This window comes from Urocitellus parryii, chromosome 6 (assembly GCF_045843805.1).
Source record: "Urocitellus parryii isolate mUroPar1 chromosome 6, mUroPar1.hap1, whole genome shotgun sequence".
NCBI classification, from domain to species: domain Eukaryota; kingdom Metazoa; phylum Chordata; class Mammalia; order Rodentia; family Sciuridae; genus Urocitellus; species Urocitellus parryii.
This window is the reverse complement of record NC_135536.1, coordinates 8,426,333-8,498,421: the sequence shown is the minus strand read 5'-3', so window position 1 is coordinate 8,498,421 and position 72,089 is coordinate 8,426,333.

Here is a 72,089-nt window from a genome sequence, read left to right as displayed (position 1 = left end):
CTCAAGACACAAAGGCCCACGACTGCTTCTGCTCCCTGCAGCCTTTAGAGAAGCCAGCCCTCCGCCATCGCTTTGCTCATTACTGGAAGCGTTTTCCGAGGACCTGGTGTGCGTGGCAGAGGACTGGGATCTGCGGCCTCTTTACCTCTCTGCCCTCCCCTTGGCCTCTCCGGTAACCCCTGCAGTTAAGCAATGACGCTCTGAACAGCTCTGTCCAGAGGCGCTGTCCATGACTTCCGTCCCCCGGGGGCTCTTGGGTTCAGGATAAGCTGGGACTCCACCTCCCACCAAGTCAAAGATGCCTTGCTGCCCTCTGTGGAGACACGGAGGCTCAGGGACCCCTTAGAGATGGGCAGAGGACACAGGGGTGGGGACATGCGAGATCCCGGGCTAGAGAAGCACCTCACGCACATGTGGCCTGGAATGTCTGAGCTTGAAGGGACCTTGGTCAGGAGGAGCCAGAACTACCTAGACTCGTGGCCATGAGTGGGGCGGGATGGAGAGGGCAGGGCGGGCGAGGGTGAGGGTTGGGGGCTGCTCGTGCTGAGGACGCTTGCTGCTCTCACCCAGGGCCTCGGCCACTTTGATGAAGGGCTGGATGACATCACCCTTTAGAGATCCTAGGAAGACCACTGTGACTCACAGGCACATGGGGTCAAAACGTTGGTGCCTGGAAGGGGCAGGGAATCCAGCCCTGGTGGAAGGAGCTGGGCTTGGCCGGGACCCTGGGGCCCTCCAGGCCCTTCAAGACCTGTCATCCTGGTGTGTGGGATGTTTGAACACAGATGCCCCCGCCACCCCCAGGGCCAGAATGCATTTGCCTTTTGTGTCACCACCCCTGCCTATCCTGGCGCTGCCTGATGTGCACGGGTTGCTATTGGCCAGCGCCACGTGAACGCCCAGGGCAGGTTGATCTCTGTCCCCTTCTCCCCTCAGTGGGGCTGACCCAGAAGTGAGGTCAAGTTAGAAGAGTGCGCTTGCCGACAGCGTGCCCTTGGACGAGTCACACAACTTTTGGAGACTGTAGACTCTCTTCGTCAATAAGACGTGGAGGCCATGGATGTTGGGACATGTCAGTGGAAGAGGCTTCATGGTGCAGGCGCTGGCCATGCTCCGGAGACAACAAGCTTGGTCACGGTCCTGATCCTGCGCCAGGTGCTCTCTGTATCTGCTGGGCAGAGGTCCCTTCCCTCACCTCTGATCTCAGGAAGCTTCCGTGAAGCCATCTCCTCTGCCTTTCAGCTTGTTCACTGCCTCTTCTCTCTGCTTCTACAGGGTGGATAGCACTGCTGGCAGTTGATTCAGTATTCATTGGTTCATTCCCCTTTACTAAAAACTCACTTCGTCAGATCCTCTTGCAGCTGAGAGTGACCGTGTGAGAGTTCTTGCCAGTACAGGCAGAGTCCCTGGCAGAATGTCCTTCCTTTGTCCATTCCCTCTTCTTGCTGCCTAGAATACGGATGGGGTATCTGAAGACGAGGCAGCTCTGTTGCAACCAAGAGGCAAATGCACAAGAACAGAAACTCTTGTACCAAGAAAGTCTGGTAGGGAGAGGGAAAGCAGCTAGACTCTCTGTGGCAGTACCAAGTCACTGTCCTTTGCCTTGGTCGCCTGTTGACAGATCATGGTTTCTGTCACCTGCAGCTGATCACATTCCTGGCTGATACAGAGGTTGGTACCATTAATCCTAGGTCACCAATGTCTGTTTATGTCTCATCACCCCAACTACGGTGCTCAGACTGAGGGCAGGAAACAGGCCTTCTTTGGCTCTGATTTTGGCACAGATTAGATGATCAGTAAGTACTGCCTACCAAAAGGAACTGGATTCCTAGGCCGTGTGGTTTCTGGTGATCAAAGATCTGTGTTTCCACTGGTGATGCCTTCTCCTCGCTCTCCTTCCTCCCTCCCATCCTCTCCTCTTCTGAGTCTGTCTACCTCTCTTCTTAGGAACGAATTCTTTTCTATTTAGACCAAATGTGATGAAAAGGAGGATATTAAATATATATTACATATCTATGTATATGTATTGAATCTTGGTTCTATCATTCACAGCAAAGAAGGACACTCATAATGTGTTCGTTGCATAACAAGCTTTATAAACGGTTTGAATTTCCTCTACCTAATTCTTCTGCCATCCTGATTTGGCCTTTATTGGAGTAAAGTATTCTCTATATTTGTGGCCTCACTGTGGATCTTTCTACCCAGTAGGAGCCAGAAATAAAAACCAATGCATTTCAAATGTGAGACACAGAGAGGAAACAGAGAGAACGTTTCAGAGCTTGCTTCCATTGCCTTATAAATATAGCATAGTTACTTGAATTCCCTAAGAATTAAACTCTGATCTTTTAAAATGCATGCAAATTCTTGCAGAATATATATGAAAAAGTCACTATAACTGTAGAGGCACTTCGACTCCCTTGATAAATGGGACTTCCAGACCACACTTTATTGAGTCTCTGATTTTTAATAATTTGAATCCTGCAAGATTTAATTCTGCATAATTCTGGCTGAAATCAGCTTTTGATTGAGTTGTAATGGCTCTGTTATTGTAAATATCTCTGCATGCTAATGTCGTGCTGGAATTCAATAATATTTAGATGAAATTTTTCGCCTCGAGCGTTATGGAAGCAAGATTTAGAAATCAGGAAGTTTATGTCAAAGTGACATCTATTTTGGGTAACCTGCAACATTTTTAAATGCAATAAACGGTCATCCCAAGACACGATTTAAATAATTATGAATCCTAAATGTCTATGTGTGGATCAATTATAATAAGTAGAATATTATAGTATGAATAAAATATATGGAAATTCTTAAAATATATGTCTTTATTTAACCTTGCAATACTTCCAGAAATAGTCACGGTGATAGAGTGGGGGAGGGGTGAGACCAGGGCCTCCAGGCCCGAGAGGCAGCACGGGGCTGTGGGATGTCTGGGGCCGTCAGTCTCCACACCTCCATTGTCCTGATTGGTGGGTCAGCTTTGTTTTGAGAGGTTCACTTGAAATCTGAGACTCAGTTTCACCTGCGCGGTGACATCAGTCAGAGAAGGGTTAGTTGGTTGTTCCTTAGTCACCTCTCTCTACCCCAGACCAAGGGCAGCTTGAAGAATGAGCCATTGCTCGGTCATTGGGTACCCAGCACAGGGACTGGCGTGTGTGGGTGCCCACAAAGTACTTGTTGGACTAAACTGAAATGTCATCACAACCTCAGTGACGAGGGAATGAGTGTGATGACCGTTTCACAGAAGGTGAAATGGAAGACTTGAGGTGGCTGAAGGTCACAGCAGACGCTTGAACGGAGGCACCCACACTCCCCTCCCTCTGATATCCTAAAGGTGGACACAAGTTCTTCAGCACATCTTCCTCCATGGGGTGGGCTTGAATTCTGCTCTTCCCTCCACAGCTGGAAGGACCTGGAGGAGACTGTGGGTGACAAGGAGGGTCACTGGAGGCTGGAGGAAAGGATGCCCTAGGTAGGTGCTCACAGACAGATGAGCAAAGCTACTGTGGTTGGAAACATGGGAAATAAGGCAGCCAGTGGCCCTGTGTGTCCCACAGAGGTCAGCTTCAGGCAGGATGGAGACAACATCCACAGCCTTCTCCCAGCAGACTATGATAAAATGCCAGAGGAGCGAGATGCACTAAAGGAAAAATCACTTAATTTTTTCAGCAGCTTTTACAGGGAATGTAGAGAGCTTAGGGCCATCCTTCTAGTCAGTGAAATGTCTCAAAGTAAGAAATGGGTCCAGGGCAAATACCAAATCTAGGGGTCTCCCAGTAAAGCATGTCCTCGAGGTGAAATATTAGGGTGTGACTCTAACACCCCTTTCCCCCGTTGGAAAGGTCAGTAAGACTTAAGAGCCTCGTGCGCCTGGTGCGATTTCTCAGGGCATTGCCTCATGCCTCTTTTAACTAGGATGAAAAGGCTCCTACAAATTTTAATGGCATCACCTCAGAACACCCTGGCTGTCAGCCCAAAGTGGGATCTCCCTTGGAAAGCAATGTGAGGTTGGTTTTGATTTAATGGTGCGCACCTCAGTGAGGTTCATAGACAATCCACAGCACTTTTAGGAGCGTGGTATTGGTGGAAGAATTGTCAGCTTACACACCCAGGGACAGAGACGTCTTAAAGCGCAGCAGCCTTTGGACATCTCCTCTTCTCTCCACCTCCTCTGGGCAGAAGTGAGCAGCGAAGGCACCGTGGGAGTGGAAGCCACTTCTCATGGAAAATGAGAAGATGCTCCAGAGCCGGGATCCCAGAGCTGGGAGAAGCATTTCTCGGAGCATCGCTGGGCCTCCTCAAGGATCTGGCGAGGTGTGCAAGGCTGGGTTGTGAGATTGCTTCAGTCCAGCAGCTGCCAGGGCTGCAGCTCGCTTCCCACAGTAGGCTGCGTGGTGCAGGGCAGGTGGCTTTCCTGTAGTTACAGACCATTGGACTGAAAAGTGCCTTCTTTGGGAACCACACCAGAGGAGCCTCATCTGCACTTGAACTGGATTCAGATGGTGGAGTCTGGGACTTGGAGGCCTTGCCAAGTCCAGGTGAGACCTCAGGGGTCTCAGGAAGGGGAGAACGTGTAGCCCCCGTGTAGACTGCTGTGGACCGAAGATGGCTATAATTACAAGACGGTTCTGCTGCCAGGAGGAAGGAGCCACGCCTCCCTTTCCTGGAATCTGGGGTGGACTGGAGATGTTTTCCCCACAGTGTGGCAGACACCATGTCTGACAGTTCCAGGCCTTCCGTCAACAGAACTGGTGGCTTCCATCTGGGATTCTTGGAGCCCTGAACTTCACGGGGAGGAAGTCTAACAACCCTGCTGCAAAGACCCCACTGGGACGCTCTGAGGCCACATGGAGAAGAGGGGCTGTCGAGGCCCAGACACACCCATCAAGGTGTCAGGCGGGCGAGTCCAGTCCAGGTGTGCTCACCACACCTGCCTCAGCCACACACCACCAGGGGACCCCAGCTAAAGCCCTGGGAGCAAGAGTCATCAGCCAACAGGTGGAATCCCATGGCTGGTTCTGAGGGCCTGAGTTTTGTGGAGGGCAGTGGGGGATCCGAGCCTGGTTGCCTCTCCCAGGTGACCTAAGCACTATGATCCTGCAGACGCTGATGTCACCAACACTCCAATGACAGCGTTCCCAACTCCAGGTGATGCCCTGATGGACAGTGTCTGTGCCAGATGCAGCTACGACTTACTTACTAGTCACTAAACGTGGGATGACGACAGCGTACAGTCCTGATGATGGTTCAGTGGGAAAGGCTCCAGGGAGATATGACTCTTACCTCCCCAGAAGAGTGAGTCCCAAACCTGGGCCTTGTTTCCACTCCAGGACAAGTGGCCCTCTGCGGACTGACCTTTGCCCTGTGGCTCTGTTCCTGCCACTTAGCTGTCCCCTTCTCTGCCTTGCCCATCAGACAGCGAACCCCTGAGGGCTGCTGCATCTCTGCCTCCCGCCCCCCACGCCCCCGTCCAGGACTAACCCTGAGCAGGGCCCAGGGGAGAGGCCAGTGGTACATTGGTGAATGAATGGTGGGGGCTTGGGGCCCCCCGTGGGTCTGCATTTCAAGTCTCCCTGCATCTTCAGTGGCTCGGCAGGGCAGAACAGCACTCAGAGAAGTCATCTTCCCTCGTCTCAGGCTGGTCACTGTGGTGGAGAGCAACCCGGCCTTTTATGGGGATGGCAATGGAGACCTAGATCGATAATGGCTTTTTCTTTTCTTTTCTTTTTTTTCAGTTTGGAAAAGTTTATTTTAGAGTACAGAATGGCAGGAGACATTTTCCAAATGTGATTTTTAAAAACACTTTTATTTGTTTTAATTAGTCATTCATGACAGTATGATATACTTATATACTTTCATAAATCATACATAGATGGGATACAATTTCTCATTTTTCTGAGTGTCCATGTTGCAGAAGCATATTATGGATCATGCAGTCACATATAGACATAAAGTAATAATGTCTGTTTCATTCTATTATCTCTCCCATCCCCACATCCCCACCCCTCCCTCCCTTCACTTCCCTCCACCTAATCTAAGGTATCTCTATTCTTCTCTGGTGCCCCCCCCCCACCCATTAACCTCTATCTCTCACCCTGCTCAAAAATCGACTCAAAGTGGATCAAAGACTGAGGCACTAGAACAGAGACCCTGCACCTAATAGAAAAAAATTAGGCCCAGATCTTCACCATGTCAACCTAGGATCTGACTTCCTGACAAGACTCCTAAAGTGTAAGAAGTAAAATCAAGAATCAATAAATGGGATGGATTCAAATTAAAAAGCTTCTTCTCAGCAAAGGAAACAATTACGTGAGGAGAGAGCCTACAAATTGGGAGAAAATCTTTACGACATGCACCTCCTGGAAAGCATTAATCCCTAGGATGCATAAAGAACTCAAAAAGCTTAACACCAAAAAACCAAATAACCCAATCATTAAATGGGCTAAGGAACTGAACAGACACTTCACAGAAGAAGATATACAATCAATAATGGCTTTTTAAAAATCCAAAACAAGCTTTGAACATCCCCTAGCCTGAGTCAGTGTGTGGCATGGGCTGGGCACCGGGATCTCCGTGGGCAGAGATTCTTGGTGACCCTTAGCTGTTTGGGTTTGGTGTCTCTCTGGGCCACAGTTGTCTTGTTTATAAATCTAGATAACACCTCACCTCGGGGACAAGTGAGGACTGGGGATAACAGAAGCATTTGGTGAATCTATTTTCCACTCAAACTTGAGATGCAAGTTCCTGTGAGCCTCCATCTTGCCATTATCTTCATCTCAGGAACAGTTACGACGGTGGAAGTCACCTCAGTTTGGACTGTATGCTGTCGTCATCCCCGTTATTTTCCTTCTTCCCCTGGTCTTGTCACCAGTGGAGTGACTGACACAGGCTGTGCCCCCACCCCCGCCCCAGGGCTCCAAGCCAGGGAAGAACCTAAGATTGGCAGCAAGGGGTCCTCTGGAGGCAGGGAACAGGGGAGGCTGAATTGGCTGGGTCTGGAGAGGGGTCCACCCAACTGGGCCTTCTGTGGATGAAGAAGCTGAGGCCTGGGGAGCAGAGGTCATGTCCAGGGCCACCCCTGGGACCTGGAGCAGAGCCACACCAGAATCCCAGCCCTCAGCCTCCCCTTGCGCTCGGGTTGGGGGTCTTTTCCTGTGAAATTCCACGTGGTAAGAACATCAGGCCTTGAGGGCTGTCATCTCCCTCCGCTGCTGTGGACCCAGGGCTGTGCATGGACGCGCAGCCGTGTGCCACTAACACTCCCTCAGTCGGTGCTGTGAGGCGGCTCCCTCCCCAGCGCCTCCCCTCTGCCTGGCCTGTGCTGAGAGTCACTGCACCCAGCGCCCAGCTCCAAGTCCCCTGGTCATTGCAGCTGTTGCTCGTGGGTGCCAGGACTCTGCTTGCCTTGTGGGAACTCTGACCTTGTCTCTCACCGAAGGACTTGCAAGAGTCCCTTTGCTCTCTGTGCCTCAGTTTCCTCATCTGACATTAAAGGGGTTAGCATCCTGTTCCACAGGGGACTCTTGCCCACAGCCTGTCTTTTCCTGCAGAGGGAGCAGCTCTGACTTCTGTCCTGGGTCCTTCTCACACGTGATGCAACATGCACCTGGGACTTGCCTTCACGGGACCTGTCGCCCCACCTCTGAGGAGGACAACAATAGCACCTCCTTGTGGTTGTACAGATTTCATGAGATGATTTGCACACACAAAAGCTCTTCATAAAGTGTCAAGGGCTCTTATACGTTACAACTCTAATGCGCTAATATGTTATAACTTTAACATATTTACTGTGCACGCATATTAACCTATTTACTAGTTACCCTTTTGAGATCTGGAATTTTCCAGAACAGTATGCTAATATTGACAGCTGAGAAGGCACTGGAGTTTTGTTCGGCGTGCACATGGTCCCGGGTCATGTAGGACCTGACTGCAGTGAACAGAACATGAAGAACATTTTCACATTGTCCAGACATGCTCTTGGCTTTCTCCAGCAGCAAAAGAACACAATTTGTTCCCTGGGTATTTTGTTTTGTACTTTCCTTTTTAATTTATGTTTTGTTATTAAACAATTACATTTGGAGATTGTTTAGCGGAGTGTGTTTGCCTTTCTAATTGAGCACTCTAATAATGATGTTTTTATTTTACTTGGTTTTTTAAAGGTTATTGTAATTCTTATAAAGTTTCATAAAATGTGGCAGCTAGAAAAGCTTTTATGGAAAAAAATAAATGCATTTACTTAGATGGTGATGCTTTCTTGCAACACTCTCACAAATGATGTTTGACAAAACTGTAGCACAATTTGCATCTCTGTGGCTGCAGGGAATTTAGGTTTCTACCCAACTGGCAAATCAGGTTAGAAAGGAGGAGTGACTTTGGCTATGTGGTGGGTTCTGAGGCTGTGTGGTCTCAGTAGGGAAGGGATCTGTGATGGATGGGCCATGTCTGCAATGGTACTTCCAAGAGTTGGTGGATGCATGTGTGTGTTGAGGGGAGGGTTACCGTCAAGTTGGCCACATACTTATCATCCCTAATCTGGCACAATATCCACCCACCTCCTTGAGGCAAGAGCAGAAGCACACTCATTTAAAGAGAATGTGACCTGCCCAGGATCACTCTGGTGGTATGTGAAATGGTCAGAACTCAGACCCAGGAGATGGCAAGGTCGAGTGCTTGGTAAACTGGCTGTCACACCTTGCATACGACTGAGGAGGTCTTTGCATGGTGCCCTTTTAAATGGTCTCCTGTGCTCATCTGACTACAAGAATCTGATCCATCTTCTTGCTGTCTCACTCCCTCATAATGGACTTGGAAAAACCCTCCCTTCTCAGTAGCTCTGAGCCAGAATGTCAGCTACTGGGGTGATAGCCAGGGCACCCCAGGATGAGAAGATGCCTAGGGAAAGCAGCCACTGAAAAGTACCCACCCTCTTTCTCTCTTTCCAAATTCCCTGTTGGTATGACTTTTACTATCAAACAATTAAGTTAAAAATTTTAAATGGACCCCAAAGCCCAATAGAAACTGTGTGGTTCAGTTAATAAATACAATAGCCTGTTTTCAAGCGGAATGGTCCATGGGGATGATTAGAGATAAAAGGCCTAATTTGGACATGCCACCTTTGAGCTGAGCATTCCCCACCAGCCCCGATTCCCTGGGATCTGCAGCATGCCAGGTTCAGTTTTGTTCATTCTGGGGACACAGTGACAGCAAAGAGATACACCTAACCTCAGGGAATTGTATTGGATCAGAGAGAAAGAGTAATGTGTGAATCCCGGAAAGTTGGAAAAGTAGGGACAAAAGAGATGTTCACAGACCTACTTTTAATAAACCCAACCAGACCCCCCCCCCCCCACCAAAGACATGCCACAGAGCGCAGGAAGGCGCTGAGGGCTCTCGTGTGTCAGCCGCAATTTGAGTCTCTGACTTGAGTGTGTGTGTGGGGGGGTCTGGGCTGCTCCCTTTAATGGGTTATCACTGGATAGAGTTTAAAATACCACTTGAGTCATAACCTCATCCACTTAGAGATCCAGAAAGGGCTCCCAGGGCTGATCAGAGACCTGATTCGCAAATTACTATAAATTAACGTAGTTATAGCTGGGACATGAATATATGCCTGGAAATGCTCATATAGCGCGTAATAGATGCCGTGTCTTAAGATGATAATAGTGGTAATTTTTAAGATGACTTTTCCTCTAGCTGGCACCTTTCACCCTGTGATCTTGAAGTCCTTTACAAACACTAATTAATTACATTAATTTTATCATAAAGCTTGCTCATTACTGTACTTTTATTATAAGCTCTTGCCAGTTCAGATTTAATGCAACACCCTTATTGAAGTTCCGTCCTTTGATATTGCTAAGGATCTGCTCAGATATTATATGGGCCTTATAGGTTTTTTTTTTTTTTTTTTAAATTGGACAAATAAGAGAATGAAGGCTATTTCCCTTCCAGATGGGAAAGCCCAAAGGCATGTTTACGTGGAACTCAGACCAAGTGCCTCGACCCTTCCCGGGGTCATGCTGTATGTACGTGGTCTGGGCAGTGCTCTGGGAGGAGGACGATGCCACCTGGATGCCAAGCTGCCGGGGTAGGGTGGCCGACTCGTGCTGTGGGTTAAGAAGGGTGCTGAATCACACCCAGGACTGGCAAGAGCAGATAGCCACGGGCACTGCTGTAGTAACCGGGGGATGTGGGCTCATGAAGTCCTCTCACTGCTGTCCCCGGGAGAGCAGTAAACAATGAACCAAGAGTTAGGATCTGGCCCCATTCGTCTTTCTTCTTATGAAGAGTAGGGTATTAGCCAGTAAATTTGCAAGACTTATTTCTTTCTCTTTAAAACATCAGTGCCTGTCTCGCTGCATCTGCAGCACTTTGAGGAGACGACCTGGTGGAATAAAGTGCGTGCGGGCTCTCTCTCAACTGCAGTGGTCGGGGCAGCTGTTTGCCGAGTGGAGAGAAGGTGGCTTTGGAGGCAGGAGTGGGGGTTGTAAAGCCAGGTCAACTCTCCTGCTCCTAGGAGCTGTGGCTTTGGGCAAGTCACGGGATTTCTGGGGCCCCTGGGTCTTTTCCTTGTGTGTGGTTGAGATGATGCATTTGACTCACAGGTGGGTTCAGAGATTTAAGTGAAGTAAAAAGGCATGAAAGGATTGCAATAGCCGTCACACAGTAGGTGCTAGAATTAGCTCAAACCTAAAAACCAAAGCAAAACAGAAATATGCAAAGGTCTGGAGAAGAAAAGTGGGTTTCCATCCCTGGCAGCTCTGCAGAAGCTACTGCTTTCTTTTTGCTACTTATCAACACCTTCCCTAATGAAGACGTGAACATTTTAGAATGAAACAAATGCAAAACCCTGTGTTGATAGGACACAAAACTGTAGGTGTGGTAAAGTTGCCTAGAACCACCCCCACCGACAAGTGCAGTTAAACTGTTGAGATCTAAACCAGACTCATGGACCTCACCAATACCCTTTTTGTTTTGTTTTATTTTTTTTAACTTTCCTTTTTTTAAAAAAAAATTATTCTAATTAGTTATACATGACAGTGGAATCCATTTTGACCCATCATATATAAATGGAGTACAAGTTCTCATTCTTCTGGTTGTACAGGATGCAGGATCACACTGGTCATGTAGTCACTGTGCACATAGGGTAAAAACGATTCATTCTACTCTCCTTTCTACCCCTACAACCCCCTCTTTATTCCCTATTTCTTGGCTTTGATGTGCATGATTCTGTGAGATGCTACCATTGCAGGAAGCAGGAGGAAGGATATATGGGACTTCTCTGCCATAGTTTTGCAACTTCCTGTAAGAATGTACTTATTGTAAACTAAAACGTTTAAAAAAAAGTGTTAAATGATAGAGTGAACCCAAGAGGAATTAGATGGTAGCAACTCAAATGTTAACTCAGTAAATGAATGAATGGATGATGCCTTCTCCCTGGTCCGACCTCTTCCCTGGAGAGTAAATTCTGCTGGGCTATAGGTAGGCTCGACAGCACTCTCCTGTAGTCATTTGCTTTTGGCTTGAGAACAAGACTCTTTGTCCAGGAGACTCATGAACATGTGTTTGGGATGCCCACTGCTGCACCTCCCAAACCAGACATTTTGTCCACAGTGATGCCAGACCATGGCCACCAAAGGCGTCACAGCAGCTTTCTTGTAGGATTGAAAAAGAATCCTGCACTTTTTCTGATTTTAAGTGTAGGGCCAGAAGGGAGCGGAACGCCATCTGCTAGCGCATTGGATCCCGGAGCAGAATGGGAACGGAAAACCAACCCAGCCATTGCTTTGGATATAACAGACCCTGAATGTAATAAAAAGTGTGTTCATATGTTTCATTAGATAAATAAAGCTGACTTGGATAGGTTGCCTCAAACCCAAAGTGAACTGAAACCAACTTGGCTGTACTTGGTGCAAAAAAGTAAATGTGATAATGACTGCCAATTCTGAGTGTTTTCTATAATCTGGGAGCCCTGCATTTATTATGTCTTCTAGTGTGGCCTCTATCCCATGGGACATATTTTCTAATCTGACCCTGCCTAAACCTATAGAAAACAAAATCTAATCTGACCACAACCTTCTGAGACATATATTCTGTTCGAACTATAATCCTTTGGGATATATATTCCATTTATATGAGTACGTGTCAAGTAAGGCCTGATGCTGTAACAAATAAGCCTTAGACGATCCATGGCTTAAACACACAGAAAAGAGTTATTTCTTTCTCGTGCAAGAGTTCAAGTGAATGCCCACCTTTTTTATAAAGGGCTTCCAAGGTAGCCAAAGAAGTGGAGAGGGAATGTGCAGGAGTATCCCGCCTTCTCAACCATCTTGGCCTGAACATGATGGGCAAAGCTGGCCACATGACTCTCCTGGAAGAAGGAGGGGTTGGGAGCAGCTTCCAAGGGACATTTGCACACTGAGGAAGGAGAACACAGATCATGGGCTGGCAGCCTCTCTGCAGCCATCCATTCTACCAGGCGTGGCACAGAAATTAGGATCAAGCTCATCCATGTTTCTCCGTCGTAAGCTGTGGGCTTTGAACTCCACCTGTCTGGATTTTAATACTGGTGCCTCCGCTTCACAGAGTTGTGACCCTGGGAGAAAATTCCTCGACGGCTTTAAGGTTTCATTTCCTCTTCTAGAAAAGACGAGAAGCATAAAAATAGCCACCTGTGGGGCAGTGGCAGGGATTAAAGGAGGGAGAACAGGCAAAGCATCAGGAGTGAGGTTCAGCGGGGGCCAAATGCCCAGATATTAATTCCTGCCATGACATCCCACTGTTATGGCCAAGCTGGTGGCCTTGACTGACTCCTGTCGTCTCTCCACTTTCACCCCCACTTAGCCTGTCTCCTCTTGTCCTCTCACGTCTTACCTTTTCAGCCTCTACAGATAATCTGAGCTCTTTCGTAAGCCCCTTGCCATGCCTGTAGTCCAGGAAGATGAAGGTCCTCCCCTCCTGATGAGGAACTCCATAATGCCTACACCTTGCCAAGGAGCGTCCGCATTGCCACGGGACACTCCAGTGTCCAAGGCAAACACCCTCGACACGGTTGGTTTGGTGTGTGAATGTCTGCAGCTTTATTAAATATGCACTAACGTGCTCCCTTCATGAATTCTACACACTCGGCCACTCAGGGTCTAATGCACACAACTAAATAACTTTCTCACCACACAGAGGGAGCTCTCAGGCCAACTTCAAGGTGGGTGAGATTAGAGGGAGTCCACCCTCCTGTCCTCTTCCTTGCATAACTCTTTTGAGGTGCTCCCAGGATAGCAGCTTCCAGCCATAGTCTACAGGCTCCTGCTAGTTTGCCTTTCTGTTAAATAGGAATTCATAACTTGCCCTCTGTGAAATCTATTCACTGGCCCATAAGGGCATTTGGAGTGTGAGTTTTATCTGGACCAGCTGGAACCATCAGACTTCCTGAACTGTCAAATAAACAACTGTCCTTTTATATATCTACCCACCCATCCATCTATCCATCCACCCATTCACCCATTCATCCACCCACCCATCCATCCATCCACCCATCCATCTATCCATCCACCCATTCACCCATTCATCCACCCACCCACCCACCCATCCATCCACCCATCCTTCTATACATTCATCCACCCACCTATCCACCCATCCATCTATGAATATTTACACCCCTTTACCAGCCACTCCCGACTGGACCAGGTCACAAGCAAAGCACTAAAATTACATTTGTAAAGTTTAACCTTACAGAGTTCAGATTCCAATGAGAGAGACAAAGCCCAAGTACGCAAGCATGTGAAATAATTCCACACTGCCAAGTGCAGGGCAGAGGGAAGAAGGCATTGAACGTACCCTGGTGCAGGGGAGCAGGGTGGGAGGACAAGTGACTATTTATTGGTCAGAGCAGATGTTGCTAAAGAGCAGATTTTCAAGCTGAGGCCACAAAGAGGATTAAAAAAAACAGTCCTATGAGGAGTAGAGAAAACAGACTTCAAGTTAAGAGAATGGTGTTTGCAAAGACCCTGGCTCAACAGAGAGTGGGTGCGCAGATATGTTAATACAACAGGAGTGAGCATGGACTATTAGATGGTCTATTTTATTTTTGCCTTGACACTAAACAATTGAAGACATTTTGTATTCCTCCTGTTTCCCCAAACTTGTTATTCTTACCTATTTCTCCCCCTTTCCATTTTTTTTTTTTTTTGTACTAGGGATTGAAGCTAGAGACACTTAATCACTGAGCCACATCCCTAGCCCTTATTTATTTATTTATTTTTGAGACAGGGTCTTGCTAAATCCTACCTAATTTTTTCAGTGGTGGATGAAGGACCATAAATGGAAACCAGCCAGATGGATGACCCAGATCAGGAAAGCTGAGCCTCCTGGGTTGAGGATAGTGCCTGATTTTTCTGTAGCCCAGCACATTGGGTTGGGAGAGATCCTGAGAAGAACTGTTGGATGAAAATATCTCAAAGAAGATCACAAAATTTAAACCAAAAATCCAGCTTGGTCCCTGTTTCCCAGGTGATTTGGACTTACCTGGTTGGTGGTTGTCTGCCCACTTATATCTGTGATGCAGTAAGAATGAGGGTGGGTACCTGACCTTAGGCCACCTGGTTCAGCCTTTAGAGCTCAGATTTATCACCACACCAAAAAGAGGGGTATAGCGTGTAGGGTGGATGCCCCCCAGTGTAGGTCTGCATCTAAATTCTTGGAACCTATGACTATTTCCTCATTTGGGAAAAGGGTCTGAGCAGACTATTTTTAATTTGCAGGTCTTTTATTTTTATTTTTTATTTATATATGACAGTGGAATGCATTACAATTCTCATTACACATTTAGAACACAATTTTTCATGTCTCTGGCTGTATACAAAGTATATTCACACGAATTCGTGTCTTCATACCTGTACTTTGGATAATAATGATCATCACATTCCACCATCATTAATAACCCCATGCCTCCTCCCTTCCCCTCCCACCCCTCTGCCCTATCTAGAGTTCATCTATTCCTCCCATGTTCCCTGTCCCTATCCCACTATGAATCAGCCTCCTCATATCAAAGAAAACATTCAGCATTTGGTTTTTTGGGGGATTGGCTGACTTCACTTAGCATTATCTTCTCTAACTCCATCCATTTACCTGCAAATGCCATGATTTTCTTTTATTGCTGAGTAATATTCCATTGTGTATATATGCCACATTTTTAAATCCTTTCATCTACTGAAGGGCATCTAGGTTGGTTCCACAGTTTGGCTATGGTGAATTGTGCTGCTATGAACATTGATGTGGCTGTGTCCCTGTAGTGTGCTCTTTTTAAGTCCTTTGGGTATAGACTGAGTAATTTGCAAGTCTTGAACTGAAAAGGTTACCCTAGACCATACCTGTGCCCTCAATCTGTGGGCAAGTGCTCTTGTAGGAGACACACAGAAGAGAACAGAGGGATGCTAATGCCCTGTCAGAGGCAGAGCTTGGGATGACACAAACATAAGCCCAGGTTGCTGGCAGTCACCAAACCTGGAAGACACAGGAGCACTCTCCTTAGCTGCCCCACCCCAGGGGGGTGGATAGGATTTTGAATCTCTAACCAGCATCTTGAAAGAAAAAAACTTTTGTTTTATGGTACTAAGTTGATTTTAATTCATTGCAACAGTCCTAGAAAAACCAAGAGAGGGGCGTTGTTGGGCCACTGCAACTTTCTTTAGTACCCACTGTTCAGTGGAAATATGATGTGAAACCTCTAATTTTAAATTTCCCAGTACCATGTTGGAAACAGGTGAAATTATTTCAATAGTCTATTTTATTTAACCTAATGTATCTGAATATTATTTCAATGTGCTATGGATATCAAAATCATTAACAAGATATTTTATTCTGTTTTTTTTTCGGTACTAAATTTGGTATGAATCTTTTACTTTTAGCATACCCCAATTTATGTGAGTCTCATTTTAAGTGCTGATTTGTGGCCAGTGTTGATCAATTTGACAGTGTAGCAGTAGCTTTTCCCGAGGGTCCCTTACCTTGGAACTGGAACAAAGGTGGCCTTGTGAGAGAGATGGGAGAAAGTTCTGGATTACGGAGGCTGCAGGATCTGCCCGGCTGCTCTGCCTGGGGTACCCAGAATTTGTTCAACCAGGCTTCAAAAGACCAGATGGAAGGCAGACTTCTGCAAGTGCTCCCAGCCAGCTGGTGTGTTCACCTTGACACAAGGGGCTCAGATGAGGACCAAGGATCAGGTTTCCATGGGGGAAAGGGCAGGGTCAAACCAGGCAGGAACCAGAAGTAATTAACACCAGGAAAGCTGAGTTACAGAATAGCAGCTAATTTCCAGCCTCCCTACTTCCTATGAACCCTCACCACACACCAAAGCAGGAGCTGTGATGATGGCTCCATCTTGTTGAGGAACTTGAGGTTTAGCCATCTAAGGGACTTGCCCAAGGTCACCCAGCTCAGGTGAGCTCAGGTTTGTTATCTGCAAAGACATTCAGTTGTGCTGCAGGCTGATGCCTGGTTGTTTGTACCTCTGTATGCATCCCCCCCGCCCTCCCCCCCGCCAAGATTCCAGAACTGGGCAAAGGCTGGAAGCCTACAGCGGAAAGCGGACATCAGGGACCCAGTCCAGCGTGCCATGAGGCTCCACAGCCGACTCTTTGAGTAAGCAGGGTCTCCGAGTGCTGAAGGCGTCCACCTCAGCCATGGAGCATCCAGGGCAGGGCTTCCAGTTCTCCCCCCTCCTTCTGGTTGGTTCTTCTCTATGCCACATGCTGTGACTTATGCTGCCAGAATTGACCCTCAGAAACTGGAATTGCCCCTTCGGCTAAGGAAGCAAGTTTGTCTTTTAAAAGTAAAACATCAGGACCTACACTTTCTGACAAGAATCTGCAATTTGTGTTTATTTTATTTCCTGTTGATTAATTGCCATACATTTTTTTTTGGCGCCCTTCCAAACATCTCTTGCCAACAAAGTAGGCCAAATTAATATTCTACAGGAAGAGATATTCTGAAGGACTCTAAAATCTGTCTTCATCATTTTGCAAATGATCTCCTGTGCATGAAACGATAGCGTCTTTTCTTTCCCTGTTAGGCTGGTGGGGAGAAATCTCAAGTTCATATTCCTCTCAGGGAATAAAAATGGATGCGTGCAACCTCATTGCCTTTGGTGAATAGACCTTCAAGGGGTGGTCCTCATGGAACTCAGGTGTCCTGGATTCCCACTTCTCTTGCTAGCTGGAAACAATCAGAAGCTAAGAGGTGAGGTGCCAACCTAAATGGAGAGTATTATGCAATGCTTCTTAATTGCATTGAATGAGCACTGGATTGGGAATTCAGAGACCACTCTTCTTATCCTGCTCTACCAACTAACGTGCTGGTCTGGGCCAGTAGGTCGGAAACTTGCTCTTAACCTCAGAGCCCCGACCTCAAACAGTGTTCCTCTTGTAAAATCAAAACAGCACAGATATATTCTACTCCTAGAAAAACAAAGCCGGCCTGATGATTTATGAAATACATGATTTATCTCCTTTGATAAGAACACCGGAAGCCGGCAACTCTTGCAGCTTCGTGACGTCACGAAGGACCCAGACTCTTTGTCTATCTGTCCTCATCTTCCCTTTTTTGCTCGTCTCTTATGATTACAAAATAGATGCTGAAATTCCAAGAATCGGGCTACTATTTAGGGCAGGGAGAGAGAGGAACAGTTTTTTCACTATCACGATCCCTGTGATAGGAGAACAAAATCTTTCCCAGAACCCCTCGCCTTGGAATAGATTTCTCCTTGGATTTTGTTGGCCAGATCTATGTCACATTCCCTGTCCCTTACTGCAAGGGAGGCTGGGAAAGGGAACACTCTAGTGAGGAGAATGAGGATCTATAGCTACCTTAAGTCAAATTCACCAATTTTGAATCTCAGCTGAGATTGGACACATCGCCACCGCCCTCTCCCAGTAAAATTGGGATTCTGCTCAAAAGGAAGACATAGGAGATGGTTGTTGAGGTCTATAAACAGGGCCTGTTGAAGAATATAAATGGTGCAAATATATCCTATTCATTTTTTAAAAATGAATGCTTAGCTGTTTTCAGCCTTCCAAAAATGCAGATTTGAGAAATCCACAACTGATTCAGGCTCTCCATTCCTGGAATAAAGCGAGCCGGGACCGGCGAGGGGCAAGGGGACGCTCTTCTGTCTTTCTGTCAAGTGCATCGGAGGCTAAATAAATAGGTCCATAAAATCAACACATAAACAGTGCTTCTTGTTTGCCTGTTTCCGTAGTAACCCACGGCATCATAGATGTACGCAGAGGTGTTGTGGGTGAAGGGGGATGAGTGGGCCCAGCAGGGAAGCACGTGTCTATACCCCCACGTCAATTTCCCATCTTAGCCGAGGTGCGTTCCTCTGCTTGTCCTGAGGTCCACCCCCTGGAACTCCTAGCTTCCAAGGAGCCTTGTTTAGGAAACCCTGGTCTCTAAAGCCCCACCACACCACGGGGCTGTGGTTTGTGGTTCTTTCTGGCGTGTTCGTAATAAAGGTTCTCCTTTGCAAGTCTGAACAAGGCCAAGGGTTCCTCTCAATTCCCCCTTTATCCTCAAAGATGAACTTGGCTTTGAGTTTGTCCACCCTACGCTGTAGCCACTGAAGTAGCCATTAGCCACAAGTGGCTATTAAGATTGACATTTAAATTCATTAACATTCAGTAAATTAGAATTTGAGCTCCTTCAACCACACTGGCCACACGGTAAGTGCTCGTAGCCTCATAAGGCTAGTAACTGACTCCATATTGGACAGTGCAGATGTAGGACATCCTGGGAGAAATCCTACTAGACAGCAGGTTAGCTCTTGAAAGTTCCCACTGGTGTGAAGAAGGAGAGGCGGTGACCACAGAAGGCTCCTATGTGCCCGGATGGCCAAAAGTGGATGAAGAATACCAGTGTTTTCACTTCATGGAATTTCCCATTAATAGGGGCAGCTGTGGGTTAGTGAGATGAGAACCAACCACTGTCTACAGACTTGACATTTCCAAACCGAGAGACGTTCTCCAAAATACCTGATCAGTTCTTCTCAAAATCACCAGGGTGGTGAGATAGCAAGGGAAGGCGGAGAAACTGTCACAGACCAGAGAGGACAAAGAAGTCGTGGCCAGTGAGAACAACATGGTGCCCTGGGTGGACCTTAGAACAGAAATTGGCATTAATGGGATTTTCCATTTTTAACTGAGTGTGGAGCTTAGTTAATAGCCGTGGAAGGATGGCGGTTTTGTGGACAAGGTGCCATGTAATGCAAGATGGTAACAGTAGGGGCAGCGGGCCAGGAAGCTGGGCTCTTTATGCACCTTTTCTATAGATCTAAATTTGCTCAAAATAAGTCACTTATTTAAGACAATAAGATTAGGTCTGAATTTCTGACTCCATCAGTTACCCGTGGTGGCACCCTAAGCCACTCCCTTCTCACCCCTCGGTTCCCTTCTTCTCGTCAGTAAGACGTGAAGAGGCATCTGCTTCGTGGCCCTACTTGAGCTCACCACCGCACTTGGAGGCCCGTGGATGCTCAGGTCTTGCTAATGCTGCAGTGGCCTCCATCATTCTGCTCTGCTGCTGTGAACGTCCTGGGCTCCTTGAGGCGCTCTGTCCTGAACCTTGCCCTCAGGGGTCTTCCTGTTTACCAGGTGGAGACTTTGAGTCTACAATGGCACGAGAGGGTGGCAGGTGTGCTGCTCACTGAGCTCCCTCCCACTGTGCCTCAGGTGCACCAGCTCCTCTTCCCTGTGTGATCCCATTAGACTTCCGGGTTCTGGGTGGTACTGAGGTCACTGGCTGCGGAGGAGGCTGCAAAGCTTGGGGGCAAGTGGCCTTTTTCCTGGGTCACTTGTGGCTCCTGGACATCTGTCCCGATTCTCTTCATGGCTGTCCTCGATGGCCAGCTTCTCTGGTGCCTTTGTCACTTCTTCTCCTGGAAGGTAGATGGGGACAACCCTCTTGGACAGAAGCACCAAGGTGGGAGCCAGTGATTGTGTCCGATGTCCTTCACACGTACGTTGTGTCCAACTCACCTTGAGGTCCCATTTCACCAACTATTCGTGGCCATAGGCTCATGGGTCCTTCACAGCCAGCTGGTCACCAGGGCACCTTTCCTCCGACAACTCCTTGGAAAAGTGTTGCTTCTTCAAAACGACGTCCTGAGGCAGAGCGAGTCCTCATGGTGGAAGGTCCCGGGACAGGCTGGACCTTCCTCCTGACCTGGGAATCCCACCACCCGAGGCTCCCTCGAGGGCACCATGCCCTTTCCCTGATTCCTCCAAACTCCTGTGACCCACACTCAAGCAACTCCAAATCCTTCAACAGATTCAAGTGACCCAAGGCCCCGCTCCATCCCTAGGTCGAGTCTTCCTCGGAGAATTGTTCATGTATGTCAGGGGTGAGGAGGCCACACCTGCGTGAGTGTGTGTGTGCACACGTGTGTGTAGGTCCATCTACACTTTTAGAAATGCACCCTGGGTTAGCAGTGCTGAGTGCTGGGGAGGGTGCGGGTCAGGTCCTGCGGCCCACACTCACCAGCTTGTGACTGTGGCTGGTCGCTGCCCCCTCTCGGCCTCCATTGCCTCTCGTGTAAAATGCCGATGGTGCTCTAAGACTGCTGGGGCTCTTGGGAGATCTCACAAGGTGCTCCACTGCGGAGCTTCTGGCTTGGCCCTTTGGGGGCATCGATTAGAGTTGGGTCCCTTATTTCCTTTATTCTACTCCTGGCCAGGTCCGACCATGGGAGGCCACTGAAAATCAACACCATCTTCTTCCACACTTTGTGTTTCCTCTGGCCCTTCCCACAGTAGCTCCGGGGTGAGCGTGGGATCGGGGTAGCATGAAGGAAGGGTCCAGTGTTCACTGGACAGGGAGGAAAAGTGACTCGAGAAGGATCAGAACCCAGCTCTGTCCTGGGGTCCCCTGAGGGTTTCTAACCTCTTGACAAACCCTGCCTGCCCGGAATTGAGTCAGAGGGGGCTGAGAGAAGGAGAGGCCACGTTCTACCAAGGCTCATTAGGATCTTTTGTCTTCCTTCTGGGGCCAATGCAGAGGATTCAAATACTTCAGGACCCAGAAGTGCTCTTAATAGAAGGGCTGTTGAGCAAGTCTAACTCCGGCTACCACGCAGAAGGTAGATTGGTGGTTGTTCAAATATAACCTTATAATAAACTCTTGGTTTTGTTTAATAACTACAATTGTGCCTGAAGTCACCTCCCCACAAGATGGCAGATGTAAAATGCTTTGTAAAGTTAAGAAGGTTATACAAATGCAAGGTTATTATTAATATGGTATTAGGTTATTGCTTTATTTGGGGGCAATTTCCTTTGTCCTTGGAAGACACTGAATAGAGAAAGGGCTTCTCCATTGTTCAGCATTTGCTATTAGGGATGGAGCTGTTCTGGTTTAAATTCAAGTTTTTGTTCCAATTTTAATGTCTTATATAATACCGGGAATTTTTGTTTACAATTTATTCCTGCTTCTGCAGGTGCTCGGCGGGCAGGATGCTGCACCTGAGAATGATAGCATTAATTTTGACAAAAAGGGTTTAAAAATATAAATGCCAGCCCCTCTGGCTTCGTGAAGGTGGCAGTGGATGACAGAAGGGCATTCTAGGATGGTGCTCCAAAATAGAATTCCAGATGCCTCCTGCATGTTCCCGGAGAGTGCAGGCCTGGTTTGCTGTCGGAGCCTTCCGTTGTGTCAAAACTTCCTGAGGCTGGGTGGTAAAGTGGGGCGGCAGGGGGTCGACGTCTGGGTTTCAGCTGCGTGGTGGTCTCGGGTCAGCCTCTCAGGAGTCCCAGTATGTGGCCATTAGCCCCGATCCCTGCCCCTCCCCTGGCTTCACGGATCTGAGCCTATGTTCCCCCAGCTGCCAAATGGAAGATGACAGTAGGTTCAAGGACAAGCTTGACAAGGGCAGGGCCTGCCTCAGTTCCGTTCTTCTTTCATCTGTAAGCCCTTTCTGCACAGAGTTCCCAGCCCTGGGGACCACCTGCATGCTACACCTCTGCTGCCCTCAGAGAAACTCCCTTCTAGGCATGGAGCTCAGACCCTGGGCTTCTTTTTTATTGGTACCAGGGACTTAGCCTATGAGTGCTTAACCACTAAGCCACATCCCCAGCCCTTTTCTATTTTGAGACAGGGTCTCTCTAAGTTTCTTAGGTCCTCACTAAGTTGCGGAAGGTGGTCTTAATTTGCAATTCTCCTAGCTCAGCCTCCTGAGCTGCTGGGATTACAGGCATGCACCACCGTGCCCTGCTGACTCTGGACTTCTTGACACCCCAGTCCAGGTGACAGACACTAAAACCATCACCACCACTGTGTCTCCCCGGTTCACGTGGCCTGTGCTACCGGCCACTAGCCCTGATCCCTGTCCGTCTCTCGGTTGTCCTCCCAGACTCCTGTGCCTGCTTCCACCATGGAGCTCATTCTAAGATTCGCCAGGCAGTGTCCCAGATCTGTCCCCCATTCTGGCTACTCCACGCAGGAAGAGAAGCAGAGACCAACTTCTCCTGGCTGGGCTCTCCTGGCTCCTCCACTTCCCACCCCACTTCCAGGGCTCCCTTTCCCAAGAATAGTTCCCACAGATTCTCTGCTCGCTCCTCCGGCCTGTCCTTCCCAGCCCTTGTGTTGCCAGGAGGGAAGTTGGGAGCCACCAGGTAAGAACCACCCTGTGTGCACTGAGGTGGGCCTCTTTCTCCACACGCCTGCCTACTTCCACCCCAGTAATTTCCAGGCCCACCTCTCATTTCCCCCTCCTGATGGGGTGTGCCCGGCTTTACCCTGACCCTCATCCTGGTTCGCAGGGTGGACTTTGGCGTGGAGATCAGACAACCTTCCAGGCCGTGGAGGCCAGCCACAGAAGGCAGCGGCCTGGGGCAAGAGGCCAAGGAGGTCCCTGTGGCTGGAAGGGCAGCGGGAGGGGTCAATCGAGATGGGGAAAGTGGGCCCTAAAGAGATGGCCCAAGGCCCGTCCCCATGTTCCCTGTTCTGGCTTTTATCTTCAAAGTAGCAGAAGACATCTTGGAGGACTCAGCGTGCCATGGGGGACAGTCTTGTGTTATGGACAAAGTTGGCCTGCGTGACATTGTGGCAACAGGACACCGAGATCAGAAATCAATCCACAGGAACCTGGAAACTTGGTCCTTGACAGATGTTGTTAGAGATGCATGAAGAAGGGATGAGAAACCCCCACACAGGGCTCCAGCCGTCGGTTGGTGTTTCTATGGGGAAAAATGAAGTTGGATTCTTGTTCAGTCCCTTCAGACTGCTAGAACAAGATGCTAAACAGGAAGGCTCAGTTCTCACGGGTCTGTGGCCTGGGAAGTCCAAGGTCAAGGCAGCAGCAGATCTGGTGTGTGATGAGGGTCCCCTCCTGGTCCATGTCCTCTGCCTGTACCTGGGAACAACAGGAAGGGCGGTCCAGCCAGACCATCAGAAGCGCTCACTCCTTTCTCTCTGTTAGGGTCTGTAAACAAGTCGGGATGGCGCCTGGCATTTTGCCAGGGGGAGTGGTTTGTGAGGTGGCGCCAGCGAGCCATTAAGTGTGGAGACTCCTGATGGGTTGACTGCTGTATCTAGTTTATGTTAATTAGATAAGCTGTGTGGAATGTATATATACCCCTCCTGTCCTGCAATAAACGGCTCCCACTCCTGCTGCTGTATCACTCTACACACGTTGCTCATCACCCCCCGGTTAGTTTGCCCAGCAGCCGGGCTGCAGCATCTCTCTAGAGTTTCCGTTTCCCTGTGAAGTAGCACAGTTCAGTGGAAAAAAAAAACAGTAACAAAAACCAGGGTTATAGGACCAAAGAGAATGGACTGGAATTCCACCCATCTCTGAGAAGTTTGTGACTTAGTTAATCTTTTAGGCTTTATCAGTGCATCCCAGGTGGAGGGTGAGTAGGACCCAGATTAGTGTTTACGGTTTGGCTCTTAAGTGTCCCCAAAGGCCCTATGTTGAAGGCTTGGTCCCAACCCATGGCACACTTGAGAAGTGGTAGAATCGTTAGGGCATGGGCCTAGTGGGAGGAAGGAGGTCATTAGGGCCAATGTCCTTGAAGAAGATATTGGGGCCCCAGCCTCTTTCTCTGCTCCCTAGCTACCACGAGGTGAGCAGCTGTGCTCCAGCTGGCTGCCCTACCCCACCACAAGCCCAGAGTGATAGGCCAAGTGACCACAGGTGGAAACCTCTGAAACCATGAACCAAAATAAACTTTTCCTTTTCACAGTTGAATTTCTCAGGTATGTTGTCACAGCAATGGAAAGCAGACGAATGCACCAGTCTGTAGCTGTCTCCACCAACTCAGGTTGCTGTAACAAAACACAATGGGTTGGGCTGCTTATCAACAACAGAAATTTATTTCTCTTGGTTCTAGAGGCTGGGAAGTCAAGATCAAGGCACTGGAAGATTTGATGGCTGATGAGGGCCTGATTCTTGGTTCCTAAACACTGCATCCTCCCGTGTCTTCACATGGGGGAAGGACCATGGCAGCTCTCTGGACCCCCTTATAAAAGGCCACTAAACTCATCCTCATGGTCTCACAGGCCCCACCTCTGAACACGACCCGCTGGTCAGGATTTCAACATACGAATCTGGGGAACACAGGCAACAGGCCTGTTCCTGGACTCAGCGAGGCCGCCGTGCAGAATGCGTGGATCTCTGGCCTCAGCAACACACTCCTCTGAGCCATGTCAACTGGCCACAGTGAGAGGGTCCACCTGCATGCACACAGATCACCCCTGCCTTTTCGCTGCTACCACAAAACTCCTGGAAACCAAAGCTTTCCCAAATCCTAGCTCCATGACAGGCCCCATTCATTTTGTGTTTGTTGACATCGGGTGGCTTGCTTTCCACCAGGGCAGCCATTGTGCGGGCTCCCCCGGGGGCCGAGGTTTCATTTTCCTCTGGCAGAGTGTCCTCCCTTCTTTTCCCCACTGTAGGAGCCTGGCAAAAAGACAGGCTGTGGTGGAGTGGCTATCAGATCACTGTGAGGCTTGGCCTCCCTTGGCGATTTGTCTCTGGGGCACCTGTCAAATCAATTAAACGAGGTCAGAGCTGTGTTGGCTGAATGTATTGCCACTACTTTTCTAAATTTTCACCTTATTGGAAGAAGTTGTGAGGGTGTTGATTTCATTGGATCTTAATTTTAATGTCTAAACACAAAGAAACACACACTTGTCCTTCTAACCACACACACACAGGGGAAAAAAAAAGGAAAAACCGGAGGGAGACACGTCCAGATCTTTCTAGTTATCTCAGGGCCTTTGGGTTATTTTATTTGCTTATTATAACTTTCTGTACTTTTTCAAATTTTCCAAAATAGGCTAATATCCCTTCAACTCTCAGCAGGAAGGAGATGCAATTCTCAGAGATGAACTAAGAGTGCTCAGGGAAGCGACTGCCCGCAGGGTCCAGAGCTAAGGTCGCAATTCGGGTCCTGGGTGGGGGGATGAGCAAAAACCAGCCCTGTCTCAGCTTGCTGTTCGCGCTGGCTGCAGGTTGGGGCAACGTCCCTAGGTTTTGCTGCATGATGGTTTCTTTGCCTTCTCTCTGGAGTCCAGGCTGTGGGAAGGAGCAACCTCTCTCTGAAAATGTTGACAAAAGAAAAAGAAAGCTCTGGCCACCCCTGCATTGCCAGGGAACGTGCCAAGATGATTTCCCGTGTTCCACAGGCTGGGCAAGGAGGGAGGAGGAGAAAGAGCTTGGATGTTTGGCAGACAGCCCAATAACTACCAAGAAGCCGCAGGACACAGTGGCACCCTAATGTCATCAGTGCGAGGAAGCCGTCAGCACCCTTGGACCTGAAGTTGGTGCTGGAGGCTGGGGCACGGTGAGAGCTGTGGCCGCGGGTCGGGAAGCACGGTGGCCACCAAACCAACCACCACCTGATTCTCCACTACAGGTCCCTTGAATAGGACTGGCTCAGAGCCAGCACACGCGGAGGCCTTGGTCACATAATCAAATGGTCAGCCTCCCTGGGCCCCCGGTGGCCAAGGAAAGCCGAGTGGACATGGAGAGGGAAAGAGCAGCCAGTAGAAGCCAACACTGTGATCGTGTAGGTGTGACTCACATAGAATCAGAGCTCAGCGGACTGGGGATGAAGAGACACATTCAACACGCTCATGCAGCCATGATCCTGGGAGCCCCATGCTCAGGAACAGGAAGGTGTCATCAGACAAGACTGTGCTTTTGAGGAGTCACTGGTTCCACGGGGAAGAACACCCCGGGTGGCACAGGGCAGCCTTAACCAGGTGAAGGTATTTGGGAAACCCTCTCCCCTCCCTGCTTCTTCAGGTGTTTATTTGTAGTGGAAACCCTAATTCTGGGTCCAGAGCCACCATGTACCCAATAGCAGCCAATTCCTTGTCCAACAAAAGCAAAAAGTTCACTCAGAACAATTACTGAGATTAATGTGACATTAGCACCTTGCTTGATCGTGGTTTGTCCCCGTCCACACTGATTTGGGCGTGGTTGGGGGGTGGTCCCAGGTCTGTGCTGATTTGCACTGTGTCCACGAATGCACTGTGTGTAAACGGACACACACAGGAGCCCACAGGAGCTCCCTCCTCCTCCTGTGCCCACTCCTGCCCTTGGCGAACAAGAATGCATCTTCCCTTGGCTGTAGAGAAGGCTGGGCTGCACTGGTTTTCCTCCGTCCACTGAAGATGGGCTTGTGATGAATTATGAATGACCCAACATGTCCTAAATCATAAAGAAATCAAATTTAACCTTCTACACACAGTTCAAAGTCTGCTTTTCATCTACACTTTGCCACATCCATTGTGCATCTTGGTAGGTTTTGCATGAAGAAATGAGAAGCAAATTGTTGGGGTTTTGCATCGGGCAGATATTGGCTAATCCTTCTGGTTGCTTTTCATAGAGAAAGGCTTCTTTTAGTTTCTCATTTTCACTTTCTGTGTGTGTATGTGTTCAAATGGCCAATAAATAGCACTTTGGTCCAAGAGGAGAGACCAATTGCTGTCTTGTATTTGTTTTCAGTGATATTGTGGGTCTAGAACTCGTGAGAGGGAAGGAAGAACTCAGGGTCCTTTCAATGGCCAGTGCTTCATCTCAGTGGACAGAACTTTTCTGTTTCAACTGTCTCTTAAAGACTGGTTTGGGGGCAGTTGGAGTGGGGAACTTTGTTTAGGAGAAGACCTTTACCAGCAAAACAGCAATCGTTCCTGAATTCCTGTGTTATGTGGTGCTTTTGGAAAAAAGTTAAAGTCCTTATGTTGAAATAATTGAAGATTTCCATGTAATATAGAGAAACCCCACATATAACTTACCTAGTTTCCTACAATGGTCCCATCTTGCAAAACTATGGTAGAATATCGCAACTGGTTTTGGATGCAATCTATGGGATTTGGTTCGATGTGTGTGTGAGTATTGGGTCTGAGTATTGGGTATGTGTGTTGGGTGTGTGTATTTGGTTCTGTGCAACTTTGTAGCATGCATGGATCTGGATAGTCAGGTCTAGAACAACTCCATAGCCACAAAGATGTGTGGTTTGTTACACCCACTATGGCCACACCCACTCCCACCAACACTGTGCCCTCTTGCATCTCTACCCCCTGGTAACTACCCATCTCTCCTCCATTTCTGCCATTCTGTTATTTCAAGAATGTGATACAAATAGAATCATAGACCTTTTGGAATTAGCTCCATCACAATTCCCTGGAGAGTCTTCTGGGTTGTTACATCCAAAGTCCACTCCATTTACTTAAATATTCCATGATGTCAAGGTAGCACAATTTACTTAGCCCTTCACCTGCGGAAGGATGTTAAGAGTTATGTTGGATTAGGAGGAATAGTTTCTATAATATATATGTACAGGTTGTTCATTTTTGTGGAACAAATATCCAAGAGTACCTTTGCGGGATTCTGTGGTCATCGCATGTTGAAGTTTATAAGAATCTGGCAAACTATTTGCCAGAATGGCTGTACCATTACACCCAAACCAGCAACATATGAGTGATACTTTCTCCACATCCTCCACATCCTTCCCAGCATTTGGAGTTGTCATTATTTTGGGTTTTTTTTTTTTTTGGGGGGGGGTTAGGCATCTAGGTAGATGGGAAGGGTATCTTAGTATGGTATTAACTTACATTTCCCTGGGTCAGATCTGAATGTTGAACATCTCCTATGTGCTTATTTGACATCTGTATATCCTCTTTGGTGAAATGTCTGTTCATCTTTTGTCCATTTTCTAGCTGGATTTTTTCTTTGCAAGTTTTTACTATTGAATACTGAGAGTTCTTTGTATATTTAGACATATCTAGTTATTGGATATGTGATGTGCAAATATTTTCTCCCAACCTATAACTTGCTTTTTTGTCCTCTTACCGGGGATCTTTTACAGAGTAAAAGTTTATAATTTGATGAGGCATCAAGTTATATAATAAATTACATTATGATCAGCTTTTCCTTTTATGAATCGTTTTTTTCATAGCAATTCTAAGCACTCTTTGCCTACCCCCAGCTCCTAGTAAGATTTCCTCTCCCAGACCACAGCAGCTTTTCTGATTTCACATTCCCCTTTGTGTCCATAATCTGTTTTGATTAATTTTGTGTGAGCTGTGAGGTTTAGATTTGGACTCATTTTCTCTTACCCATAGACGTCCAGTTGTTTCAATCATTGGTTGAAAGGCCTCCTTCTCCCATCAAATTGTGTTTGCAACTTTGGCAAAAGTCACTTTGTGCAGAAGCCTTTCAGGTTCTGATTTCTGCTGTCTCTCTCTGATCTATGCATCTGCTCCTTGGGAGATGCCACTCTGTCCTGACCACGGTAGCCACAGGGAAGGCTCTGGGTTGCCTGGCGGGATACCTAACTCTTAATTTGTCTTTTTCAGGGTTGTGTGTACCCAGGGCTGGTGCCTTTCTCCATGAACTTAGCATTAGCTGTCTAAGCGGTCCTCCAGGAGGGCTTCCAGACAAGGGGTGAGCGACTCAGCCGTCGGGAGCGCCCACCATCTCAGCAGCCTTGCTGGAGCATGGACGGTGTTCACCACTAAAAACCCTTGAAAGTTTCAGGAACATGTCTACCAACCTTCTCAGTTTGCTGCACTGAAAGAGTGACTCATAAGAAGTTGCCTTGGCACTTAGGGCCCTCTAGGCTGCCTCCGCATCTGCCTGCAGCTGCCCCCAGGGAGTAGCGGCCCTTACTGCCCTGACTCAGACCCAAGACCAGGCCAGAAGGGCATGCTCCTGAGGTGCAGAGGAGACCAGACCATAGAAAAGGAGCCAGAGGTCAGGGCCAACTGCCAACAGTTCCACTCCCAGGGGTACAGATCTGCAAGGGAGCTACCAGGGCTCCGTGCAGGGATGAGGAACCGTCCTTCTCCTTTAGCTGTTCCCACAGAGGGACAGAGCTGTCTGGAGTAGATTCATGAAACTCTGGGGCTGGGATTCCATGTGTGCTCTTATCTGGTCCTGGGGAGCCAAGCGCCCATCCAGTCTTCCAAAAGAACAGGAGTGGACTGGACCAGATTCCCGTGATGCTCAATTTGGAGAAGCAAGTATCCTGTGTTGGAAAAGCAGCCCGTGGGCTGTCTCATGGAGAGCTCCTCCCCCAAACCCTGACCCCAGCCAAACCCTGCAGAGCCCAAGCCAGACAGAGGTGTCTCCTTTGAAGTAAAAAACAGTATTGCAGACAACACTTGTTCTAGGCAAACGAAATACTTCTTACCACATTTGGCTCCCACGTGAATGACACGTCAGGTCCAATTTGTGACAGGAAGCTAAGGTCATCCAACCTTGCAAGGCCACTCAACATATGTCCTGGGAAACAATGCCACCGTTGTTCAAGTGTCGCTGCTCGAGGCTAAGCAACTGCCTGGGCTCCGTGGCTGGGCTGTCTCTCTGCCTGGGTGGCACAGAGGTGTGTGGCCCATGTCGCACAGGCCGTGCCTGGCAGTGGGGCAGCTGTGTGTGGAGGTTGTACCTGTTCCCTGGAGGCTGTCATGTCCTCCAAGTAGTAGGGATGGGGACCCTTAGCTCAGTGGTCAGAGCCTGCTTCTCAGGAGTTGAGATAATGTCATGGTCTTGAGCTGTTCCACCCAGTCTCAGGCTGGTCCTCAGTGTCCACACCAAGGTCAGGATCTCAGAATGGTCCTCAGTATCCATGCCAAGGCCAGGATCTCAGAATGGTCCTCAGTGTCCACACCAAGGCCAGGATCTCAGAATGGTCTTCAGTGTCCATGCCAAGGTCAGGATCTCAGGATGATCCTCAGTGTCCATGCCAAGGTCAGGATCTCAGGCTGGTCCTCAGTGTCCATGCCAAGGTCATGATCTCAGACTGGTCCTTAGCAAGTGTCCTGTTCAAGGCTGTTCCTCAATGGCCAAGACAAGGTTGCAGTCTTGAGCTGTTCCTCAGTGGTCAAGTTCACTGGGCCATGCCTTCTGTTGTTTAACAGGTCAAGCCAAGGTCATGTTGCTTCTCTGTGGTCTGCCAAAGCCAGCTGCTTGGGAGTAAGAGAAAAGCTGAAGATTTGCTGGAAAATCCTGGGCAGACTGATCCAGAATGAAGAAATATGTCCAGAGCTCAGTCAAAGATGCTGCAGCCACCAGTGATGAGAAAAATCTACCTTTGCTGATGTGAGCCCCAGAGGCTGGGGTTGCATTGACCACAACAGAATCTAACAGAAGTAGAGAACATGTGCGCATGGAATTTATGAGACACGTGTTGGAGAGACTCACACAGTGTCCCCTGAAGGCCCGAGGTAGCATCTCCTGTTCAGACTTGGTCTAACTCTTCCTCCTGCAGCACTGACCTTGGGGTGCTGGTGATGACCAAGACATGGATTCCTCTAACTTTCCTCTTACTGGTTCTTTGTTCCAATAAAGAAAGAGCTGTGGGTATTTTTTTTTTTAAAGAAGCACAAAATACCTATAAGATCAAAGTGAGTGAGAAATGAAGTTCTGAAATGTGGTGGGATAGTTGTGGACCTCTGTTGACTTCTACGCTTGTCACTTGCAGCTCCCTTCTGTCCTGATCTCTCTCCGTCCCACGTTTCTATGCCTTGCTCCATGCTCCTGTCACCTCTAACTTCCCCTAGTTCCAGAACCTCCTGACAAGTGTCCCGGCTCCTGAGCCCTTACTAGGCATGCCTGGAGCATTTTCAGAAGGAACAGGTGGATCTGGCTTCAGGCCAGAACCTGTAGCACTGTATTCTTGTTGAAGATGCAGACGCCAAACCTAAATACCCAGGGAGACTCATTTCAGAGTGTAAAGAAAGGACGCAGATGAGGGACAGAAATGGAAAGGGAGGGGCTGTGTTAGTTCAGGATCAGGAGACTTCTCCATGGAGGTGACATGTAAGTGGAGAAGGGGAGTGTGGGACCTAAGTCAGCGACAGCACTGGAGGAATGAGAGCCGTGTGGACCAAATCAGTCATTAGGAAGAGCCTCCAGCTAATGGAAGGGCGGATTGTTCCGTTTTCTGCTTTATGGAATAAGATGGCGCCCTATTCTGTGATCTCTCTCCAGAAGTTTTGCTCTTGGACCATCTGACTTGTATTTGGGGTCACTGCTAAGAACAACTGTCACTTGGCTGCCTAGCACAGAAACATTGTTCTGGTTTTGGGAAATCCCAGAATAGGGGGAGGCAGAGCTGGGCTCTGTTCCATGAGTCAGAGCAGAAACTTCATCATGGCTCCTGTCCCTGGGTTACCTGATCTAACCAGATACACTGGAAGACAAGGTCAGCCCATTTAGCCTTAGAAACTGTGATCCCATTGGTGTGGAAGTGGGAGGCGGTAGGTGAGGCATGCCAGCAGCCTGGACTTCCCAATGCACACAGATCTTTCCACGTTTTCATTCTGCTCAGGTTTACTGTCCTCTTCTCTGGGCCAGGTTCTATTGGAGCAACTGTGAACCCGGTGGAGGTGAGGAGGTGGAGGATGAGGCATCCCAGGAACACCATTCTGGTATCTAAGCATTGGCCATTCCAGACATATTTGCTGCCTTCGGGAAGCTCATGATGTGGGAAAGCCAACTCTGACAATATGATGACCACAGTGATAATAATATATAGGTCTGAGGACCTGCCTTAGGAGCCCAAAGGAGGAAATCCTCGCACCACGTGGAGGGCCAGGGAAAGGCCTCCACAAACACATAGAAATAAATGCATCTGGCCGTTATGGTTTGGATGTGAGGTGTCCCCCAAAAGCTCAAGTGTGAGATTATGCAAGGAGGTCTGGAGGAGAAATGATTGGGCTATATCCTCAACCTAATCAGTGAATTAATCTCTGATGGGATTGACTGAGTGGTAACTAGAGGCGGATCAGGTGTGGCTAGAGGAAATGGTTCATTGAGATGTGGCTATGGGTATATATTTTGCATCTGGAGAGTGGGTCTCTCTGCTTCCTGGTCATCATGAGAGCTGGTTCTCTCTGCCATTCTCTTCCGCCATGATGGAGCTGACTATATTTGGATGGAGACCTCTGAAATCGTGAGCCCTAAAATAAACTTTTCCCCCTCTTGTTCTGGTTGGGTCTTTAAGTCGTCGCAGTGAACACGCTGACTCCAACACAGGTGAGGAAACTTGGAGATGATATTTCAGGGCAGAAATAGCCTATGAAATGTGCAGAGGGTGCATTTGGAGGCTGAGTTTTGGTTAGAGCAAATGGTTTGAATCTCAGCCTGTCTTGGGGACAAGATAATGACAGGAGTGTCCTACACTCACTAGGTTCTTAGAAAATTTTGGCTAAATTCAATTAAATGACACTTCAGGCTTCTTTAAACTTGACATTTCTCTTTAGTATATATGTGATTTTTTTTAAACATCCATGGTTTGTGAACTTTAGTTAGGTTTGGTCTTACTGGATTTGAAGATAAACAGGGTCACGGTATTTTCCACTGGAAGAAAAGGTAACAGGAACATGAAGAGGGCAGATGGTTGCCATCACTGGACAATCACTGGACAATCATCATGGTGGACAATTACTGGAGGCAAGTCTTGGCCCTGGTGATGGCCTTTGGTGGCCTGTTGTTCCGGCTGTCTGTGGACAAAGTCTGGGCTGTTGGGCCTCTGGTGTGGGTCAGAACCTTTGTAGATGTTGCTGAATTTTCCTGAATGTTCCTGAATTTTTCTTCATTATCACTAATGAAGAGGTTTGTGTGCACAGAGTTCTGACATACAGTTGTCAAGGGGCACGAGTAGTGATTTAGAGAAATGGGAATTTGGGTCTCAGCCTTAACGGGGGACAAAATATAAGCTAGAACCAATAACTCTTCTACTCAAGGCCTCAGTGTTTACCTATGAAAAATGAGAATTATTAGAATACACCTCATAAGTTTATTGTTTGTGTAAAACTCACTTTATCACATTGGTCACCAGAGTGTCCAGAATATTCTCTCTCCACAAATACTAGCTGCTCTTGTTAATTCTTGTGATTATTATAGAGAACCCAGACTATCCCAAGATGGAAATGGATTCACTGTTGAAAAATGTTGTAATTAAAGAAAGTTAGAGCTCTTGATCTAAACGAGGCGATCGTGTGGACTTGGAGTGGTGAGCTGAACTCTGAGATAGCTCCGGACTTTTCCAGCCCGGATCCCATGCAATGTGCCTCTGCTGATCCATCGGACCTGTGCTTACATCATCTTACCTGGAAAGGGGCTTTTTCAGATATAGTTAATTTATTAATTGATTGATTTTAAGAAAGGGCAGTGACCTGGGTGAGCTCCATCCCAGGAGCCCTCTGAAGCAGAGAGTTTTCTCCAGGTGATGATGGGGGGGATGGGGACGTCAGAGCTTCCAAATATTAAAGAGTCCAGTACACAGTTTTGGGCTCTGATGGGGCTGAGGATAAACCTCCAGGAATGGCCTCTAGATGTTCACAGTCAACAAGTGAACAGGGACTTTAAGCCTATAATTGCCAGAAACGGAGTTCTGCCAGCCACCTCCATGATCTGGAAGCAGATTTTCCCCAGATAGGAGGCCAGCAGGTTTAGCCTTCAGGGTCTCTGAGAACCTGGTTGAGCACCCCCAGCCCCACTGCCAACCCCCACAGCTATGAGCTAGTACACAAGTGCGGTTTCAAGCTACTGTTGTGGGAGTTGTTAAGCAGCATAGGAAAATAAATATACAGGTAACACACAAAAACAACCCAAACGACCCCATTTTACAAATGAGGAAATCAAGGCCCAGCATGATTGGCCATTTTGCCTGAGAGCAACCTGCCCGTGGCAGGACAAGCAGTAGAACAGAATTTGGCTAAATTCACAATCAATCGCTCTTCCATGTGTCCTCAGATAAAAGAGGCCTGTGGTATGTATTTCTTATTCAAATCACTCAGCCATTTGATCTACATAGTCATTTAAAGGTGCAGGAATGGTGTTTTTTTGCTGCTGTGACTAAAAGATCCAACCAGAACAATTGCAGAGGAGGAAAAGGTTTCAGAGGTTCCAGTCCATAGACAGCCGGCTCCACTCCTCAGGGCTCAAGGTGAGGCTGAACATTGTGGCAGAAGAGTGTGGCAGAGGGAAGCAGCTCACATGGTGATCATGGAGCACAGAGAGACTCCACTGGCCAGATACAAATATATACCCCAAAGTCACACCCCCAATGCCCTCCTCCTCCAGCCACACCTTACCTACCTCCAGTTACCACCCAGTTAATCCTATCAGGAGATTCATTCACTGATTGGGTTAAGACTCTCACAACCCAATCATTTCCCCTCTGAACCCTCTTGCATTGTCTCACACGTGAGCTTTTGGGGGACACCTCACATCCACACCATGACAAATGGCTCAAGATAGTAGCCATATGATAGCCTTCCTTGGCACGTGGTGAGCAAAGCTCCCAACATAGCACCAACTGCAAGAGGACAAGTAGGGGGACCCCTCCCACCAGCCCCGTGTCTTCTGCTCCTCTTGCAGTTACTGAGGTGACAGGCCGTGGCTTATGGATTCCAAGTGATGGCTTTGGCCTGACTTGCATTATACTAGCATCAAGTGACCCAGTAAATTGTAAGGGAGTGACAGAAGCTTCGTGATGATTGCGTGTAGGCTGTTAACGTAATTGTGTTCTTAAAGCTGCCTCCTTAAATTACCCAGGTGGTGATTTCAGACCGAGCGGGAGTCACAGCCCAGGAATAATTCACTCCCCGGCCTCAACCTGCATGTGTGTCCGCGGAGGCCAGCCCAGGTGGGCTTTCACTTGCTGGTTGAGATCTCATAATCTATGAGGCACTCCTGGTCATGAAGCGGCTCGTTATTAAAATATAACATCACGACCGTGTGTGATGATGATTTTAATCCAGTGCTCTGTTGACTTGAACAAGGTGGCCTCCACTCTTTCAGGCTCCTCTCTCCGTTCTCCTACAGTAAAGTTAATTTATACCAAGATGATAAAAAATTTGATTTATTTTACAACACATCAGTAATTGTGCTCTACAAATAAGTTCGTAATGATAATCAACAGCATTTTCAACATAATTTAATTTGTCTTCTCCCGAGAGGTAGTTAAATGCAGTAATAATAACAGCAGTGTTATGGACTCGGCAGCAGTTAATCACGGTCTGAATGTGCAGACAGCCCCAATATTGTATTGACAGAAATTAAATTAACCATCAGCCCGGGCAATCAGTGGCTATACAGCTATTAAAAGCAATAAAAGCAACAAACCCCAACCGTTGCCAATTACATTTTGACATATACAAGGGAAGGGACAGATGCTTTTGATTTGAGGTTTGATTTCCATGGAAGTGAGGTTGGGCGGCAACACCTTGCATTTCTGGACAGCCTCGGCCCTGCGTTCTCCGGGGGCCCCATCAGGATTTTCTTTGGGTCAAAAGGTAAAAAATAAGACAGTGGCCGAGAGTCGTGGTTTGTGCAGTGAACAGGCCCCGCTCCACCCGTCTCAACTCCAGGTGCCCCCACCCCACAGGATCATGACCTTCTGTCCTTCACACGTCTGACCCAGTCGCATCATGAGGACTCAACTTTAAGGGGCCAATGGGCAGGGGGAGGAGGGGAGAAGAAGGAAAAGGAACCGCGGGCTTCTGAGGTCATAGGGACCCTTTAACAGCCTCAGTGAGGCCTTGCAGAATGGCTCTCCCCGCTGTCTGGGGACACCCTGGGGACACCCCGGGGACACCCGGCTGGTTTCATTCAGCCTGAGGCCAATGCAGGCTGGGGTGGCTCCTCCTTCTTTGGTTGTTGTTTTTTTTGTCTCCATTCTTCTGCCTGCCCTCCTCCTTCCTCCCTCCTTCCTCCTTCCTACATTCATCTTTCCTCCTTCCTTCCTATCTTCCTTCCTTCCTCTTTCCTTTCCTCCTTCCTTCATTCTCCCTTCCTTCCTATTTCCTTTTTTCCTCTTACTTCCTAGCTTCCTTCCTTCCCTTCTGCTTCCTTCCTCCTTCCTTCCTTTCTACTTCCTCCTTCCTTCCTTCCTCCTTCTTCCTTCCTTCCTTCCTTCCTTCCTTCCTACTTCCTCCTTCCTTCCTTCCTTCCTTCCTTCCTTCCTTCCTTCCTTCCTTCCTTCCTTCCTATCTTTCTCCTTCCTCTTTCCTTTCTTCCTCCCCCCTCCCTCCCCACTTTCCTTCCTTCACTGATTTGGGTCAGCCCAGCCTCTGACCCTGGAGGTTGTCCACACAGGGTTGGGTATTCGGGGAGCCTGGCTCAGCCTTGGGACCCACCTGGGCTTGTCCCACTGTATGGTCATGGGTTTCATGTTGATTGGAGGAGGTTCTTGTTGGACATCAGTGGCAATGGTAGTCACTGGGCTCTTGGTCACTGGCGCTGGGCACAGTAGCCTCAGCTGGAAACTGAACCATGTATCCCAGGACGTGGTTCCCATGTAGCTCTGGGACTGGGGATGGACAGTTGGATGCTGACTTGATCTGCCTACCTCACCTTCCTGAGTCTCCTTTTCCCGGTCGCCTTGGACCTCTTTGCCTCGTTGCCTCCCTCATTCCTCCAGCCTGGAAACCATTTCCGATTCACAAAGTTGCGTGGCTCTTGCTGTGGACACGGTATTGACCAGCTCCCCCAGCGCCGTCTCCGACACATCCCACTGCACTTCAGCGCTCACCAAGCCCTCCAGCGAAGCGACTGTTGTTTCATCTTGGTTTTGCTCCTTTTGTTTTTGTAAAGGGTAGCGCTCCAGGAATCACTAGTCAGCCATCTTGTTCAGCTTCCTCTTCCTGTTCCTCCTCCTCTTCTTCCTCTTCTCTTTGTTTGAGATGAAACTTTTTAAACCCTGAAGTTCAGGTGCTTGCAAGTCTAAAGAGCTGGCTTTTGAAATGAGCCAGTGTTCACTCTGCTTTTCTGCCATATTATCCTTCTCCCAAGGCAGCCGAAATCACTGACAGAATGGCAGGAAGTACAAAGAGAACAAGGGAAAGGAAATTCAATCAAACTCTGAAAATGTCATTCTGGCATAATTCTACACAGATCTGGATAAAAGATATTAGTTATGCACAACGTGTCCCCAGATCCTGAAGGCTCCTGAAGGTTCTGCATCTCAAGGGTTTCCTCCAACTCCCAGAGTTTGGTGGATATGGATTCTGACTGATACATGGACCATTTCATTTGCAATCCAATGTTCTTTCCATTTGGGGAACGGTGTGACTGGATGCACCTCCTTGGGAGGGCACAGGACAGGCAGAAAAGGATGACAGCGGCCTTGGTTTCCTTTAGAACCCATCAAAAAAACCTTGGAATGTGGGCTGGTTTTATTCCTCAAACTAACTTTTCCTGCTCCATGTTGAGTCCAGGCCCCTGCCCATGGAGTTCATGCTCAGAACAGAGCTAGGCTTCTGCTGGCCCAATTCAAGATTATTCAGAGGGTCCAATCAGCAGAGCAGACAGTACTTGAGCTGCCTGGTTTCACTCCAGGGAGCTTACAAAATGAGCCCAGTGCTCCGTCTACCTGAACAAATCCCATCTCTACTTTGTTTACTATGTGCATTTATGTGACTATCAAAATTAACTACACGTTCTAACATGGCCCAATTTGTGGAAGAATTCTTGACTTGAAAAATTTGACTTCAAGCCGGTCACAGTGGTGCATTTCCGTAATCCCAATGGCTTGAGAGGCTGTGGCAGGAGGATCGCAAGTTCAAAGCCGGCTTCAGCAACAGTGGGGCGCTAAGCCACTCAGTGAGACCCTGTCTCTACATAAAATACAAAATAGGGCTGGGGATGGGGCTCAGTGGTCGAGGGCTCCTGAATTCAATCTGTTACCCTCTCCCCACCAAAAACAATTGTTGACTTCAATTGTAGTCACTGCCTTTCCACAGAAGTTGCCTAAAAATGCCCATAAAACAAAATAGACATGAGGACCAATGGAAAAGAGTAGAGGTCACAGAAACAAATGCACAAACTTACAGCTTGACAAATGTGACAAAAATCATCGATGGAGAAAAGACTTTAAAACAAACTGGATAGCCCCATGTAGAAGAATAAGGCTAGGTCCCTATCTCTCACTCTGCACTAAAGTCAAATCAAAATGAATCAAAGACTCAAGGATTAGGTCAGAAACCTTGCAACCCCTAGAAGAAAACATGGGTCAGCATACTCTCACAGTGGAACTGGCGCTGACTTCCTGAACAAGACCCCCAGAGCTCAAGAATCAAAAACCAGAATCAGTAAGTGGGATGGCATCAAATTCTGCACAGAGTTTCCGAACAGCAAAGAAAATCATTAAGAGAGTGAAGAGAAAGTCTACAGAATAGTAGACAATTTTTGCCAGCTGATTCTGTGATGGGGATAAATACACAGAATATATAAAGAACTCAAAAAAAACCTTAACATTAAAAAACCCAAATAACCCAGTCAATAAATGGGGCAAAAGAGCCAAACAGACATTGGCCAACAGATATATGAAAAAATATTCAACATCTCTAGCAATCAGGGAAATGAAAATTAAAACTACACCCGAATTCCATATTAGACCAGGCAGAATAGCGTTTTTTAAAGAATACAAATAATAAATGCTGACAAGGTTCTTGGGGAAAAGGTATACTCATGTATTGCAGGTGGGACTTTGGTATAACCACTCTGGAAAGCAATGGTGATTCCTTCAAAAACTAGGAATGGAACTACCAGTAACCCAGCTGTTCCACTCTGTGCTTTATCCCCCCCAAAATTAAAATCAGCATCTTATAGCTATATGGCTGCATCAATATCTACAGAAGCACAATTCTCAATAGCCAAATTATGGGATCAATCCAAATGCCTGTTGATAGATTAATGGATTAAGAACTTGATATATATATATATATATATATATATATATATATATATATATATATATATATATATATGATGGAGGTTTACTCAGCCATAAATAAGAATGAAATTATGGCATTTGCAAATAAATGAAAAGAAATGGAGAATATCATGCTAAGTGAACTAAGCCAGACTCAGAGAGTCAGGGGTTGAATGTTTTCTCTCATATGAGGAAGCTAGAACAAAATAAAGAAGGAGGGGAGGATTAGATGTCTTAAAGATGTAGGGAAGATCAGCAGAGTAGAAGGAGATTGAGAGAGGAGATGAGACAGGGGAGGGAATGAGGAATGAATTTTTAAAAATCATGCTCATGCATGTATAAATCACGCCACAGGGAATTCCACCTTTATGTATAAGTGGAAAGGACCTCTCAAAAATAAATAAATGGACAAATGGAGGGAAGATGAGTCGAGAAGAGAAAGGAGAGTGGGGGGAGGGAGGAGGAGGGGGAAAGGCGGGGTGACCTGAAATGAAGTTGAGTTCCAGGAATGTAGGAATCTGTCAAGATGAACCCAACTACTATGTATAACTATAATGCTCCAATAAAAGAAAAAAAAAAGAAATGCCCTTAACATGGACATTTTATCTAGAAAAGATAATGTGAAGGATTTATAATCTTGGGGCGTATGATCATTTAAAAAACACACAGGTGGCAGAACCTGTAAAGAGTTGACAGCAGGCTGGAAATTTAACCTGTGGATCAATTTTGGGGTGCAAGTAGAAGAACACCATCTTCTCTCTTCCTTTTGAGAATTGTGCAGATTTGACACTAAGTCATTTTAGCTTCTTATGATTCCTGAAACAATCAACCAAAACCTTAAAGAAAATCAAAAGATTAGTGACACTCATCCAGTTACTAGCCCAACTCAGTTTGATCTTCAATTGAAGGGATTGTTTGGATTCATATATTAGAGACATTATTAGAGACATGTGCCAATGGTGCAAGTATTGACCAGTAATAAAATGTATTTGAAGATAACATATTGGACTTCAAGAACATCAATATTCATATCAGTCATTGGAAGGGCAGTTTTATATAGCCTTGGCTTACACTGATGGAGTCCATGTATAGAAGTAATGTCATGAAGTGACCCAGGAAGACACTTTCTAGATTATGGAGACCTTCAGGATCCAGGGTCATCTGTCTTTCATTTATTAAAGAAAGCAAATGAAGCTCACAGTGGGCAGGTGACTTATCTGGGGACAGCACAAATGTCCCAGTGCCATGGTGTCAAGGATGGTTTGTTAGACAGTTTTACTTAGAGGAAGATCAGCCAGACTCTAATCAGACGCCTGTCAATTCCAAGGGCCTGCCATGTGCCTCCTTGTACTAGGCTGAGAGGTTGCAGAGATCAGTCAAGAGCAATAGTACACTGAGATGAAGGAGGTGCATTCTGGTTCTCTCATGTTATACATAGACCCATAAACTGAACACATTGACTGGGCATCTGGCTGGGATAGGTTCCATGGAAGGAGAGCGTCCACACACAGGAGAGAGAGAATCAAAGTATGATAGAAACAAAGGCCACGTATAGAAGCCAGGTTCAAGTGGAGCCTGAGAGTCAGCCCAAGCTGTGAAAGCAGTGTTATCGTTTGGATGTGAGATGTCCTCCAAAAGCTCATGCATAAAACAATGTGAGATGGTTCAGAGGGGAAATGAGTGGGTTGAAAGTCTTAACCCAATCAGTGAATTAATCACCCAATGAGATTGAGTTGTAATTGGAGGCAGGTGGAGTGTGGCTGGAGGAGGTAGAATATTGGGAGTGTGACTTTGGAGTATGTACTTAGTATCTGGTAAGTGGAGTCTCTCTCTTTGCTCTGTGTTCATCATGTGAGCTGCTTCCCTTCACCACACTCTTCCTTCATCATGTTCAGCCACACCTTGAGCCCTGAGGAACAGAGTCTGTGGTCTATGGATTGAGACCTCTGAAACTGTGAGCCCCTAAACTTTTCCTCCTTTCTGGTTGGGTCCTTTAGTCACAGCAGTGAAAAAGCTGACTAAAACAGAAATTGGTACCAGGAGTGGGGTTGTTGCTGACCATGTGGCTCATAACTTTTGGGAGCATTTTGGAATTGGTCAGGGGAATTTTGAGATGTTTAGCAGTACAAGCTGGAAATGCTTTAGATGGTTGTAAGTGGAGCTTAATGGTTGATTTTTGGTGAGAGCTCAAAAGACCATAATGCCCAGAGGACCATGGACAGTGAAAACAGGACTCAAAAGGGTTCAGAGGAGGACTCTGTTTGAATTTGGAGTAGAGGCCATTTGCCGTATGTTCTGGCTGAGAACTTGTCTGGGTTTTCCTGTGTCCTGAGACTTTCTGTGAGGCTGATTTTGAAAGTGATGAACTTCTTGATCTGGTGGAAGAAATTTCTTGACAGCATAGCATTCAGGCAGTGGCATGGCTATTGCTGGTGGCTTTTAGCCAAATTTATTTTGATATTCAGGAGCAGAAAGCAGAGCAGAAAGACTCAAAAAACTTGGGCTCGAAAGGCTGGAGTAAAACTGGGGCTAAGGAAGTTGCAGTTGCTGAAGATATCACGGCTACAAAAGAAACGCTGAAGACTTTGCCCACAGACAATAAGAAAGATGGCTTGAGAGCATCTCAGGAATTGGCAAGGTCACATCCATCTCAGGCTCAAGGAAGTAGAAGTAAAAATTCTGTTGAGAAGAGACCAGTGGGATGGCCTTCTTGCACAGGGGCCCTAGGAAGTTTTTTCAACATGCTTAGCTGCCCAGGCACTCAGAGGTGGCTGCAGCCAGGGTCCTTGGAGGCTTGGCCACTGCTCTAGATGGAGGCAGACGCTGGCACCAACCACGTGGTGCTGGTTCTGTAAGATTGAAGATGCTGGAGTTAGGGGGTTGTGGAGGCTCCGCCAAGATTTCAGAGGAAGGCCAGGTAAAGTGCAGCAGGGTTGGGGTCCCCGCAGGCAGCCCCTGAGAGGACGACGCTGGAGATGTGAGGAGGAAGCCGAAGCTGCAGTGGAGACGCCCAAGATTCAGAGATGCCGGTAATGGGGGACATCACCCGAGGAAGCCTCAGGAGTCGAGCAGAGACAGACCAACAGAAAGGCCCCTGGGCTGCAACCAACAAGGCCACAGGGGCGGAGCTACAAGCCCTTTGGAGGGAACGCCACGATGCCACGTGCCCCAGATCTGGACATGGAGCTACAGGACTTGCTTGCACAGCTGGATTTCAGTCTTGCTTTGGTCCCATCCCTTCTTTCTATATCCCTATTTTTCTGAATGGAAATGTTCACTCTCTACTTTTATACATGGGATGCTTGTAAAATGCTTTTAATTCCACAGGAGCTCCCAGTGTGAGGTTGCCTTGAGCCTTAGGGAGGACTGTGGACCTAAACTTTGAGCAGTCTTGGAATAGGGGACTCTGGGGACTCCTGGGAATGGACTAGATACATTTCACACTGTCAGATGAGTGTGAGCTTTGGGGGGGCCAGAATGTCATGGTTGGATGTGAGGTGTCCCCAGAGCTCACGAGGGAGACACTGCAGAAGGTTCAGAGGAGAAGTGAGGGTTGTGAGGGCCTAAAGCCCATCAGTGATCCTCCCTGAGGGGTTACCTGGGGGTCACTGAGGGAGGTGGGGTGGCTGGAGGGGAGGGCACAGGGGACATGGGATGTGGCTGGAGGGGGAGGGCACAGGGGACATGGCTCTGGGGTTATATTTGTATCTGGTCAGTGGAGTCTCCGTGCTTCCTGATCCCCACGTGAGCCGCTTCCCTCCCCCCACTCTTCCCCCATGGGGGTCAGCCTCCCCTTGGGCCCTGAGGAATGGACCTGGCTGTGTGTGGACTGACACCTCTGCCACCGTGAGCCCCCGGTAAACGTTTCCTCCTCTACAGTTGTTCTGGTCGGGTCCTTAGTCACAGTGCTCACAGAAATGCTGTATTATCCGTGACATTTTCCCCCCAGACTTTTAATATAGGATTATATGAAACATGAATGGAGAGATACATTTCTGCATCTTCTCTAAAACTTCTGTTAGCATTCTGTGAAGGGTCCCTTGCATAAGAGCTCCTGAAACTCATCCTCCTAAGAGTTTAGTGCAAACAGAGACCAATTCTTTCCACCACTGAAGGCTCTGCTGAAACTTTTGCCAGACCCTGAGACTTTGATGACTTAGCCGGGGTCCCTTTACCTCAGCTGCTGGGGGACTCTCACTTCATTTGATTTAGTGCAGCCTAACCCTCACCTCACATGTCCTCGATTTACAGTGCCATTCTGTCCTCGCTCTAACCAGCTATCTTTCTGGTCCCCTTATGTCTGTGCCTTATAAAATAAGCGATTAAAATTCTTTCCAGAAACATGCAAATGGCACATAATCATTATAGGGATTAAGTTGAGAGTTTAGCTTTCCTGGGCTCGGTTTACGAGTGTGGGTACCAGATCTGATACGAGTCTCGTGTTCTTAGAGGTGGACTGTGTTGTGGTGGAGCAAATGGAAGAGGCCCACCTGGGGATTGACACGTGGAGGTGCACAGCGTCTGTACCTAAATCATAGCTGCGCCCCTACCTCTTGAGTTAATCTTATTTTCCTCCAATTTGTCTGCCTTAGCTGCTGCTCCTGACTTCTCCCTTCCTGTGGAACGGGCCTCAGTGCCAGCCCCTGCCTGTGCTGTTGTGAACTTGCCCTTCTGGCCCTGGGGGCTCTCCAGGACAGTCTGTAGCTGCTCACCCTAGATGGCCACTACTGTTCTCCATCCAGCCTTCCCCTGGATCAAACGGGCTGCTGCCGGTTCCCACCCACTTCCCGTCAAAGTTCAGGCAGGAGAATTCTGAGACACTCTTCAAAGGTCTAGGGATTTATGTGAATGAGGCTCAAACTGGATGAACATCCAGCGGGAACCCCAGCCTCAGGGTTAGAGGGGAACTGATTGCATGAGATGAAATTCAACTCAAAAAACCCAACAGGAACCTCACCATGAGCCCCAGCAAGGACCTGGGAGTGTGGACAGCTTCTCAGGGGCCTAAAAGAGATGTCATCTGAAGCCATCAATACCAAAGTGAGACGCGGAGCTGCACGGACTGTCTTTTTTTCCCTCCTTCCTTCCTCCTCAGCCACGTTTTAGTGCTTCCTGTTAAGGTCACCTGTCTCATCTTTCCTGTGCGAGATATTTCCCAATGAAGGATGCGGAAGGGCAGATGCACGACACAGAAAATTACTTTTCTAGTAGCTGGCCTGGCTGTAGATTTCCTTCCTGCCCTGCTGGGGTCCGCCCCTACCTGAGGGTGATTTGTTAGATGGGGGCCTCTTCTGGGTGAAGGGGAGATAGGGAGAAAGCATTGTCATAAAGCTGCAGCTCATCTGGCTCCTCGGGTTACCTCGGTGGCAATGAAAAACCGGATTGCTCTCTCAAAATGGCATGTCCCCTCTGGACTCTGAAATATTAAACATACACGCACACGCGCGCGTACACAGACATAAATAAAGGCATCCATGGCCCGCCTAAGCCAGAGACACTACCAATATATAATCAACCAGGAGATCTTTCCAGGTGGTATTTCCGTCTTTGCAAGCGTCCACCCATACGTTACTGCACTGACAGCGAGACCCACTTTCCAAGCACTTTTTATTTTCCATCGCAGTTATCCAGGGAAGTTTCTGTCTGGCTGAATGGCGTCTTTGCACGCGCGGACATGAGGCCACGGCTGACTCTCTGTTGTGACATCCATCTTCACTAGGAGGAAAGACAGGGCACTTCTCTGGTCTCTCTGTCACTGGTGAGTTCTCCTCCCTTCTTCCTTCCCGAAGATGGATGTCACAACAGAGATCAGCCGCCAGGTAATTTCTCTTTCTCTATGCAGACGATATGAACACTGCGGTGGCTGACGAGAGGGTGGTGTAAAGAGGGCAGGAGACTCCACTTGCCACCTGCTTGTTGGAAATGGGGAACTTGGAGAACTGCCCCATCCACCCAAGCAGTGAGCCACCGTGGGTCACCCTTAGCAGCAGCCTGGTTCCCACAGGGAGCAGCTCTCCTGAGCAGCACCACGCCCAGGTCCCCTTCAGTCCCTTCTCCCCAGCAACACCTCATCCCTTCTGTCACCTCCCGCCTTGGGCCACCATTTCCCCTCTCTGCGTTTCTCCCTTTCTTTTCCCCCTTGCCTCTGGGAAGGCTGTCTGAGTCCTCTTCCTGCCAACATCTGGCCCCTCATCCTTCTTTCAGAGTTTGCTTCGTCCTCTCCAGCACAGGTGACCTCTCTGAAGGGATCACAGAAAGTCCACGGGTCACACCTGAGATTGAACCCCATACCCTGCCGCCCTCCGGTCAACGTGTGCTCGCTCCCTCCCTGACCCAGATCCTGGTTTCACCTTCTGGTGACTTCTGACATCCCCCTTTCACATTCTGTCTTTCCTGGTCCCCTGGAATGTCACTCTCCTCCTTTTCTGGCAGCAGGTTCTTTGCTTTTTTAGCTGGCTTCTTTTTCCCTGCTCCCTAAGTCCGGTTTCTGCCAGCAGACGGTTCCAGGAGCTGGGCTTAAACCAAGAGCAAGGAGGGCATCTGAAGGTGAGCAGAGGCTGGCACAGCTCTGTGGCTCGGAGATGCCCGCTTGAATGCCTCACTGAGCTGGCCTCCCTTCTCATAGTTGTCACCTCTCGATTGCAAGATGGCTGCCACCTGAGACTTCATGTCCTCACGGCAGCCTCCAAATCAGGAAGGAAGCACAGGCCAAACTGTCTTTTTTTTTCCTCCTGTTTTTCTGGAACTTTCCCAGAAATCCGATCAGAATTTCCTTTGTGTCCTGCTGGACAGAACCGTGCTATTGGTCAATCTGATCTCTTTCACGTGGAGAGAGTCAGGAAGTGGTTTCCAGCAAATGGACAAGAATTGTCAGGATAGGGTTGGGTCAATTAGGACTCAGGTCCTGAATCTAGAAGAAGTGTCTTCATCGTCTCAGAGGTCATTAACAATTTGCAGCGGGTTGCATGATGTCCTTCAGAAAGGTATGTCCAAGTCCAAAGCCCTGTGCCTGCAAGTCCGGGTCCATATGGACCTTACTGGGGGACGGAGTCTTTGCAGCTGTCATTCAGTTTAGGTTTCAAGACGAGGCCGTCCTGGACTTAGGTGCACCTGGAGCTGTGACTAATGTTCTTATAAGAGAAAACAAGGATGCTCAGGAGTGCCCAGGGAGAAGGCCACGTGAGGAAACTGCTGAGGCTGGTGGTCACCAAGACATCCCTGAAGCTGGACGAGGGTGGAGAGTGCATGGATGGAGGATGGATGGAGGAGTGGGCAAGTGGATGGGCGAGAAGGTGGGAGGGCACACCTGTGTGTGGGCGGATGGGCAGCTGGGTTACTAAACGGGTGCAGGGGGGGATGGATGGGTGAGTGGATTGGTGGATAATGGACCAGCCACGAGCCATGGCAATTTTTGAGGGAAGATGGCGATCTTTGAAAAATACTTTTCTGTTAGGTTCACGAATCTCCATTCCCCTAGGTATGGATCAGTGTCCGTGTTAATTTAGGGAATCTGTCAATGAAGACAAGAAAGGCAGAAGTGCGTTCGTTTCATAAGCATATCTTGAGCCCTGAACACTGGTGAGTTGGGGAAGGCTCACACCTGAGCAGAATTGTTACAGCATGAAATGACAAACGCTATCTCAGGGGGAGTCCTGGAAGAAGAGGAGCAGGGGGCCTCTGAGGACCCCAGGCACACCAAATCTCCCTGGCTGGGGCTCTCCTGGCAGTGTCTCCCCCTCCCGGGCTCCACACGGTTGCCAACGTGCAGTTATTTTATTACCATCTCTCCTTGATGGACCACAGGCCCCACGAGGGCAGGGACCACCACATCTGGCTTAGCGGGCCACTTTCCCTCCAGCTCTGATGGCGGGGTCTGACAGATGGTGGGACTGCAACAAGCAGACGTTGATGGATGGGACGAATAAAGTAAATGGGCTGCTTCCCAGAGAAGAGGCGCTGCGTTCCTGAAGCCTCGAGATGTCCTCAGGTCCATGGGGCCAGAGAGGGCTTCCCGGGGAGAGGCTCAGCAGGTGCAGGGCTTGGGGAGAGGCCACAGCCAGTCGGGTCCACTGCCCGGTCCACTGGCCTGGACCATAGGCAGGACAGGCACAGCATGAGCCCACATGGCGTCCCTGCACAGTACCATGTCACCAGGGATCTTGAGTCTGGCAGAGGAGGCCTGTCCTGCGGGTTCTGCTGGGCCCGGAGGGGAGGGGAGGCACCATCACGGTAGGAGAGGCAGTCCCTCGTGGGGAGCCCTTGGGGGAAAGCCCTAGACCTCTGCTGGCCTCAGGTGTCCCATCTGCAAACGGAGAGGTTGGAATGTCACCTCCGAGGTCCCCGCAGCATCGTCTTCCTGGGCCTGACTCCGATCGCTTGCTCTGTTTGGCCGCCCCACTAACATCCCCCGCAGGCACTGCCCTCGTGGATAATGGCTCTTTTAAAGCCACTCAGTGCTGTATTGACAGAAATTAAATTAGCCATCAGCGGGGCAGTCAGTGGCTATGGGGCCGTTAGAGGTGATAAAGGCGGTGTTCTCCAACCACAGGCAATTACACCGTGACAGGGTGACGAGAGGGGACAGCTGCTGTGATGGGAAGGGCTGGGCAGAGGCTGCAGGGCTGAGGTGTCCCCGGGAGGGAAGCTAGAGGTCACGTGACTTTAGGAATATGGGAGAGGTGTGTGGGGACAGTGGGGACCACACCAACCCTCAGACTTCCCCCAGCAGGCTGCCAGGACTCGGCAGGCAGCGCCAGGGACATGGAAGCCTTCTGCCCCAGTGTGCTGTGTACCTTAAGTGAGGGGCAGTCACCTCTGACCACAGGCTCCTCCTCTTTCTCTTGAACATACTGAGAAGGGTTTCACCAGAAGGGGAGATAACTTCTGCTGGGTGTCCAGCTCAAGGGGCGCTCAAAAAGTGTTATTTTCTTCCCCATAATGTGGGCAGAGCTAAGCAAGGACCAGCCCCTGACAATAACCCAGCACTGTTTCTATTCCTTCATGCCAGTTCAGGACAGAGGCCTGGCATGCCTTCCGTGCAGTGGTTTTGGGTATTGTCCACCTTTCTGTGTGTCCAGGGAGGCACAGGTGGGAAGGCAAAATGCAACAGCTGAGAACCCAGAAGCCTTGACTGTGTACCTGTGCATGTTCCTGTGTGTGACTGGACATGCAAGAGAGCTTCTCTGACCCTCAGTTTCCTCCTCTGTAAGAGAGGATCATTCAGCATCCTTGGAGCACGCCATTGTTAGTGCTTTAATATCTGGAAGACACCTGTTCACCCTGGAGGTGGTTCATGCTTGCTTTTCCTGTTGGCTTTCACCTCCTCCTGAAGCACACAGCAGATCAGTGTGCTGACGCAAGATACAGCCCCTGGGCTTGGGTCTCTGGGCCTCACTTTCCACCCGTGTAAGGGGAGGATAAGAACAGGAGTTCCCTGCTGGGAGGAATCTGTGAGCCATGGCAGGACCATCCCTTGTCCAGGGCACAGCAAACCCTCGCTAGGTAGCAGCATGCTGTGTGGTGGCTGCTGTTGCGATTTCCACATGGTCCACGTCAAAGCCCCTTTCACGTGGTCACCCTGGGGACCTCGGGAGGAGGTGGCACTTGTGGGCACCTGAGTAGAACTTCCCATCTTTTGGTGGACTCCAAGAATCTCTCCACACCTCATTCAAGGCATACGACCACCCTTTCAAAAGACAAGCTAGGGTTGGTCGTCTCCTTCTTCAACGAAGGTTAACAAGAGAGGAAAATATGTGTCCGATATATATATATATATTTTGTGTGTGTGTGCTGCCAGTTCTTAGTCATCGTTTAATTAAAAGTACTTTTTATTGAATGCTAAGCTGTCAGGACTGTCCTTGTGTGGAAAGTGGGGTGGTTGCCATGGAGAGATCATGTTGCTAGGGGACTCTTGTGTCAGAACCGGAGTCGAGATGGTAATGGTCATGTCAATTCCGATAAAGAAAAAAAAATCTTCAACAGCTTCATTAAATAGGAGAACTTTTATTTCTTCCTTTCTTGTCATTGTGCCAAGCATAACAGAAGGGGAAATATTGGATTTTGTGGAGAGACAGACAATAGGGCCAGCTGCAGGCACCGTCAATGGTGAGAAAGTCCGGATGGGTTTGCTGGAGGAGTCGCGAGTGGCCGCCTCTCTCTAGGTTGGCTAGTCCGTGGGAGGGATGCTTTTCAATTTAATTTTTAATTTATTTTATATCTGGTTTTAAGAAATCTCTGCCTATTAGGATCTGTGGTTGCTTTGGCTTTGACCTAGCACCTCCCATGGGTGTAGGGACAGGCCCTCAGGTGGTCCTCCCTGTGTGGTCTGGGTCCTGTGCACTCTCAGGAAGTGAGGGCTCACTACCTGGGCATTCCCTGCTGGCTCCGTGGGCAGCACAAGATCACAGCTTCTCTGCCTTTCTTCTGCACAGTAGACGCCCAGGCCTGGCCATCGGTGGTCCAGGGGGCTCCGGTTCTGGAGAGGCTCTGGGCTTTCCTCTGGCTCCCGGCAGAGCATCTTGTCGGTCCTCCCCTTCTCCACATTCCCCCTCCACATCCTCGCCGTCCACCCTGGCTGTTCCTCCTTTAGGATTTAATCATTGATTTTTTTCCTTGCAGCCTGGAACCGCGGTCAAGTACGCAGACTCTGCGAGGAGAAGGTGCGGGTCTGCACCTCCGGGAACTCGCCGAGGGCCCTGGGGAAATGCAGGTCCTTCTCTTTGCCTGGCTGCACTCAGTCCCCACGGAAAGCGAGGCCGAGACTCCGTTTCCCCACTCCCTTGTCATGCAGGCCCCAGCCCATACGCTGTGGCTCTCGGGTACTGCCACAGGATGCTAGCGTAGTTTTTCAGGGTTTGGAGTTTTAGTGGCAAAAGAACCAGAGAACAGGTCGACGGGTCGGCTGGTGTCACGCGTGGGAAGGTATTTCTTGATTTGGAAACTGGCCTTTGGTGAGACTGTATCTGAGACCCTTCCGTCTTCTGAAGAGTGTTTTGTGCTAAGTTAACATCTCCAAACACCAGCAAGTCCTGGTCCATCTGACCGGACGCAGTCATTTCTTTTTTTGAAGTAGTTCATAATCATGTGTCGGTACCAGCTGTCTGAATGGTTAGCCAACCAAGGGATCTTTTTTGCTCAGTTCCTGCCCTCTGTCAAGCGTAGATCTCAATCTGGCTACCACAGGAGTATACAAATGGATTCTACCCAGTCGGGAACAGGGTGCAGGAGGGAAGATGTTATAGGTGAATCGTGTCCCTCTAAAGACATTGCAATTCTAACTCTCAGTGACCGTGAATATGACCTTGCTTGAATCAGAGTCTTTGCAGAAGATCCAATGAAGACGAGGTCATTAAGGCCCTGATTCAGTATGATCGGCGTCCTTATAGAAAAAGGGAAAATGTGGGCACAGAGACAGACTCACACCCAGGGAGATGCCAGTGAAGGCCAGGGCAGAGCCCTGGGTGGTACGCCTGCAATCCACAGCACAGTCCCAAGTGCATGCAACCATCCAAAGCCCAGAGAGAGGCCCAGAGCAGGATCCCCTCACAGCCTATATGAGGGGATCCTCGTATAGTGGCAGCCCTTCCACACCCACATCTCCAACTTCTGGCTCCAAAACAATGAGACAATATACATTTCTGTTGTTTGCACCAATTTGTGGTGCTGTGTTAGGGCCGCCATGGGAGACTGACGCAGGGGCAGCAGGCCCAGCAAACCCTGGCAGAAGGTCGCAGTTGGTCTCATGGGGAATCAATTGTTCCAAGAAGGAAGAGAGAAGAGCAATGGCAGCCAGGGAGGCTTCCTGGAGGAGGAGGCTCCTTTCTGGGCTTCACAGGATGGTGAGGACTGAGAGCCTAGAGAGGAGTGTGAGGGTGGAGAGGAGGGGCGGGGAGTTGGGAGAAATGGTAGCACTAAGGATGCTTGCGACAAGGCCATTGAGTCTGTTTTCCCCCCAGATGGAACTGACTTCTTTCAAATGTATTTGTGGAACTTGGGGCCGATGCCTTGCCATAAAAAAACAGTCCCTTTTTCTCCTTGGGATTCCCGAGTGCAAACCGAGTCTACCTTCCCGTGGGAGGTTTGGGTTTGGAGAGGCACCAGGTTGCAACGGAAAAGTGACAGGTCCTGCAACAGGTTCCAGGGCTGGAACGTACGGGGTTGTCAGTTCACCTCAAAATTCTGCTTTGGTCGGGAAATTGCTGGAGATCAGAGCTGACGGGGGCCAAGCTCCCCAACTACGAGTTCCAGGGGCACACATTCTCCCAGGACCACATCCCAGGTCCCTGCCTCCAGGGTGAAAGTCCTGGGGTCTCATGACTCCGGAAATCATCACCTCCTGGAAAGCTCAGTTACGGGATGCCCCACACGACACCAAAGAACGCAGAACCAACCACTGGTGCGTTAACTGTGAACCATATACCATGGAATGCTGGGGTGGGAGGGCAGGATGTGAGGGGCAGGGGAGCCCTCTGTTCTATCGTAGCAACTTGTCCCTAAAATAAAAAAGTTTATTGAAAAGAAGCCAAGGGCACACAGGTGTGCCTGCCCCTTCCCACTGCCCCCTCCCCTACCTGCCCAAGCCCCCTGCCCTCCTGGGCCCTTCTCTGGGCAGCCTCGGGGTCACCTGGGTAATTCTGCATTGTACCTGACAGCTCTGGGGTGGCCTGAGTCACTTGCATGCCACCTGTGTAGGATGTGCGTGTGTCCATACTTCATGTGAGTCACGTGGCTTGTGTGTCCGTGTGCAGGGCCAGCACATGGCTACACGTGTGCAGACGGATGCTGTGTGTGTAGGAATGCAGGCTGCTGGGGCATTTGGGTGCTGGCGCTCTGCCTGTGAAAGCCCTGCCTGGGGGTGACGGAGGTGGGGGCACCTGTTCTGGAGGTAGCTGGGGGAGGGGCTCCGTGTGCACATTAGAGAGATTTGGTCCATTTTAGCCTTGGCTCGGGGCCTCGGAGCATCATGTCCGGGTTTTCCAAATTGATCCAGTCTTCACCCAAACCGAAGATCGCAGTTTCCTCTTCCCCGGCCTCGTGCACCCTTTTCCTGACCATGATATCATCCACACCCTCAATGAGGGTAGGAGAGATTTTTTTTTTTTTTTAAAGAAAGAAACAGCCTTCCCTGGCACCGAAACACCTTTAAGTGTGGCATAATTACGGTGGCCCTGCCCTCCGCCCTCCCCTCGGGGACAATTCCACAAATCCTGCAACGTACACTTAAATCTTCAACTTCTCGGAGATGCTCCACACAGATGGGAAGATTTGATTAAAATTACAGTGCTCTAGGCCAACTTCACCTGTGAAGGAAGAAAATGGATCGGGTCCTGGACTTTTTTCTTTCTAGAGGAATAACTAGGCCACGGTAATCACCAGCCCGCGGCGCCGCCGAGCCTCCTGGTGCTGTTGCCTGTCCCTGTCTTTGTAGAGACGTGGACACCACAGGACTGACACCTCTCTCTCTCCTTCTCCCTTCTCTCTTTATCTCCCCCCACCCCGTACTTTCTTTCTTTTCCTTTTTCTTTGTCCTTTACAGGAGAGAGGAAAAGAACAGCTAATGCATCCTCTGGCCGCCTGGAACGGTGTGGGGTGGGGTGCCTCCCCTGCTCCCTGGAGGGACCCACTGGACAGCCAGGGCTGGACGCTCCTTCCTTCACCCGTTCTCGGGACAGCCGTGCCCGCCTCGTCCAGGAAGCCTTCCCAGAGCCCCGCTCCCCAGCTCTCACTTCTGTGATGAGGTGTCATTTGGGTTATTTCAGAATCTGTCTTCTCCTCTTCCGGCCTGAGGGTTCCCCAAATGCAGAGACACTCCATGACTCGTTTCCATATCCCCATGTTGCCTGCACACAGTAGGGCCTCAACAGCACCCACTCCACCACGATTAGGCTCCGTGGGCCTGGTGCTCAGGGCCTATAATATACACTCAGGATCCCACACTATTAAATTGCTTTAATATTTTTCTTTTAAAAATGAAAAGGAAACTACATATTATAATAATAATGAATAATGTCATAAAAATATTTTAAAGACTCTTTTCACGGAGGAAGGGACCCAGGGAGGCAAAAGTGTGCACAGCAGAGGAGAATCAGGTACGGCGTGGGCGCGTGGGTGTTCGTGGGCTGGCTGTGCGCCCTGCTCCATGGCAGGAACCACAGCCACTCAGGACCCCCTGTCCCGACTCTCTCCAGGGAGCCAGTGCCCCAGAGGCCACAAGTCCCACCGGCTCTGCTCTCATCTTTGAGTCCCAAGCTGCTTTTGTTCAGTGGCTTCCAGCTCCATTTGGGACCTCTGTCCTCTTTTCGTTGTCCCCCTTGAAAGATGATGAGGAGCTGGGACATTCCGGGGTCTGGACTCAGAAGACATGTACCCCAGGCCTGGCCTGAGACTGTCTTGCCTGGGAGCCTGGGAGGGTCATTTTGTGTCTCTGGGTTCTAGTTTCCTCCTTTGCCAAGTGGACACCGTGGCCCTGCCCAGAGTTCCGTGGGTGAGATACGTGTGGACAGGCCCCTGTGCGGAGGGTAGCTTCACACAATCAGTGGACGGCAGGTCTAGGAAACCCAGGGGAAATGCAGCCACTCTCAGCCGTGCCCAGGTCCACCCTGGCTGGAGCCGGTGCAGGCTGAAGATCTGGTGGGTCCCGACTCCAGGAACATGGGGAGGGTGGGGTCCCGTCAGCCCTCCCCTTCCCGAGTGCAGACTGAGATTCTGCCCGACACAGGGCAGACAGAGCACCTGAGAGGCTCACCTGGGTGGCCCACCTTAGGGAGGCTGACTCTGCGGACTTGGCCAGGTTGCTGTCCCTCTCTGAGCACCAGCCTATTTATTCATTTACTTGTCACACAAAAGAATACTGAGCCCTGGACAGGGGGACGGTGGCACTAAATCTTTTCTGCATCCTGCAGAGGCTGGTAGGTGGCTGGGTGGTTTTCAGCTCTGAGCTTGGTGTTCAGTGACGAGCTCCTAACCCTGGAGGAGGCCTGATTTTCCCCAAATGGGATTGGCTGAGATGGGGGTACTTCTCTCTCATCCTGTCTGGAGCTTTCAGATGTCCAACTTCTACAGCTGAACTGGGGGCACGTCTGGCGTTTGGGTTAGAACAGGGGCACTGAGCTGGGGGAAGAGAAGGGGAGCCAGTGTGCTGACTACTGCAGCTCTGGGCTAACGAAGAACACTCAAGGAGACAAGCCAAAGTGCCTCTCCTCTTAGCAAGATGGGCCCGATGGACAAAAAGCGGCCCAACAGCAATTACCTGAAGGGGACCTTCTCAGTGCAATTTGAAAATAAAATTTGAAAAGCCTCATCTGCCTCCAGTTTCCTCCTCTTTCATTCCTTCCTTGCTTTTTATTGGGGTTTGGTTAATGCCACATCAGCTCTCATTTAGCAGGCAAAGAAATGCAAACTGACGGCCTGCGGAAGGCAAATAACGTTAATTGAACATTATTTCAAATCCTCCCGACAGTCTCTGGGTTAGGTGACCACTACGGTCCTCATCGTACAGGAGAAGAAACTGAAGCTGAGAGAGGTAAGTGACCTCGGGGGAAAAATGCTTCTCCACTGTGAAAACAAATGCAAGTTCCCCGTCCAGAGTGACCCTCTCCAGTCCCTAAGTGGTAGCACTGCAGGGAGGCACACAGCCATTCAGGGACTCAGACCCGGATGGGTCTAGAGTGTCCTTCCTAATGAGAAAGTTGTTAAGTGTTGTGGTTACTCACCCTCTGCCATGACGGTTGTCAATACTGGAATGACCTGCTGGACCTCGTACTTACACGGGAGGCAGACACATTTTCCAGATGGCTTGCACGGTCATATTTCTGCTACCCCCGTGGAGACCACATTGTTCTCCCTGCAGAAATGGGGAAACTGAGATGAGGCCAGCTGCGCCAAGTGGCCAGCCAGCAAGTGGCCAAGCCCGTCAAAGTCAGCTCCCACCCTTTCACACGCATTCACACACTCATATGCACACTCACACATGCACTCAAAAACTCACAAATTCTCACCAACTTGCACACCCTCACACACTAACTATACACACTCATACACATTCATACACCTCATATGCGCAGGCACTTATACACACACACACTCATATGCACACTCACACACTCATGCACACACTCACACACACAAACAGTACTTGGCTCAGCTCATCAATGCCTGCCTTTGCTGGCCTGGGCACACGCTGACATGCACAGTCCCCTCCCTGCACCATCCTTGGAGTGGTCGGGCTGTGGGGCCATCCCGTGTGCTGAGGTGCAAGATGGTACCTGGCCCTGGTGCTCTTTGGCTATTTAGAGGGGCCAGTTCTTTCCCTATCTTCTGTGGATCTATGATGGTGTGTGATAATTCCATTTCTTTAAAACAAAATACTGCACTAGCACTAATTAAAACTCTGGAAAAATAAAATAAAAATTACCACGCTTAACATCTCAACCAGCTCCACCTCCAACAAGCCCTATTTGCATTTCCACATAGTTCTTCCAATACGTTACATAACTCTGACTTGATCCCGCTTATTTTGGAGTTGGGCTTCTTGTTACTTACATTCTATGGCAAAGGTCCCCGTGTTTGTGCACACTCACGTAGTGCTCATTGTTAGGGACTGGTGGAGGGCGCGCCGGTGAGTCTGCCTGCTCAGGGGTGACTGTCAAGTTCCACTTGCACTTCTTTACTGCAACGGAGGGGCTTTTTCAGGGGTCACCTATTATTTGTCCATACTCTTGTTTGAAGTCAGCCTGGTACTTTGACCTCACTGGAGTTACTTACTTAAATCCATTTATGCCCAGTTATCATGTTTAATTTATATATGCAGTAAGATAATGTTCTCCTTTGTGATTTGTTTTAATGTCACAGCTCAGAATGTTTGTGGTCCTCTAGTTGATTTTAAACTAATATTTTTTCATATTTAAATCTATCCATCAGAATCAGTTCTGCTATAGAATACCATTGACTCTTATTAAGTAGCATTTTCCCAAAAATCACTAAACAACTATTCCCAACTCTTTTTACTAAGTCAGCATTCCCTTTTAAACTTCTTATTTTTTATTCACTCCAGTGAATGTTTATTGATCATCACTACGTGTCAGGCACCTGCTTGGTCTTCCAGATCAAGCAGGATAGACTCTTTGACACTCCTGTCCACCGTATGGGTTTCTACTTCGTCCCATTGATTGGTGAATCAAGCCTCTGCACTCTGGCCACACTGTTTTGCGGGATGTGGCTTTATAATGTGTTTTAGGGTGTGGCCTTCAAGTCATGGCTCTCAACTGCTGCATTTGGATCTCCCTATCTGTAGATGCATTCTGCTTCTGCAGATTCAATCCTTTTTTCTTCTTAAAAAATCATCTGAAATGAACATGCACAATTTTTTTTCTGTAGTGCTATATCAAGGATGAAAATCTCGGCTATTCAGAGTTAGGAGACCTCAACAGCCACAGAAGCTCCTACGAGCCAATGAGTATCCATGAATGTCATGTGTGTCTACCCCCTCAGACCCCACCACAGGGGCTCACACTTGTGGAACCTGTGATCTGGCTTCAGCTGGGCTGGGATGCTCTCTTCGAGGCCATGCCATACGGCCGAACCTTCGGGGCTTGGGTGTTCTTCATGACGAGGTTCTCGCTTCTTGATTTCATTGAACTTTCCTGTTGAAGTCCTGAAAAGGCAGAAACGTTTTGCCAGAGCTTTCCAGATAAAGGCCGGGGTGGAGAAAGAACTTAGCCTAACAGCCCTGAGCCTGGGCTCTGGGTCCCTCACACAGGGCATCGGAGGGCTCGCAAGCAAATAAAAATGTCCATTTGAATCACTAATGGCTCTTTCCTGCCCTGAGAAAGACAGAGCTATCGTTCAACTGCCAAGGAGCAATGTTTATTCGTGATCCTTGACCTGCAGCCCATTTGGCTGAGTTCCCAAAACAGCCCTGGGCTGTGCCCTCGGTCCAGGGAGCTGAGACTCACCCTTCCAAGGGAATGCCTACAGACCACATGCAGAGACTCTTGACTTTCCTTTTTTTTTTTTCTCCCTTTTTCTTAACCGAGTGGGTATTTTTATTTCCCCTCTTAATTCAGATTTTCTATACATTTTTTACTTTTATTTTGGGAAAAAATAAATGACTACAGAGACAAAATTGGAATGGATTTTTTTTTAAAGTCCTCAGAAAATAATCACTAGGAGAGAGGGAGAAAGAAAGGGAAATAAATGAGGCCCCACTGGAGGGGGTTCCGGATTCCATGAGTTTCTGCAGGCCTGGGCTTATTTTAGCCAAGCATTTGTCCCTATTTATACAACAGGAGCAGAACGAGGTGTCCCTGCCTGGTGTCCTGCTGCCTGTCAAGAGGAAATCTGTCTTGGAGGAAGAGCAGTGGGCGCCAGCCTCTTTCCCTTGGAGCCTTTACTCCTGCCACTCCCTGGAGGTGTCCCCTGGGGGTGGGGGTGGGGTGGAGCCCAGCAGGATGGCACAGAGGAGGGGAAAAGAGGGAAAGCAGAGCTGGAACCGAGGCTGTCACTCACCAGCTCTGAGAACTTGGTACGTGGCCCTGGCCTTCTCTGATCTGCCCACATCACAGCAGTCAGGACAACGCCTCTCAGTATGCAGGTTCAGCAGGACCCCATCAAAGCAGCCAATGGCGATAAGAAGAATAAGAACAGCCCCCACTTTTTGTGTGCCAGGCACTGTGCTGGGAGATTATGTGACTCATCTCATTTAATCCCCACTACAACCTGAGGGGACATGCCAGGTTGTGAGACCTGGGCCCTTCTGCCAGGTCTCAAGAATACCCTGAATGTCACAGTTACAGCCTGGAGACGTCACCATCATCAACTAGGAGGACCCACATGTGACAAGTACGGAAACTGAGGCTGAGAAGGTCAAGAGATGTCCCTCAGGGACCAACAGCGACATCAAACGTGTCACCCCAGATGGCTCTCTTATGGGCATGGGGCGAGGTTAGCTGGCACACCGCAGTGTTTTGGACGTCTAGCACGTATATGGGGCTCAACTGTCAGGCTGCTGTGTTTAGCAGATAGTGCACCTCCACCTGGCCCCCAGCCTCCTCTCAACTAGTGGCTCTCATCTCCAATCCCCAGTGGGTGCAAAGGGTTGGAGGAGGTGGCCTCTCAACAGCCACTTACTGTCATGGATAACACCTGGTGATGTGGCCCACCAGGTGCAAAGGAGCCTGGGAAACCTAGTCCTGGGCCTGGAGTGGGCCTCTCTCGGTGACAGCTCTCAACTTTGGAAGGAGCACACGTTCTGACAGACAGCTGATGACCTCCCCCAGCTCCTCCAGGGTCGCCTTGGCACTCGAGTCGCGGACAGCCACCCTCTGGCCCTTCTCCCTGGAGAAGTCAAAGCGTGGCAGGTGGCACATCAAGTCATTTGGAGACTTGGAACCAGCGGGCCTGGGGGAAGATTCGGGAGACCAGCCCTGGAAGCCCCGCCCTGCGTCCCGCCTGTGCGTCACAGATGACGTAATCGGTTTTCCTTTTTAGAATTTCACAGGAGGATAAAAATGAAGTGCTGGCTTCCCACGTCTGCGCTGCCTCTGCATTTCTTGGGCCCAACTCTCTTAAAGCCAGGAGGATTCTTCTGGATGGGAGGGCTGTGACTCGGAAGGGACGAGGCCAATGCAGAGCTCATCTTCATTTGCAGAGAGAGAGGACGAGAGTGGCATCAATCTTAGAGACAAAGACACCAGGACCCGGGTCGTGCTGAACGGCCACAAGCGGAGGGAGCCGGGGATTTAAAAAATAAAACCAAGCAAAATATAAAGATGCCGGCTTTCCCAGCCCATAGGGCTCATCGAGCCTCCTGGGGTAAAACCACAAACCAGTGAAGAATCCAGAACCGGAGGGGGAGGGGGGAGGGGGAGGGGGAGGGGAGGGGGAGGAGAGGGGGGAGGGGGGAGAAGGGGGGATATGTAAGCAAGTGCTTTTAAGGTGCTGGTACCTTAGCAGATATCAGAGCTGGCTGAAAATTCAGAGATCATTTCAAGCATTGCTCTGGTGTGACAAAACAGGAGATGGAGTCACAACTGTGTCATCTCTATTTCTATTTTTTTTAATATTTATTTTTTAGGTGTAGATGGACAGAACACAATGCCTTTATTTTTATGTGGTGCTGAGGATGGAACCCGGGTCCAGCCTGTGCTAGGCCAGCGCTCTACCGCTGAGCCACAATCCCAGCCCCCATCTCAACATTTCTAAAATGCTATTTCTAAAATGCGCCTTTTCTGACTCAAACGTGAAATACACCCTTCTAGAACAAACATCAGACCAAGTCCCACCCTGCCCTGAGGTCTTTCCAGTCACCTCACTCATCCCACATCAGCCCAGCCTGCACCCATCCTGGCTCCTCACGCAGCCCCCTGCTCCAGGAACTTGTACAGCCATGGACTCCCTCCATCCTCACCTGACCCCATGTGGCTTGGGCTGCTGGGGACAGTCCCTGTACCTGGTGTTTGCCTATCTTCTACTCCACCTTTGAGAGTCAGCTCAGAGGTCAATTTCGGCAAACATATAGAGCTCTCTTTCTTGGTTTCCGACAAGGCTCCTTGACTCGCCCCACCTGACCCCATGACACCCCAAGCAGCCATGATGCTGTGTATTTGATGTCATACCCCTCTTGGCCCTGAGGCTGCCCCAAAGTCATGGGCATCACGGCCTCTTGCTCATCAAGGTCTCCTGGCGGGAAGAGGCCCGTGTGTGTTCTTCAGCACATGTTCCAAAGCCACTAGGTGACTCTTGCCTGTGTTCAGGCTCAGGTGTCACTTTGCTAAGCCTGACCCCTGTTGAGGTCACTTTGCTTGGATGTCTGCAGGACTGGCTCCCTTTCTACCTCAGGGTCAGGAATGTCGCCCCTCCGAGTGGCCTTTTCCAACCTCCTGATGGATAACAACGCCTGTTGCTCCTACCATCTTATCCTGATTTTTCCTTTTCAGCATTTATTGCCTTCTTATATAGTAAATATTTTTTTCTATTTGTCATTTGCCTCCTGACCACTGGATAGAGAGAGCCACCACGTGGGTGGATGACCTGCTCTCTTCCCTGTTAAACTCATTGTGCCCAGAGGAGCAGCTGCCACATAGAGGAGTCAAAGGTCAGTTGTGAAATGAATGGGTGGACAGTCCTGCAACCATGAAGTGTTCTGACCAGCACCCTCTCCCAGACCAGACTCTGGCTTTACTTGTAAAAAGAGAGAGAGAGAAGGAAAAATATATGGCAAATCTTTTTTTAAAAAAAACAACACTCTAATGTCTCAGAAATATAAAAACAAGCAACAAACAAAAATAAACAATTGAACCATAACCTCCTCCGACCTCCCACGATTCCTCAAAGTATAGTCCTTTGAAATCTTACTCCAGGGACACGTGCTATGAAAGGAAACTGGGAAGAAATGGCAGATTTCTCTGTTTTATTTTTATATACCAACTTGCTAGTTAACAGTGGGAACAATCAATAAACTTTAATAGAATGCTATTACTTTAGGGTTGTAGTAAACTGAAGAATAAAGAATAATAGCTTTCCAACCTTTTATCAGTCTGGGGAGCTAATTTAATATGCACAGAAAATGCATTACAATAATTTTTATAACTATGCAGGCCAGACCTCTCTAAAGATTTTGTAGGAAATAAGTAATGTGCAAAGAATCGAGCCCAAATACATTGTATGAAAGCGGTGGCTGTAGCAATGGGGACAATCCAAGCCACTTCTACCAATAACTGAATGTTTTTATTGCTAATGCCAGTCTAAACTCAAGTGGGATGCTCTTTGCTGGGCGTGAGTGTGTGTGTGAGCACACGAGTGTGTTAACTAGCCTTCCTTTAACGAAGTGGACTGATGGTGCCCATTTGGAATCATTCAGACTATAGACAAATAGACTAAAGCTTTAAGTATATAATTTTTAACCTCTTAGAAAGGTTGAATGATGGGCCATGAAACTATCACTGCGCACAGCACAGATTCAGTGCGCCACAAAGGAGCTCCATTAATCCTAATTTAACATGCATCTGCTCACAATTTGGAAGAGGAAATAGGCCAAGAACTGAAGAAACAGCTCGAGTTCATGCACAAAAAGAAGCCTCCTCATTCATGCCAAGGGACCTTGCAATTGCTAGTCCCCTGAGATCTCTGGACCCACAAGACCATTGTAGGTCCAGCTTGGTGTTTTTGGGGTCTTCTCCTAACTGAACTTCCCTGGCTGGTTCTACAGTCTGCTGATAGAAGGGAGGATGTGGATCATTCTGCGTTGCAAATCATGTCTGATTTGCGTCTCTGATTGCATAAGGTCCTCAGGAGAAAGTTCAAGGTCAGAGTCTCCACACAGCAGGGCTGGCACTATTATGAGAGAAGTGAGCTGCTCTCCCTGGATGGAAAATTGAAAGGGTACTAACAATGGAGTCATCAAGATAAATATTTGCACTAAAAAAAATCAAAATGCAAAAAATCCATGATGGACAAAAGATCAGAATGTTAAATAAATATGAAATTGAATGAGCTCAGTTCTATTGGCACCTGAGACAAAAGAAAAAAAAAAAAACAGAACAAAAGTGTTTGTTTTAAATGTTGATCTTTTGATCATTGTGTGTGTTTTTTTTATAGTGTCTTTGATTTTTAAAAAATATGTGTTCAGCCATTATTTGTCCCCGTGGCAGAGTTTTCCAGAGCCCCCTCAAACTCTGCACCTGAGACAGTGGCGTCACTGGCCAGCCCTGCTGAGTGGATCCAGAGCCTCCTGCCTCTGCAGTCCCCTGGCCCTTAGTCATTTTCTCCTGTGACACCAGCTACACTGCGCTGTGGGTGTGGGTGTCCTCCCTGACCCTGGGAAGACAGGACAGATGCATTCCTGGATTGCACCCCCCCAAGACAGCCTCCACAAGGGTGAGCCTGGAGGCTCCACTTCTCAATTCTACCAAACATTTAAAAAACTGATGCCAATTCTACTCAGACTATTCCGGGAAGTTGAAGAGGAGAGAAGAGTCACTCTGATACTAAAACCAGAAAGGGATACAAAACAGAGAGCGGGGTGGGGGTGGGGTGGGGAATGGAGGGAGGGAGGGGGGACAGAGGAAGGAAACTAAAGCCAATATCTCTAATGATGAATTCTCAACAAAATGCTAGCCAACCAAATTCCACAGCACACTAAAAACACTCTTCACTACGATCAAGGCGCCTCACCAGAATGGATGACAAAACCCAGATAATCGTTTCAATAGATTCAGAAAAAACATTTGATGAAATTCAGTATCTTTGCAACCAATGAAGCACAGAAGGAGTGTTCAAACCAAGAACCTGCGGGTGGCAGAGCCCAGCGCTCAGAGTCTCTCCTGTCCCCACCTGGGCCCATCCCACCTGCTCCTTGTTCCTGCCTGTCCCGACTCCTGCTCCACGGCAGCCTGGACTTCGCCACGGCTCTTGACCTTGCCCTGTAGCTCCAAGCCTTCCTCCAGGGTCTCTGACTCTGGCTCCTTGCCTTCCTCTCTGGCCAAGTATTGGAGTGAAAGGCTGAGGGCCAGGGACACCAGCCGGGATCAGCGTCCTGATTCTTGCCGCTTCGTCACGGTAAGGCCAAGGGCAACGTCCTTGGCTTCCTGTGCCTCAGTTTCCTCACCTGGGTGACTGGGCATGAGCAGTGCCTGTGTGAGAGGGATTTTGAGGCCCAAAGGTTTATAAAGCCTTTAGTACAATCTAAAGTCAGAGAAATAAGTCAGAGAAAGCAAGCAGGCGATGCAGGAGCTGGGGCTGGAGAGAGAGAGACAGCGGCTGTTTCCATGTCGTGTCCGAGGGTAAGTGGGGGACCCTTCCCTGGGCCCAGACAGAAGCTGTACAGAGGACTGGGCTCCAGACTCACCTGTGGCATCTGGGGAACGAGCACCCTGACCTCGCCCTGCTCTTGCTCTCCTGCCTCTTGCTGTTTTCCTCTAACTGGACCCAAGGCCAGAGCAAGAGGACCCACTGAGGCAAGCCAATGGGATCCAGTGCGAGGGCGACAGGGCCTGGCAGTGACCTTGGGGTACAGGAGGAGGTGAGCCGACCACCTTGCCAGGAAGTAAGGGAACGATCTTCTAATTAGGGAATATGGGTGGCAGCAACTGTCTCTCCTCTGTGTGGGCCCCATGGACCCCAACTTCCCACTGCCCCAGGTGCCCTCTTCCACACTGGCAGGCCCCGTCACAGGCACGAAGGCTGGCACAGATGTCTGTGATGCTTGCTGGCTCCAGGGTCTCTGCAGCCTCCCCAGGTCTCTGTCTTCCTTGAGAGGAACCGTGCACGCTCAGGCAGGTTCCCAGGCCCTCGCCGTTCCATGATAATAGGTTTGTGTCTGCAACAGAGTTAGTCTGCGCCCGTCCAACCATCTTTAGCTCACATTAATCACACCCTTTTCCTCAAAACAGTACAACTCTGATCTCCACCAATTAAGCTTGTGATGTTTAGACAAAGAGATTAATATAGCTCCTAAAAGCATAACCTTTGGCCATAGAGATGTCTTAAGATAATGAGCTTGATTCAGTGGGTTGGCTTTGTGGAGAGGTGTGTTTTGCAAGAAGAGTCTATTTGCAGATTCTTAATCAGCAGGGGAAGAAAATGCACCCAGGCACACAATCTCTAGTTGTGTTCACACAGGTATAAAGGAGGGTCCAGGGTTTAGGGAGGCTGATTTGCAGCAGAAGGTTTGGAAATGCAGATCCTGTCTCTCTGGGGGAATTCCAGCTGACTCTGAAGAAAGACAAGCATGAAAATAAAATCAAATGAAAGCTATAACAACTATCATGCAAGTCTAGAACACTCGACTTTTGAAAAATGTTGTCAGCGGATGCTTTAATGGACCTTGAAGAATGTCGACGCACTTTTTAGGAAGAGAGAAATAGCCGTTTATTGTTGTGGAAGGACCACCAGACTAAGGATGAGCTGTGGTTTGGATATGGCTTGAGTGTGTTTCCCAAGGGCTCATGGGTAGGAAACTTGGTCCCTTGTGAGGTGATGTTAAGAGGTAGTGGGATCTTAGAGATTTTAGAGGTGATGTTAAGAGGTTGTTAAGAGGAGGGGCCAATGGGAGGTCTTCATCTGACTCTCTGGCTTCCTGACCTGCCACAGGATCCCTCCCATTGTGCCAGATACTGATGATTGACAGATGGGTTGAATGTGGTCCCTGCCTTCAAGCACCTCACCTTTTAAGTGGAGGACAAGAACCCATAAGCAGAAATGTCCATGCCATGCTGAGGCTGTGGGAGAGAGTCGAGCAATTGTACCTGCTCCCAGGTGTGTCTGGGGAGCCCAACAGCAGGAAACGGAGTTCACCACAGGGCTTGCTTCTGATAGCAAGTAAGTTCTGAGCTGGGTTTTAAAAGATGCAGGGAAGATCTCCTTGCAGGAAGGTGTCAGGAGGGAGTTCTGGTCAGACAGTGGGGACAGACGGAGCCAAGATAGGAAATTCCCTGCCATAGCAGGAAAGCAGTGGCCACCCCTTAGCTCCCAGAACATCAGGTTGGAGATCAGCCAGGTGCCTGCGGTCAGCACATCCAGGACCACAGCCTCTAAATTAAAGCTTGGAGATTATTTTCAAGCCAATGGGGACAGGTCCCGCGACTTGAGCACAAAGCATGGCAAGCACTGCTTCTGGATGATCACCTCGGTGCTGCCACCTGCTGACAGGGCAGGTCTCCTCATTTCACCTGTCTGACCTCTGATTTCTCATCTGTACAAGGGGCGTGTTTGATAGCAAGGTCTCTAAGGTCCTTCTGAGCATGTAGTAATTGCATCTTTTTATTCTGTATTTTTTCTTGATTTTTTAAAAATAAATGACAGCAGAATGTGTTACAATTCTTATTACACGTATACAGCACAATTTTTCATATCTCGGTTTGTATATAAAGTATGTTGTCACCAATTCCTGTCTTCATACCTGTACTTTGGATAATGAGGTGCATCTCGTTCCACCATCCTTGCTAATCCTCTGCCCCCTCCCTTTCCCTCCCACCCCTCTGCCCTATCTAGAATCCATCTATTCCTCTCATGTTCCCCTTCCTTACCCCACTATGAGTCAGCCTCCTTATATCAGAGAAAACATTCGGCATTTGTATTTTGGGGATTGGCTAACTTCACTTAGCATTATGTTCTCCACTACCATCCATTTACCTTTAGATACCATGATTTTGTTCTCTTTTATGGCTGAGTCAAACTCCATTGTGTTTTATTCCCGTATTTTTGATGCTTTGGTGTTGTAGGATCTTGGTGGCCATGGAGAGACTGTCCCTCCCAGGGCTTTCTAGTTTCCGGAGAGAGCAAATAACTCACGTGCCTGTGGGATCACTCTGTGACGTGCAAACCAGCCCATACGGAGCCACACCCCAAGCACTGCCCTTATTCAGCACTAAAACTCTAGGCCACCATGCCCTGCTCGAGTCTCCCAACAGGCACGAGAGCACTAGGGCAGCTCCTGCCACTCAGCCTACTTGACTCAAACAAGCCAGTCCTAAGCTGCTTCCCCTGCCTTACCTGTATGTCCTGTAGGAACCACACTGGTATCTTCTGCTCATGATCTGTCCCCTTTGTGTCCCTTTCTGCTCAGCTGATGCTTCCCTGGGTGGCCCCCTGGTGTGCCACGCCTCTCTTCTTGGGATCTTTCAGTAGAAAAACCATCTCTGGACAGCAAGCAGCTCCCGATCTATTGCCTCATATATGAATAAGAATAAAACCTGTAGTTTAAAACACAGCATGTTCTTGAATAGAGAGCACACACGGGGCCCCTGCAAGCCAGATGTGTGGGCCTCTAACCTTGGCCAAAGCCCAGGTCAGCTGAAGGGAGAGGTACCTGGATGCTCCAGGAGCCCAGGCTCAGGTCGTCCATGGCTTTGAAACTTTACATCCTCATTTACACCCTGTGGGCACTGGACTGGATAGTTGTCCAGGTCCAACATGCTCCAACCATTCTCATGTAGAACCTTGGAGGAATCTGTCCTCCACATTTCCTCTCTATCAATCAGGAATGATTTCACCCTTCGCCATGGCTCTTCATCCCACTGATGCAGAGTGGGAGATGCTACCTGAAGGTGCTTTGTAAACTGTAAGGTGCAGTGCCATAGAAGCCTGCTATTAGCATCCCTTTTGGGTATGAACGTGTTCCTGGCTGTAGGTGAGTAAGACTTTCAGGGCAGTGGTGTATGATTTAGCAAATTATCTCTTCAGTGTGCTAAAGAGTCCGCCAGGAGTTTGCTCACTGCAGGATGAGGGAACAATAAGGGCTCGCTGTCTTCAATAACACTGGTTTAATTATCATGATTATCTCACATTGGTATAAAGTCTTTGCTTTCAGGATCTCAAAGTACTTTATAAACATTAAGCCTCTTGGTCCCCCAGGGGAGACACTAAATTGATGCATGAGCTTACAGGTCTCCTTTTCTTGGCTCCAAAGTGGTTTCCTCCCATCCAGGTGGGGATAAAACAGAGTCTTCACATCTATGGTGCAGTGTTCAGGATCAGAGACTTAGGGTATGTGCAATATGAGCCAAGGTGATAAATATCAAGAATGAGAGCCAGTGATGAGCCAGACCAGGCCCTGGGTGGTAGATGATATCAAAGCATTAACTACTTTCCACTGTACAGATAAGGATCTGAAGCTCAGAGAGGTTGAACTGCTCTCCTAAGTTCATACGGCCAGATATAGACGCAGGTGGGTGGGATGTGGACAGGGGTCTGTAGGTCTCTTTAAGGCCCAACCTGCCATTCTTTGTAATGTCCTCAGGTGTCCTTAGGGCACTGCTGGCTTTGGGTCCGTACCCTTTACTTGCCTTTGTGAAATCTGTCTTAATTTCTTTCTCCTTGGCCTTGAGATTCAGCTGAAGAGTGTGGGACACAGTGACCTTTCCTAGAGTCTGTGTTGACTCAGAGTGAGCTAGCCCTTGTCTTATCAGCTAGAGGCACTATGACAAAATACCATAGACAGAGGGCTTACAAGCAACAGAAATTGATCATTGTTGTTGTGATGATTATACGAGGGTCGGAACCCAGGGCATCTTAACCACTGAGCCACATTTCCAGTACTTTTTTATTTTGAGACAGGGGTCTCACCAAGTTGTTTAGGGGGTTGCTAAGTGGCTGAGACTGGCCTTGAACTTGTGATCCTCCTGCCTCAGCCACCGGAGCTGTTGAGATTACACATGTGCAAGCATCACATCCCGTGGAAATCCATTCCTCACAGTTCTAGAGGCTACATCTCTGTGAACAGGGTGCAGTATGGTCAGATTCTGGGGAGGGCCCTCTTTCAAGTTGCAGGCTGCCATCTTCTCATTGTAACCTGACATGTTGGAGAGAGGGCCAGAGAGCTTTTATGAGAGCACCAAACCCATTCTTGAGGACTCCCCTACCTGGACTGGTCACCTTCCGATGGCCTCACCCCCTAATACCATCACTGTGGGATCAGGATTTCAATGCACTAATTTGGGAGGGATTTGAACATTCTGTGCACTGTATTTCTAAACTTAGCAGCTTAGAACAACCATTGTCATCTGCTTACAACTTCTGTGGGTTATGAACTTGGAGAGGGTATACAGCTGGGCAGCTCTCCTCTTCCATGGTCTCTGGGGTCTCGGCCAGGAAGACTCAGAGAGCACAAGTGACTCAAAGACTGGGGACTGGAATGTCCTAGAAGTGTTTTCGTTCTCCAGTCTGCCTGGGCTGTCCACGTGAGAATGGACACATGGCCTCTCTGTGTGGCCTGGGCTTCCTCCCAGCATGGAGGCCCAGGATGTCAGACCTCCTACCTGGACCCCTTGGGCTCCAGGCACCAGGGTCCTTTGACAACCAAGTAGAAGCCACTCATCTGCTTGTGTTCTTGACCAAGTCTCCGAAGTCACATGTGGTCACTTCTGTTGACTTTGGTTAGCTTCAGGGATCACCAAACCCAACCCAGATGAGAAGTCTGGGTGTTAACAGAGCCACCCTCCCTCCAAAGGCTCCAAGGGAAGAACCAACCCTTCCTGGCATTTTCCAGCTCCCGTGGTTCCAGCTTGTACCGATTTTGGCTTGGAGACATATTTATTTCCTGGCTTGGAAATATATTTCTCTTCCTCTCTCCCTCCCCCTCTCTTTCTCTCTCATAAATCCTGGAGGGCAGGAATATGTCCACATTTGGATCTAGCACCGTTGAGAATGCCTAATAAATATTTTGTGAATGGGTGGCATAGATGGATGGATGGATGGACGGATGGATGGATGGATGGTTAGATGGGTGGGTGGATGGATGGATGGATGGACGAACAGATGGGTTGAGATGAACTCTCTCTCCTGAGCAGCCACTTGATAATAATTTGGTCTCCTTACTACATACATGATTTTTTATCTCATTTTTATCCATTGTTTGGGAGGAAATGGGCCTCAGTTGTGATTTCTCTTTTGATAGTCTAAAAGGGATTGCTGGAGGGCTGGAGGTGTTGGTGAGCTCACAGGTGCCTTTTAGCACTAACACGGAATAGATCATCCTATGATCTATTTCTGAGACTGATGGGTTACTTTTTGGATTAACCATCTGCATCCATCTGCTACAAGAGGTGACTGCTCTTAGTATCTCTCTTCTATGGGAGCTGCAAATTAAGAACTCAGGCCTTTGGAAACCCAGACCACCAACACGGCCATGCACTGGGTGAGGAAACACACATTTGCATACTTTGCAACTTTGTAACCATCCATTTCCTGCCATCCTGGTTTAAGTTAAAGGAAAATTCCCTTGGCAAAGTGATTAGCTGCAGGGGGCAAAAAAAAAAAAAAAATCATTCCTGTGAATACTGTTTTTCCCTTTGATACATCTCCAAATTGATGTTTCCATCTCATTGTTTTTGTATTTGTTTTTTAACTTTATCTAAAGAATTTTTTTTAATGAGAATTATTTAACAAAAGACAAACTCTAACCACTTTCTTATGTAAAGCTGATGTGACAGTGTAAGTGTCAACAAGAGGGCAAGATCTGTCTCAGGGAAATCTTGAAACCTCTAAGTGGAATTTGCATAAAATAGTTCTGGTATTATTATTCGCTATTCTTTCCGTGACAGATATGTCAAGGCCTTGAAACCTAAAAGAACAATTATGCTATTGTACCTCTCTGAGGATTCAAGGGGTGTGTCTTTGGTGGAAAAAGTGCTATTAGAGCTTTGAAAGCCGCTCAAAGGCAACCCAAGGGACTCTTTAGCTAGTCATTTTATAAAGAATGCCTCGGCTTTAAGTGTCTCAAAGTACGTTTATTCAACTCGTACTTTGAGCTTAAAAAAAATACCTGCTAATAATTAATGGCTGTACATCTTTTTAACGTTTGCATTAGCTATAAATAAAAACTCTAGATGAAGTCATCATTGATAAAGCTTCACCATGATTCTCAGGGACGGGTCCCCTATACGTGTCAAACGTCTTTCAACAAATGACCCGTACAATTTTTTCAAAATTATCTTTTATTTAGCTAGCATAGCAGAAGGCTTCCCATTGCCAGTGATAGACCAAGTCGGGAACAAATCAGTAAATCCTTTCCTTGTACAAGTGACTTAACATATTTGCACATTAAAAAATGAAGCATGGATAAATCATGTGCCCTTACAGTCGGACAGCAGCAATCTGACCTTACTTGCCTCTGAAACCTGCTAGTGATGTTCTTGTCTGGTCCAACTGGGCTTTGCTGGGAAAAGGTGAAGCCAGCTTTGGATGGGAATAGTGTTAAAATTAAAGAAAGACACAGAGAGTCACAAAACGCCTCTGTTACCTAAGACACGCCTATAACAAAAACGAATGAGCCAGGAGACTTCAAGTCCAAATGCTGCAGAGACTGGGTCAGAGAAAGTCTGATTCAAGTGACTGAGAACTAACTTTCACAAACTCGTGCCGCATGCTGCACAGAAACCAACGAAGATATCCGTTCCCCCTCATTTGTGCATTCTTTTATTCTATTTTTTCGCCAACCCGGAGGAGTGCTTAAAACCATATTCTCTAAGCTTTTATTTAAAAAAATAAATAAATAAAAGCTGGGAAAAACTCAGTTCAGCCATTAGTGATAAAGGCAGGAGTGATAAAGGGGTATGCTGTTGAATGCCCCCAGTATCTAAGCCCCTTCTCCCAATTACGGGATTCTGGTCAGCACCAGGGCTCCTATTTCACCACATTCCCCCCAATCCCAGGCAACTATGGGTGCAATAATGTTCTGGCCAAGCAGATATAAGCAAAAGTGGTCTGAAATTCCTGGGAAACACCAGCCAGAAGAGGGTTGGTCATCTTGGAAACGGAAGCTCGAAGAGAGAACCTTCAACAGAGGATCCTGATGCCGTGAACACGTGACACCCTCAGTCTTGGACCCCTGCCTCCTGATGTGAGCGAGAAGTGCAGCTGTGTGTGCGGCCACTTCGCTCTAGGTCTTAGCTCTTGCATCCACACTTAAGCTGGGGTAGCAATTACCTAAGTGCTGGCTGGCCCCCCGCAGGGTGCTAAGCGGGCTATTTACCAGGCATCCTTTTCCAAGCACCATGGTGTTGTAGCCAAGAGTCAGGTGTCTTGAGTACTCAGTAACTGAGCTACCCAACCAGTTGTCTTGGGTACCTAGCGAGACCCTGCTCTGCCTGGTGGACAATCCCATCATCCACTTAACCTCAAGCACCCAGGACACAGTCTCACACTCAGAAGGCACTCGATAAAGCTTCCTAAGAGATCAGTGGGTGGATAACACAGCGGGGCTGGACAGTCGCACAGCTGCAGTACACGGTACCGCAGATGCACTTCCTGGAGAAGCCCCAGTCTAAACTTGCAGTCTTGACCTGACCCACATCACAATGTGTTGTTTGATGAGAAAAGAGGTATTCAAGCCCGACAGATCTGTCTTCCTCCTTCCTCCTCTCTCTCTCCTTTTTGTTATTGTTGTATCTTTGTATGATATAAACAGAGCATAAATCTTAGCTCTTACCGACTACGGCTTGGTTGGAATTGACTGTATTGGCTTGACATATGTGGGCGTCTTTAAATTAACAGAGGAAAGAATTCATTTTTAAAAATGGCATTTTCGTCGAGGGTTATAAATGGGTGGTTTGGGAAGTGTGAGATCTACATGGGAAGTTACGCACAGATATTACAATTACACAGCAGCTGGGTTTTTACTCCATGAAATAGACAATCCTGTCTTGTCCACCAGAAGCACTTGCTTCAGCAAGGACCGGTGGCTTTACATGTATCCAGGCTCACAGGTGGGTCACTTCCAATCTGGACAGTCTATAGGAACTGAGAGATTCTTGGTGGATTCCAGGAATTTTTTCCTTTGTTTTTCTGACATCCTGTTTCCAAATACCTTTGCCATAGTTTTGGACAGACCTTATTTTTATGCATGATTGATGTCTGGCTCCTTTAAGATTCTCAGCTTTAAAAAAAAATTTACATGGCACCCATAGAAGAGAAGGTGCTACTACGGCCCCAGCATCCCTGGATCTAGAATCTGAACAAGCTGTCTTCAGTTGCTGGGCACCTCTTCCCTCGTTGCCCTTCACAGTTGACCTCTGGTCGACCTTCGCTCTGTGCCTCCTTAGAGTCCTGGTGGCTCCATCCATCTTCTGGCTCAGGAGTCCCATTGATTCTTGGCAACCAGTTTTCTCCAGACCATGATCCACCCACCCCTGGACCGCTCACCCATCTCACAGGTCCTGAGCCAAGGCGGGGACAGAGAGATGGACAGGACCCAAGCCCCACCCTTAGAAGAGCCCTCAGTTCCATGAGGATCCGACAAGAGGCGATTCCAGTGTGACTGAGCAAGACACACTGAAGCAGGAAAAGGGAGTCCTGCAGGCCCTCGTGGGAGTAGCCTGAGGAAGGCGGGCAGCTGGGCTGAAAGTCCCCAGAAGGGTAGAATTCTGCACAGGGCACTTTAGA